We start from the raw sequence: 71,842 nt of genomic DNA on the forward strand, positions 1-71,842 counted from the left end.
CCCCTGGGCATCGGCGTCCAGAGTGCCTCTGCCCATGCGAAGAGTGCCCTTGGAATGCCGGGCGGGGCTGCCTCCTGCCCAAGCATCCCGGAGGGGAACTGAAGCTCTGCAGTGGCCCCCCAAGAGTCTCGGATCGCGGCGTTTGCCGAGGCTGGAGAAGAGGGCCTGGAGGGAAGTCCCGAGGGATCCCTTCGGGTGGATCCAAAGATCCTGGAAGTGGATCTAGGCGGCTGCTCCCTCCCCCCTCCATCCCTCTCTGCCTTTCCCAGCCTATGGATCCCTGCAGGTGTTTTTTTGGGGGGGTCTCTACCGCCATCGCCTCCTCCACACCCAGAGCCGGATGGTCGCCCAAGTGCAGCTTCGCCTCCTCTTCCTCCGCTTCCCCCCAAACCATCATCCCATTCTCAAAAGGTCGGAGCTGGGGCAAGCCTTGTATCCAAATTAAGTAAACGTATCCAACCAACTTCGATTTTACCAAATCGTAAAGTCTTTCAGGCTAAGCTTGTTCCGATTATGCTCTACGGTGCCGAAATCTGGGGTCTTACAGAGGCCCCCATATTGGAGAGAACTCAAAATAATTTGTTAAGGAGGATGCTGGGAGTAAACAATTCCACTTCCGCGGCAGCCATCAGAGCTGAATTGGGACATTTTTCACTGCACACCTACACAATGACTAGGGCGGTAGCCTACTGGCTAAAAATGACTCAGATGGAAGCTAGCAGACTTCCCAAAATCTGCCTAGAGGAACAGCCGATTTCAAATTCTCACAGGTATTCCTGGCTATCTCGGCTGTCAGAAATATTGAACCGATATGGCATATGGTTCCCGTTGTGTGACACACTGAAGCAAGTTAAACAACGGATTAAAGATATACATGGGCAAATGGACATGGTAACTCTCTCAACTAATCACTCCCTTAAACTTCTGACAGCAGTGAAAACAACTTTCACCCTGGAAAAATATTTACATCTAGAAATGCCATCAGTGGAGAGAGCGCTATTTGTCAAGTTTAGATTTGAACTTTTAGATACCAACGTTAAATTCGGCCGTTACCAGAAAATCCCGTATGACAAAAGAACATGTATATGTGGGGCAAACGTCGTGGAGGATACGGCGCATATAATATTTGAATGTAGGTTGTGTGAAGAAGTAAGAAAGCAATATCTGTCCCCAATTATAAATAAATTTCCCCATTGGAATGTCAGGCATAAACTATCATTTCTATTGAAGGCAGACTCTCCTCCCCTGGTAAGGGCTATCACTCGCTATCTTAAAAGGATTTATTTTTATTTTATTTTTTTATTTTTATTTGATTTATATGCCGCCCTTCTCCGGAGACTCAGGGTGGCTTACAATGCGTTAAGCAATAGCCTTCATTCTTTTGTATATTTTATACAAAGTCAGCTTATTGCCCCCACAAACTGGGTCCTCATTTAACCTACCTTAGAAAGGATGGAAGGCTGAGTCAACCTTGAGCCTGGTAAGATTCGAACCTGCAGAAATTGCAGGCAGCTGTGTTAATAACAGGGTGCATTAAACCACTGTACTACCAAAGATGACAGCAATACGAGCCAGTTATATCAAAAAGAATTTCATTGATTGTAAGAAAGATGAGCTGAGTTAGAGAGGAGCTATCTTATTTGGGTTATCTAGTTTTGGAAATTTAGGTATTGAAATTCGATATTGTTAAATTTTAAACGTCATATACCATCTATTTTTAGACTGTTATTTCTGTAACTGTTTGTTTTATCTTGAAAAGGCCTTCAGGCTATTCAATAAAAGATTGGGGGGAAAAAAACATAACCATATCGACTGTAATCATCCACAATGGTTAGGAAGAATTTTTCTCTGTATCTAATGGATGGTCTCAGTGGTCCTACCATGTGCACCAGTTGGAATATAGAGTCAGTAGTTTGCCCTGATTTTTTTGGTCTTGCTTTGACCTTAATTTTACAACACTTACACACAGAACACTCCAAGTAATTTTCACAACTTTTTATTTTTAAACCCTCGGCGCATTCCAACATTTTCTTGACAACTGGGAAACTGATATGCCCTAGTTTTCTATGGAGAAGGTGAGCACAATTGTCGTGTAAGGGTTTGCCTACAGATATTTTACTTTTACTTGGTAAATTACAGTTGGTTGTTCCCTCTGTTTTTCTGTTTCCTTCTGCCTCATCAACAGCGTTTATGTTAACGCTTCCCTCCTTATTTTCTTTGGGCGTAAAGTAAGGTAGCCCGTTGTGTATGATTACTTCCCCAATGTTTTCCCCCTGATGAATATATATACTCTGCGTTCCTTAAACATCACTTTGGTGTTTGTGTCTTGTGTGAGCTTTGTGGTTGCCAGCACGTTGTATGGAATCTCTGGCACATGTAATACCCCCTCTATTTCTTCTATTCCTGGGATATGTACGCTTCCTTTACCTATTACTTTAGCCCTGCTTAGGTTGGCTACTCTGATCTCAAAATCTGTCTCTGTAAGAGTGGTGAATAATCTTGGGTCATGTGTGGTATGGTTAGTGGCTCCTGAGTCTAGGAGCCACATGTTCCTGTATGTTCTTTGCAGGGTGGAAAAAAATAAGATTTTTTTAATTTAAATCAGATTTTTTTGATTTTTATCGAATTTATTTTAATAAAAAACTTTTGGGGTAAAAATCTATCGTAAGATGGCTTTCTATTTAAGATACATAAATAATTTAGTTTATTCAGCATGAAATGGAGCTTAGTTATGTAGCACGAGGCTGTACATTCTGCAACACTGGGACTATCGGTGAGTCAACAGTGGGTCAAAGGAGGAGCAGAGATGACAGTTGCTCTTTAAAAATTATGATTTAAATCGAGTTGATTTAAATCAAGCCTTTTTACTAGAGATTTAAATCATGATTTAAATCAACTCGATTTAAATCAAATCCATCCTGGTTCTTTGCCTGGTGTTTGTGTCCTCGTGTTTAAAGCCATACATTGATTCTGTGTGTCTATCTCGTGAACTGTCTCTACGTTCATTATTTCTCCTGGTGCTGGGAGAACACCCACGCTCTCTTTCTCTAAACGTTCTGTTATCTGGTGAGCGTCCCCCTTGGTGCCTCCTTCCGGGCTCAGGTCTCTCCCTGCGACCAGTGTACCCTTTGTTTCTGTGGTTCCTGGGACAATCCCTTTTTAAATGGTTCCTAGAACCACAAGAAAAGCATTCCTGGGTATTCCTTATCCTATCTTGCAATTCGACTCTTTTTACAGGCCTGGGTTCTCTTCTAGATAGACGACGGTCTCTTCTCAGGTTATCTTCCGCAATCAAGCGATTTGTGAGTGTGCTCAGGGATATCTGTTCTATGCTTAGGCTATCTAATTGTGTTACAAAGTTGTCCCAGCTAGAGTCCAATGAATTTATAATAATACTTATCATGCTCCCTTCAGTTATTACCTCCCCCCTTTGCAGTAGTTCAGCCCGGGTAGCGTTAAGTTTCAATATGTGTTCGCTCATGGGGATCCCTGGCTTGAGTCTGGCAGAGTGAAATTCTCTGGATATTCTAGTTGTGGTTGCTCTGCTTTGACTGTAGAATAAACTGTATATTTTTTGCATAACTTCGTACACAGTTAGGTTGTTACCTATGGTAGGGTACATAAGGGGTGGTATACTAGTTAACAATAGACAGAATGCCTTGCGGTGGAGACAATCAATCTCAAATGACCAAGGCTTTTTTGGAGGTTCAGAAATTAAGAAAAGTACATTTTCTCTCATAAAAATAAGTTGTAACTGCTGGCTCCATTCTAAAAGGTTTCCTCCATCTATTTGTAATTTTGGGAAATTAATAGGTAGTGTTCCAAAATTGTTAGAATAATTACTTTCTGAGGATAGCTGTCCATGGCCTAGAATGTGAGTGAATTCACAGTAGGGCAATGGGATGCTTAAGTGAATGCAAAAAACCCTGTCAGTCATTTTTTTTTCTTCTCTCTTTGCAGGTGAGGACTGAGCATGCGCGAAGCTCATTTCGCGCTGGAAGTCGTCGGGTGAGGAGCTCGCGGCCGCGGCTCCCAGGCCTAGGCGTAGGCCTGTCAATGGGATGTTGGATTCACCCCTTGCACACCTGGACTCCACGCTGGACGCGGGGAGTTGCTGCTGGGCGGCTGGATCTCCGGTGAAGATCGGCAGAAGGTGTGGCGGCATGGTGGTCGTTGAATGAGGACCATCGGAGCTCAGTGTTTCTGCAGCGGCGGCAAGTCCCGGTCCACGGATGCTGGCCCCTGGATGGGCAGAGAAGCCCGGTGGAGGTCGTAGAATGGGTGAGTTGCTGATTTGGTTTTCTTTTCTTGGGTCTCGTTCCGGCAGTAGTAGGGGTGGTGAGTTCGAGTCCTGCCACGTAGTTGATTTGTAGGCGGTCGGTGTTTTTTTCTCTTCGCGGTAGTGTATCTCTTCTCTAGGTAGTGATGGGGTTGGTGTTTCGTTGCCGGCAGTCATTCTGGTGTGTTTTTGGCTTTCGGGGTTCCTTTTGTAGTTTGTGATTGGCGTGGGAGGCTTGAACGCGGAGCCGAATGCTGCTACTAGAGTCTCGATGGCTTTTTCTATCTCGAGCTCGGTAGGCGAGCTCCTGTTGCCTTGTATTTGTTTTTCATAGTTGTTTTCAGGGTGTCCCCTGTTTGTTTTAGGGTTCTGGGTGATTCGCGCCGTTAAGTTTGAATTCCAGCTTTCTATTGGTTGTTGGCCATTCCAAGATGGCTGCCGGAGAAAAAGCGCGGGAACGGATTCGGCTAGCTCTGGGTCGTCCGATTGAGGTAGCCTATCCTTTACTGAAGTGGTGATTTCTTGAATCATCGCTGGGGCTTCGATAGTTGTTCCATGGCTTATAAGGAAGTTTTGGAGGTTAGCGATAAGACATTCTTCGCTGGCGGACGCCTCCATTAACCTCAGTATGGACAGTCTTAGTTCATCTCCTCTATCCTGCTCACTCTCAGTTGATGTGGCTCTTGTTGTGGCACCTTTGGGTATCAGTTGTGCAGCCATTTCCCTGGTGAAGGCTCTTGTGTTCACTCTGTTTATTTTTTCAGAGTAAGCATTTGGTTCAGTCATTATTCAGAGTGATGGGTAACTTGAAAGTAAATCTTTGGTCACAGTTGTTTTCCTGCTGGTGGAACAAGAAAGAAAATGAGAACATTATGACCTTTTGAGAAACACAGAAAATCACAAAATTGTTGAAGGCAAGATGCTGACATCTGTGAAGTGCTCAGAGAGTGCTGTAAACCACTATGTATCTAAGTCAAAGCTACTTTCGTCCCCAAACCCAAGCATTCTGCCGGAGGGGAAAAGATCTGGGAGGAGGGACAGCCCCAAGTGATCCCGCAGAGATCCTCCAAGGAAAAAGTGGGACTCACAGAGAGAAGCGGAGATCCAGATAGTGGGAGGGGAGAGGCTGGGCGGGAGGGCTTCTGCTCTCCTCCTTGGCTCTGCCCGTCTTGAAGCCGTACCTCTTCTTTCCCGCCACCCCTTCTTTCCCCTCCTCTCTAATCTCCCCTCCCAGCCAGGACCACGTGCTCCGAAACCTCCCCTGTTCCTTCGATGGGTGTCGGTGTGGAGGGTTCCTCTGCCCATGGGAAGAGTGTCCCTCTCTGCAGGCTGGAAGCAGGATTTCCTAATCCCCAGAGACCCCCAAGACAGGAAAGAGGAATGTTTGGGGGAGGAAGCCAGATCTCATTCTTCTTCCCATGGAGGCGACACAATACAAGAGGGAAACAAGCCAGCCAAGCCACTGCAAAATGGAAATGATTTTTTATTTTTATTGATTGATATCCGCCTTTATTATTTTTACAATAACATATCCCACACATCTTCCTTTACCTATTTGCCTCACAACAATCCTGTGGGGTGGGTTATGGTGAGAGAGTCACTGGCCCAAGGTCTCCCACCTGCTTTTCATGGCCAAGGCAGGACTGGAACCCATGGCCTCAGGCTTTCTAATGCAGGGCCTTAATCACTAGGCCATACTGGATGTCCTGAGTGTTGATTGGGAATGGTCATCTTTCAAGATGGCGAGGACTTGAGCTCCCAGAATTCATGCTGGCTGGGGAATTCTGGGAGTGGAAATCCATGCAGCTTAAAAGTTGTCAAGCTTGAGAAACACAGATATGGACTTATGTAAACATACATGTGTCCATGTAGACACACATACCTGTTTGAGGAGTGTGTTTATCAAAATCTTCCCCCATTCAAGGATAGAATAGAATAGAATAACAGAGTTGGAAGGGACCTTGGAGGTCTTCTAGTCCAACCTCCTGCTTAGGCAGGAAACCCTACACCACTTCAGACAAATGGTTATCCAATCTCTTCTTAAAAACCTCCAGTGTTGGAGCTTTCACAACTTCTGGAGGCAAATTGTTCCACTGATTAATTGTTCTGTCAGGAGATTTCTCCTTAGTTCTAAGTTGCTTCTCTCCTTGATTAGTTTCCACCCATTGCTTCTTGTCCTGCCCTCAGGTGCTGTGGAAAATAGCCAATTTTTCTGCACTGCTCATTTGTCAAATAAAGATTTAAAAAATGGATGCTTCTTCTCAAAACCAAGATCTAACCAAGATTTGTTTACTCACCTTTAAAGTTACAATGAAGAGGTCTCTGGGTCAAGGCCAGGTATGACCCTCACTCCTGACTGATTTGGTTTCTCCTTAACCGATTGGCCCTTTGTGCAGGAAGCTGCTTCTCCATCCAGGCCACAATTTCCAAATTCTCTGGAATGGAGTCCTGGCCAAAGGCTGGTGGATCCCAATCCAAGAACGTCTCTTTCTCCTCTGTGAAGTTCACAGCCACGTCCTCACTGGCCTCCTGCAAAGAGAAATGAAAAAGGCTCAGATGCCAACAGTGATATTGAACATAATCTGTAAATGACCCTTAAAAGCCCCCTTCCCTTTCTGTCTTCCCAGCCAGAACCACGTGTTCTGAAGCCTCCGTGTCCAGGGTTCTTCTGCCCATGTGAAGAGCGCTGTGCCAGTGGCGTGGCTGCTTCCTGCTCCAGCATCCCGATGGGGAACTGAAGCGCCATGGTGACCACCAAAGAGTGTCAGAGGGAACGGCTTGGATCGCGGCGTCTGCCGAGGCTGGAGAAGAGGACCGGGAAGGGATGCGGAACCTGAGGAAGAGCCAGTCCCGGGGGAAAGTCAGGGTTCGCCCCGGACGGCCAGGGCTTCCCTCCGTGGCTGAGACGAAACGGGGAAAGAGAAGCAGGGATGAGTCCTTCGTGCAGCCGCGGTTGGTGGAGCATCTGGGGGAGGATCAGGAAGAAGCTCCGAGCGGATCCCTTCTGGTGGATCCAAACCAAAGACCCTGGAAGGGCAGCTGGGCAGGTTTTCAGGAGGGAACAGTATGGAGGGGGCGCCCTACTGTATCCCTGGGTGGAGAAAGTGGGAAAGAGTCAGGGGCCACGGGAACCCCCGATATTGGGTGTGTTTATGTAAAAAGAATCTGAGTCTGGCAGAGCCGCACAACACCTTTACCCACCCTCCCCTCCAGCCCTCTTTGTCTTTCCTAGTCTACGGATCCATCCAGGGAGATCCCTGAACGAATAGTCATTAATGGTATGGTACACCCACATGGAGAGATGTACCTTAATGGTACATCCACATGGAGAGAAGTAAGCAGTGGGGTACCACAAAGCCCCTTCTTCAGCCCAGAACTCTTCAATATCTTCATTAATGACTTAGATGAGGGGATAGAAGGGGAACTCATCAAATTTGCAGATGACACTAAGCTGGGAGGAATAGCCAACACCCAGAAGACAAGCTCAAGATCCAAAAAGAGCTTGACAAGCTTGAAAAATGGGCCCTATCCAAAAATATAAACTTTAATGTGGAGAAAAGCAAAGTTTTACATTTAGGCAGGAAAATATCAAGTACAGATTAGGTGAGACCTGGCTCAAAAACAGTAACTGTGAGAGAGCCTCTGCCAAAAAAGCTAATACAATCTTGAATTCTATAAACAGAATCAAGATCACATGTATTAGTACTGCTTTATAAAACCTTAGTAAGATCGCACCTAGAGTACTGCAACCGATTTTGGTCACCATACTACAAAAAAGATGTTGAGACTTTGGAAAAAGTTCAGAGAAGAGCAACTAAGATGATCAAAGGCCTGGAGACTAAAACATACGAAGAACGGTTGCAGGATTTGGGCTTGGTTAATCTAAAGTAAAAAAGGATTAGGGCTGACATGATAGCAGTATTCCAGTATTTGAGAGACTGCTGCAAAGAAGAGGGGGTCAAATTATTCTCCAAAGCACCAGTGCGCAGGACAAGAAACAATGGTTGGAAACTAATCAAAGAAAGAAGCACCTGGAATTAAGGAGAAACTTCCTAACAATGAGGACAATTAAACAGGGAATAGCTTGCTCTTAGAAGTTGTGGGTGCTTCATCATTGGAGGTTTTTAAGAGGAGACTAGACAGTCACTTATCTAAAATAGTATAGGTTCTCCTGCTTGAGCAGGGGGCTGGACTAGAAGACCTCCAAAGTCCCTTCAAACTCTGTTACTGTTACCTCCAAGGTCCCTTTCAGCTCATGAATTTCTATTCAGCTGTTTGGGGGGGGGGGTATCTCCTCCCCAAACACCTAAGAGAACACTGTCACATAATTTCCAAGTTTCTTCTCTTCGGTCAACATGTCCTTCCACTCTTCTCTTCCTAACTCAGCCAGAATTTCACCTTCCTTCTGCAATTCCTTCTTGTTCCTCTCAGAAATGCCTCTGGGGAAAGCATGTCATCCCATTTCACATGCAAAAGCAAGTGTAAGTGCACAATATTTCAGTTTCAACTTCCCTGGGCATTTTGTCAAGGTTAATTTTACTTTACTTTAGTTTATTGATTAGCCCATAGACCATTATCAAAGTACAGAGTTCCAAACATAAATTATTATTAAAATCTGATAAAAATAATGTAAAATGAGATTGGAATAGAATACAATTTAAAATGAGATGGTTTATAATTTAACAGATCAGTAAATAAAAATGAAATATTTTGGTAACTCCCTGCCCCCAATCACATTTTGTCAACGTATTTAAATTTATAACTGAAACGGAGAGTGGGGGTCACAGTCAGAACAGTTACAGCTGATTGATTGAAGAGGAATGGCCCTGCATGAGGCAATCTAAGCCATGATTGGTTGCCTCGAGTGAAAAAAGGGAGGTTCCTTCTTTCCCGCCTTTTTGCCCCGGGTGCCTCCTGTGATTTACCTCATGATGTTCCTGCTCTGCTGATTCACCTGATATGATCCTCTTTGCTTCTCATTTAATGTAAATATATTTATTTATTTAACAAAAAAAAAAACACACACACACACAATTTCCTGTCAGTGTCTTTGATTCCATTTGGTCACCTGACACAAAGGTGCTTTTTTTCAAAGAGGCAACTGGACTTTGTGGTTTTTCTTTGAAGATGTTTCGCTTCTCATCCAAGAAGCTTCTGGAATGAAAATGTTTTCAAAGAAAAACCACAAAAGTCCAGTTGCCTCTTTGAAAAAAAACACCTTTGGGATAACCATGACCTGGATGACTTGAGTATCTCCATAGACAAATTCCCTGACACATTTCACTCCATTCAGCTTACAAAGCAAGTACAGGGAGTCCTTGATTTAGGACCACAATTAAGCCCAAAATTTCTGTCAAGACAGCGACCTTAAACTATGATTATCTTTCAGCCCAGGAAGTGAGCCAATCCTTCATTTAGCATTATTCACCACTGTATTCATTCATGAATTTGTATTCATACATGTATTGGATGAGAATACAAAATAATCATCATGAAATGTATTCTCTGGAGAATACATTTCTCTGGAGTGCAGTTTTCATACATTGTTGAATGTAATCAAATAATGAAGATTGAATCGTAATTCAAAAATATCTAAATAAGGCAAAATGGAAGAAACCAGCAGCTGAAGTCCAACAGGGACCAAAGCATAGTTGTGCCTAGGAAAACCCAGTGGAAGATGGGAGAGAGCAGATGGGGCAGAGCATGTGTGAAAAGGGCTGCTCTTTCCTGCCCTTTTTGGAGGCTGCAAAGCCACAAAGATTCCAATTAGGCGTCTCAAAATTTATTTCCAGTTAGGAAAGGCAGCAATCTGGCCATCAGCTTCTTCTGGCAGCTCCTCACAAGACCACCCTCAAAACTTCCTTTGTCCTTTGAAAAACATCCACCAAGAAGGAGCTGCCCCATCACAGCCTCTTCTGGGCAAAACAAGGAAAACACAAAGTTGAGAAATTCTACCCATTGTTTTGAAAGCAGAAGCAAAGTAAAAGATTAGCATAAAAAACAAAAGGATGTTAGTTTTGGCCTTTCAGACAGAGCTCAAAGAAAGAGGGTCTCTTTTGTGGGTTAAGAAAACAGGAACTCAATTCAACTAATTTAAACTTTCCTTCCCCCCCCAAACCTCCCCGTTGCAAAGACATCAGAGGGTCTTAATAACACAATACAAATCTCAGTAAAAGTTTTAAAGCACAATTTACACTTTTTTTTTTTCAAATGCACTTGCGAGGAAAACCCTGCGAGGCAGCCCAACCTGCACGGAGCAGGACCCAGGAGCCTCTCCCGAGGGATCCAGCGCTGATCCTCGCCGGGCAAAGGGAAGCGGAGATCCAGCCAGTGGGAGGGGAGAGGCTGGGGGCGGGGCTTCTGACGTCCTCTCGGGCTCCGCCTACTCCTTGAAGCCCCACCCCCTTCACCGCTTCTTCACCTTCCCCCCTCCCGCTTTCAGCTAGGACCACGTGCTCCGAAACCCTTTGTGTGTTTTTGTGATTGTGTGTCTGTGTCTTTGAGCGCGCTGGAACCTAAAGAGTTGTGCAAAAAGCTCCCACCCCCTTAAGAGTTGAAGGGTCCTTGGGGTTCCCTGAGGTTGGTGGTTGGTTGCTGTCCTGATGATGTTACCTAGTTTGGGCAATGAGACGTCTCATTGAGAGAATGAGGGAAACACTTCAGGGAAACACTGAAGCTCAGAGACCATCAAAGACCTCCCCCCATATCCACCCTTCTCCAGGACTGATTTTAAGGCTCCTGGCATTTCTAGACTTGGACAAGAGGGAGGGGGGAATCCTGACCCAGAGAAAGAGCAGCTCTGATGGGAACTCCACCCCCAGGCATGAGAGGGCTCTGCAGGCCACCTCTGCCCTAGATGATAGGCTCAAGATCCAGATGGATCTTGACAGACTTGAACACTGGGCCGCATCTAACAAAATGAAATTCAGTGTAGCGAAAAGTAAAGTCTTATACTTAGGCAAGAAAAACCAAAAGCACATGTATAGACTGGGTGAAACCAGGCTTAATAGCAGTAACTGTGAGTGGGATCTTGGGAGTATAGGAAGTTAGCACCCACCCCTTTCCTGGAAGAGTGAAATATTTTAGGAAATATGAAAAAGGCAGAATATTATATTTCCCTGGATGAGAAATGGATAAGCATATTTTAAAGCAGCTCCCACCTTCCTGCCCCCCACCCTTTGTTAATGGGCCAGAGGCAGAAACCCAATCCTTTGTCAAAGGACATTTGCAACACAATAGCAACAGAAACTAACACAATGGGACCCATCTAGACAGAAACTCACCACATGGCACCTGGGAAAATTACATCAACCAGCAAGGCTAGCTAAGACCCCCCCCCCTGGGGGTCTGACAACCAATCAGCATACTCTTTCTGGGCCCCAGGAAGTTCAGAGCCAGGGAGAGCATAAAAACCCAGGGACTCACTGTATCTGCCCCCTTTTCTGTTCAGGAACTCTGTTCAGGATCACTCATGTGATCCTGTCCACCATTAAACCATCTTTCCAAGCAGTCTCCATGTTTCCAGTGTCTTTTTCCCCACTTGGAGCAGAACCTAGAAGGAGATTTCTTCCAACAGGAGTCTTAGTGGACAACCAATTAAATATGAGCCAACAGTCTGCGGTGGCAGCCAAAAAAGCCAATGCAACCCTAAATTGCATTAACAAAGGGATACAATCAAGATCAATCACTCTATAAAGACTTAGCAAGACCACACCTAGACTACTACATCCAGTTTTGGTCACCACACTATAAAAAAGATGTAGAGACTCTAGAAAAAATGCAGAGAAGAGCAACCAGGATGATTAGGGGACTGGAAGCTAAAACATTGGATGAACGGTTGCAGGAACTGGGCACGGCTAGTCTAGTGAAGAGAAGAGAAGAGAAGAGAAGAGAAGGACCAGGGGAGACATGGTAGCAGTCTTCCAATATTTGAGGGGCTGCCACAGACAGGAAGGGGATCAAGCTATTTTCCAAAGCACCTGAAGGTCAGACAAGGAATAATGGATGGAAACAAATCAAGGAGAGATTCAACCTGGAAATAAGGAGAAATTTTCTGACAGGGAGAGCAATCAACCCATGGAACTGCTTTTGCCTTCAGAAGTTGTGGCAGCTTCATCACTGGAGGCTTTCAAGAAGAGATTGGACTGCCATTTGGCAGAAATGGTATAGTAAGCTTTTCTGCTTGGGCAGAGGGTTGGACTAGATGACCTACAAGGTCCCTTCCAACTCTGTTAATCTGTCGATTGATTCTCATTTGTTAGGAGTGGGACTCCAGCACAGTCAAAGAGAGAACTCTGAATTTATGACACTCAAATCCGTGGCTCAATTCAACCAACTAAACATTTTCTTTCCCTAACACCCCTTCCCCCCCCCATTAAAATGAATTCAGGCTGTGATAATATCACATCACAAATCTCGATAACTGTTTTAAAGCTTACACTTCAATCCCTTTTCCAACTGCACTTGATGTTCAGAGGCTTCCTTCTCTGTGATTCCAACGGACCACAGTGAGACCTTCTGAAGCAACTTCCCAAAGGCTCCTTCCCGGATCCATCCGGGGAGCATTGGACGGGGGAGGAGGGGGAAGATCGAACCCCGGGGAGGGACCCCCTTTTGCACCCCTGGAGAGACAGGAGGGATCCGCTCCCTGCAAGTAACGCACAAACAACATGAACTCAATTCAGTTAATTTAAATATTTCCTTTCCCCCAAACTCTCCCCTCCCCAAAAACTACCACCCGAAGAACAAGTAATCAGGAAAATATTAGAGTGCGCCGAAATGAATAAGCTAACATTAGAACTTAATGAAAAAGAGAACACGGGATATTATAATGTGTGGGTGCTGTGGTATGAGTGGATAAAGAAAAGAAACAAAAAGTGAAGTTTGAGAAGTATAAAGGTTAACTAATAATGATCATAAAGAGATAACTATTACCATGTGCATTACTGAACTAAGGTTGCAATCTATGTAAATAACAAGTAAATAACATGTATATATGATCATAAAGAACTGTGCATTACTACTTGTAATAATACCCAAATCATATACAAGCAAAGATGCAATACTATGTAAATAATATGTAAATAATATGTATTTATATTTAACACCACGAAACCAAAAAACGTAAATTGTATTTTTATATTTTCACAATAAAAACCAATAAAAAAAAATAAACATTGACATAAGAACAAAAGATTTCAATGTTCCCCTTTTAAATTCAGCTCAAAGAAAAAGGATCTCTTGTGAGTTAAGAGAACATGAACTCAATACAATCAATTTAAAGCTTTTCTTTCCCCCAAACTCTCCCCTCCCCATTGCAATGAGGTCAGTCCGTGTTAAGAGCACGTTACAAAGCTCAACAAATGCTTTAAAGCTCCGTTTATTCCGTTTTTCCAACTGCACGTGCGGGACATGGATGCTCAGAGACCTCGTGCTCCGACGGACCACAGAGAGACCTTCTGAAGCAACTTACCCAAAGCTCCTTCCCGGATCCATCCGGAGCTCCCCGGGCAGCCTTGGCCGGGCGAGGAGGGGGCAGAATTAGATCCAGCCCGGGGACGGAGCCTCCTTTGCTCCCCTGGAGGGAAGGCAGGGATCCGTTCCCTGCAGGCAGCGCCAGAACCGGATCTCCCGGAGATCTTCCTAGCCCTTCCTCCGGGCGGAGAGAAGATCTCCTAGCCGGGGCGGCCGGAGGGAAAGCAGCCCCACCTGCCCCGAGCTGGACCCAGCAGCCTCTCCCGAGGGATCCAGCGGCGATCCTCCAAGGAAAAAGTGAGACTCGTGGCGGGAAGCAGAAATCCAGCGAGGGGAGGGGGAGGCGGGGCTTCGCCTCTCCTCTCGGGCTCCGCCCCCTCCTTGCAGCCCCGCCCCTTATTGCAGCCTGAGCTCCTCCCCCTCCCAGCCGAGTATCCCCTGGGCATCGGCGTCCGGAGTGCCTCTGCCCATGCTAAGAGTGCCGTGGAATGCCCGGGCGGGGCTGCCTCCTGCCCAAGCATCCCGGAGGGGAACTGAAGCTCCGCGGTGGCCGCCCAGGAGTCTCGGATCGCGGCGTTTGCTGAGGCTGGAGAAGGAGGGAAGTCCCGAGGGATCCCTTGGGGTGGATCCAAAGGTCCTGGAAGTGGATCTGGGCGGCTGCTCCCGCCCCCCTCCATCCCTCTCTGCCTTTCCCATCTTATGGATCTCTGCAGGTGTTTTGTATGTGGGGGGGTCTTTACCGCCATCGCCTCCCGGAGCCGGATGGTCTCCCAAGTGCAGCTTCGCCTCCTCTTCCTCCGCTTCCCCCCAAACCATCATCCCCTCCTCTGGGGGGGGGTCACAAGACACGCAGCCAACTCTGGCAATCTGCCCACGTCGGGTTCACGATCCGTTTTGGATCCTCCCGATATGGGGAAATAGTCTTGTTCCAATGAAATGAAGCTGAAGCTGAAAAAGGCACCCGGAGAAACTGTCATGATAAATGCCTAACTATTACTTCTCCCTGACCACCCGGTCCTTCAAGGGTTAACTAACCACATATCCCATAATCCCTGTAACCACTCCTTACCTCTTGACCCCTCCTCCTGGGTACAAAAGGGCCAACCACATGTTCCACAGTTGATTCCAGATGTATACCTGAAAGAGAAAGGTACAAGGTCAGTGACCTCCAGTACCAACAGACCAACAATAAAACTACTGAAAAGAATTGGGCTATGTCTTTGAGTTATTGGGCTAGATCCAGTTTCTAACAAAATGGTAGCAGAGGTCGGTTGCCCATAACTCCAGACAATGACTGAACCCAACACCTATCCTGAAGAAGCAAACAGAGCACAGACCAGAGCTCTTACCAAGAAGATGGCTGAGAAGCTTGCAACCGAAGCCACAGCCATGGAGGAGACAGAAGCTGGAAGCGAACAGGACTCCAGCCTGGACTCACAATCAGATGAAGAGGGGCCATCCAAGGAAATCATCGCCCCGGAAGAAGAAACAGCACAGAAAATGAATAAATTCAAACTATCCATCCTGAAACTGATGGAGGGAAACAGCAACAAAGAAAACCTCATCGCGGACCTTCAAAGCCTCTTCGAGCAACAAGAAGCAGCGATCGAGGCCCCAAAGACCACAGAGAAAGAAAAGCCAGCAAAAAAGGGTAAGCCACCCCAACCCGATGACCCTGAGCCGGCAGAATCCATCTCCGCGCCCCCTTCCCGGCGGCCATCTTGGGACGAGCACCAGCCAATGGGAAGCCAGGATTTGAATCCCTTGGCGCGAAAATGCCCGAACCCCGAAACAGACGAGGGAGACTCAGAAAGTGACTACGAAGAGCCCAACTCTGAAAGCGACCACGAAGAGATCGCAATAACAAAAAGAAAAACGCCCACCGATCTCGAGTTGCAAAAGGCAATCGAGACCATCACCGCTGCCCTAGGCTCTGCTTTCGAGCCTCCCGCGGCACTCAATAAATCGAAGAAAAATCCCGGGGGGCACAAGAAGGCCAGGACAACCAACAGAGACCAGGCAACCGAGGCACAGCCCACAAAAAACTCCGCGCGCACCAGCAACCGGCACAAAAGACCGCCCGCCTGCAGGAAAAGTCAACCGCAGGACTCGAACTCACCACCCGCTACACCGACAACGCGAGGCCCGAGGCAGAAGAGAAGGACCGGCTACTCACCAACGCCACGACACCCATCAGGCCAGTCCACGCGACCAGGGACCAGCGACCACGAGGGAGGATCAGCCGCCGCCGCCGCCATTGCCGCCGAGCCGCCGGGAGCAGGAAGTCCTCAACCTACGACCTCCGCTGCTGCCGCGCCGCCGACCCGCGAAAGTCCTCGACTTACGACCGCGTCGCCCCCTCACCTTCTGCCCTTCTTCGCCGGGGATCCGGCCATCCAGCAGTGGTGTCCACCTCAGGGAGGGATCTTCGGACCCACCGGAGGCGGGTCCAGCCTCCCACCGACGGGCCTAGGCCTAGGCCTGGGAGCTCCAGCAACAGGAACCTCACCCGATGGACTCCAGCGCGGAATGAGCTTCGCGCATGCCCAGTACCTGCCTGTAATAAGAGAAGCAAGTTACATAGATCCAAGCAAGTACAGAATGGCCACAGACATCCCAAAGCCTTATTGTGAATTTAATCACAACTTGGACCATGGACAGCTCCCCCCAGTAAGTAACCTTACTAACATTTCTGGGGCAAATTATGCCAATTTGCCAAAACTGCAGTTAGATGGGGGTAATATTATAGAGTGGAGCCAACAATTAAGAGTTGCTCTCATGAGAGAGAATGCACTGTTCCTAGCTAACAAACCTCCCCAAAAGCCCTGGTCACTGGAAATTGACTGCATTCATCACAGGGCATTTTGCATCATGTTAACCTCCATTCCATCCGCTATGTATCCATCTATTGAGGACAATCTAACTGTTTATGATATTATGCAAAAATTATGTAACCTGTTTTATAGCCAAAGCAGAGCCACCACCACTAGACTATCCAGGGAGTTCCACTCCACCAAGCATAAGGCAGGGGTCCCCATGAGTGAGCACATCTTAAAGATGAATGCTGCAAGGACAGAACTCATGCAGAGGGGGGAAATCATCACTGAAGAGAGCATGATAAGCATAATCATAAACTCTCTTGATAGCAGCTGGGACATATTCATGACCCAACTAAATAGCCTCAACATGCAATACCTCACACTAGGCTCACTGACCAGTCAGCTTGTTGCAGAGGACACCCTGAGGAGGGAACGCCAACTAGCCAAAGGGGACCCCAGACCCACAAAGAGGGTGGATTTCCAGGATAGGGCCAGGGATACCTCAGAATGTTATGCTTGTGGATCGAGGAACCACTTAAAAAAGGATTGCCCCAGGAACCATAGGGATAGGGGGCAGCACGACAGTAGAGGGGGAAGGTCACCTGAACGCAGGTACCCAAAGGAAAGGGGGCGAGGATGGTCACCCAACCCCAAGAAACACCACGAGCGCAGAGACCACTCCAGGGAGAGTAGCTCTGGCTCCATGTACGGGATCAGGCACGATGACCCAGATGACAAACACAGGATAGAGAGAAACTCATGGCTTCTAGATTCAGGGGCCACAAGTCACACTACCTGTAACCCAGAGCTGCTAGACTCACTCACAAAAATAGACTCAGAGATAAAGGTGGCAAACCAAAGCAAGGTCAGAGTAGTGGGAAAAGGAAACGTACACATCACACAGCTAGGGGACTTAAAGGAGGTACTGTACATACCAGAGATTCCCCACAATGTGCTAGCCATCACGAGGCTAACACGAGACACAAATATAGAAATAAAGTTTAAAGATGGAAAGGCACACTTGATCAAGCAGGGGAAAGAAATAGGAAAGGTAACCATACACGAGGGACTCCCCTACTTCACACCCAATGCAAGAGAGGAAGAAGGCATTGATACCAGCACAAACCACAGGATAGATAAGTATCCAGAAACAGAGGGGGTGCAGCAGGAGGCAGGAAGTAGCCATGAGAAGACAAGCAAGTCCGTATCTATCGGCAAGCCACTGCATGATAACTGCGCCCATCTCCTCCACAGGAGACTGGGACACATAAGCTTCCCCATTGTAAAGAAAATGACGGAATGTACCGAGGGTCTCAAAGTAAAGAACTGCGAAAACTACTTGGAGTGTTCAGTTTGTAAGCGTTCTAAGATCAAGGTTAAGGCCATCCCCAGGGGATCCAAACGAACCACGGAATACCCCTTCCAATTGGTGCATATGGACTTGGTAGGGCCAATGAAACCCTCTGTAGGACATAGGAAGCGGTTCTTCCTCACGATTGTAGATGACTACACCAGGTACGGGTATGTCTACTCCCTGAGACACAAAAATGAAGTGTTCCAAAGGTTTAAAGAATTCCACAGGAGAGTAGACATGCAACACAACATGAGAATAAGGCAGATAATGACCGATAGGGGCTCAGAGTTCATGGCCAAAGAGTTCACAAGGTGGCTGAGGGAGCAGGGCATAGCGCATTACACCTCTTCACCTTTCTCCCCCTTCCAAAATGGAGTCTCAGAGAGAAAAAACGGGGTGTTGCAAACCATGATGAGATGCGCCCTGGAGGATGCTGAGATGGGGCAGCATTTCTGGTCAGAGGCATTACACTACGCCAATTACACCCTGAATAGACTGTGGTCAAGCTCTATCAATAAGACACCATACGAGATGCTATACAACAGAAAGCCCAACATTGCTCACTTACACATATTCGGCGCCCCAGCTGATGTCCACATTCCCAGGCAACTAAGAAGAAAGGGGGAAAAATTATCAAAAAGGTTAAGGTTCGTGGGTTACGAACCGGGCACAAAGGGCTACAGATTTGTCGACAACAATAACCGTTTTGTGGTTTCCAGATCAGCCAGTTTCCACGAAAACGCTAACTGGTCGAGGGTACACTCCAATGACATCCCAACCAATAGGGTCACGTTCGAGCATGACCAAGGGGAAAGGGAGGTCAGAGAGGTCACAGGGCACAAAGCCAACCATCGCAAGGCAAGCGTCAAAGGTTGGAAAGAAGGGCACCCCTCACTGAAGATAGATGACCTAACGGATAATGAGGCAGACAACATGCAGGAAACCGAACCAACCCCCAGCAGGCCAATCAGAGGAACCAGAAACAAGCTACCAAAGAAGTTAGAGGACTACGTTATGACCATCCACAACACCCATTTCACGCCCAGCTCATATGAGGACATCCTCGGGCTCCCCCAGGAAGAAAAAGAAAAATGGATGTCTGCCATGGAGAAGGAGATGGAAAGCCTAAGGAACCTCCAGGTATACTCACCTGCCCAAGTTCCAGGGGACAAAAAACCAATAGGAACCAAATGGGTGTTCAGGGTCAAGACATTAGAGGACAACAAGGTCCTATACAAGGCAAGATTAGTCGCGCAGGGTTTCGCCCAAAGATACCCCGAAGACTATACAGACACCTACTCGCCAACCGTCAGGGCGGAGAGCGTCAAAAGCGCCCTGGTGATAGCCACCATCCTAGGCTTGGAGGTCTTCCAGTTCGACGTGCAAACAGCGTACCTGCACGCCGAATTGGACAAAGAAATATACGTCAAGGCGCCGCCTGGGTACAACAAAGGCGAGGACCAAACCTGGCTGCTGAACAAAAGCTTGTACGGACTCAAGCAGTCAGGCAAAAGGTGGTATGACTGCCTGGCCAAGGCCCTCAGATCCATGGGCTTCGAGGCCACCTCAGCCGACAAATGTTTCTTTACGAGGAGAGAAAACAACACATTCGAGGGTGTGCTCGTTTACGTGGACGACATCTTGTACATCAGCAAACACAAGGACAGATGTGACAAGTTCGCCACCGACCTGGGTAGCCACTTCTCCCTAAAGTCACTCGGGAAGATTGACAGGTACCTAGGGGTCCAAGTGATAAAAACCAACAAGGGCTTCCGCCTCTCCCAGAGAGAAAAGATCATCGAGCTGCTGTCCAAATGCAACATGTCCGAAGCAAAACCCAGCGAGACCCCCATGCAGCCTGAGTTCCTGAAGACCATGTATGAGGAATCTGAACCCTTCACAGACAACAAACTGTATAGATCAACGATAGGGTCACTGCTATACATATCCAACTGGACCAGGCCCGACATCGCCTTAGCCGTCAATCTACTGTCCAGGCATGTAAGCAAGCCCACGTTAATACACTGGAACGCCATCAAAAGACTACTCAGATACTTAAAATTCAGCGCGGATGCCCTACTCTGCCTAGAACCAGAAACATCCGAGAAACCAAAGCTAACCTGCTATGCTGACGCTGACTGGGCTGGGGACATAGGATGCAGAAAAAGCACCTCTGGCTACGTGCTACTACTCAACAATTGCCCCATCCATTGGTACACTGGAAAGCAAAAACTGGTGGCCACATCAACCACGGAAGCAGAATTTGTTTGCCTATCAAAGGCCGCAAACAATTTAGTATGGTTCGATGACCTGCTCTGCGACATCTGGGCTGAACCCTCATATCCAATAGTTATCCACGAAGACAACAAAGCAGCAATAGAGATCTCTAGGGCCGATGCCATAGGTCAGCGTTCTAGACACATTGACATTAAATACAAACACGTCAGGCAGTTTTCAGAGATAGGATTCATTAGAGCAGTACACTGTGACACAGAGGAGCAAACAGCAGATATTCTCACTAAACCCCTACCACATAAACAACATGCTTACCTAATGTCAAAAATGCGTGTTTGCTTGTAATTCATGTCTGTACTTGTGTATTTCCTGTATGTGCGCATACATTACCCCTGGTATCCAGTTAGGCATTTAGAGGGGGTTTTGTCATGATAAATGCCTAACTATTACTTCTCCCTGACCACCCGGTCCTTCAAGGGTTAACTAACCACATATCCCATAATCCCTGTAACCACTCCTTACCTCTTGACCCCTCCTCCTGGGTACAAAAGGGCCAACCACATGTTCCACAGTTGATTCCAGATGTATACCTGAAAGAGAAAGGTACAAGGTCAGTGACCTCCAGTACCAACAGACCAACAATAAAACTACTGAAAAGAATTGGGCTATGTCTTTGAGTTATTGGGCTAGATCCAGTTTCTAACAGAAACCTGGTTAAAGGAACCTTCCGTGTTGGTTCATCTTTTCCTGGCTCTGTCCGGTCCCTTCAGGATCTTCCCTCCCTCTCCCCTTCCCCAAGGATCCTCAGGAGGGATACAAAGACTGACCAGGTGGCTCTGCAATGGCAAAGGGTTTAGAGATCTCCCCCCCCACACACACACACACCTTGGTGCTCTCACATTGAAGGAATCATCATTTCCAAGTTTTTGTCTTGGGTCCCCATGTCCTTCCTCTCTTCGCCTCCTAACTCAGCCCAGAGTTTCACTTTCCTTCTGGAATTCCTTCTGGTTACTGTCTCATAAAAGCCTCGGCCCAAAGCATTTCCTCCCATTTTGCTTACGGAACAATAACTGCAAAACTACAGGTGACCCACTGATGAAATGTAAAATTTGTTACTACTGGTTCTGTGGGCGTGGCGTGGCCTTTTTTTGTTTTTGTTTTTACTTTTAAAGCCATTTTTTCTACAACCTCTTTGGCCAAAGAAGTTGTAAAAAAATGCTTTTAAAAGCCTCTGACGATCAGGCAACTTCTTAAGCAGAAGAGGTTGTAGAAAAATGCTTTTAAAAGGCTCTGACGATCCCAGCTGAGCCACGGGATCATCAGAGGCTTTTGTTTTTTACTTTTAAAAGCATTTTTTTCCACCGAAGAGGTTGTAGATAAAAATGCTTTTAAATATAATTTTAAAAAGCCTCTGATGATTGCGTGGCTCAGCTGGGCATGGGGGGGGGGGCAGGGATTTTTGCTATTAGTTCTCCGAACTACCCGCAGCCATTGCTACCGGATTGGGTGAACCGATCCGAACCGGGAGCATTTCACCCCTGAGGTAATCCTCAACTTACATTCCATTTAGTGACCCTTCAAAGTTACAATGGCAATGAAGAAAGTGATTTATGACCGTTTTTCACACTTAGGACACAGTTTGCATCATTCCACCACCCCCCGTAATCATGTGATCAAATTTCACATGCTTGGCAACTGGTTCATACTTATGACTGTCACTGTGCCCCTTTTGCGACCTCCTGACAAGCAATGTCAATGTGGAAGCCAGAATCACTTCACAACTGGGGGCGGGGGGCTGGAATCTGATTAGCTGCACTTAATAACAGTTGAATAGAGAGCACATCACAAAAAGTCTCACTTTAGAATTAGAGGTTTATTAGAATTTAAAGCATAATAAACGTAAAGCCCTTACATTAATCACATTGAAATAACCCCTGATCCTCACACTCCCAACACCAAACAATTGTATGCTTTCGCTTCTGTCACTGTGTGAAATTGCTGATAAATGGTAAGGTGTAACTTCTGAAAAAAAAAAAACGTTTCCCGCTTTGTTCACAACTGAAGAGATTTATATCTGCTATGGACTTTCTGGTGCATTTTTAGTTTTGATTTACTAGGAAAAGGTTTCTCGCACTCTGCACACTTGTATCTTTTGTGTTGACTTCTGGTGTGAGTGCAAAGAGTTGAAGGATGGGCAAAACATTTCTCACACTCCAGATATTAATATGGTTTTTTTCCACTGTGGATTCGTTGATCACCAAGAGAGTATCTTTTCGTGAAAAACATTGACCACATTCTGAGCACGTGTGAGGTTTCTCTCCTGTATGGATTCGGCTGTGACGTCTAAGGTTTGATGACATAGCAAATGCTCTCCCACAGTCCAAACATTTGTAGTTTTTTTCCCCTGTGTGAATTTTCACATGACTTCTAAGGGCTGATATGGAAATATAAAAGCTTCCACATTCATTACATTGATATGGCTTCTCCCCTGTGTGGATTTTCTTATGAATCTGAATATCTCTTCGTGCAAGAAAACCTTTCCCACACTCCCCACATTCATAGGGTTTCTCCTCTTTTGCCTCTTTTGGTGACTCCGAAGTTCAAAAGAATACACAAATCGTTTCTCACATTCTGGGCATTCATAGGATTCTCAACCAGCATATTCAACACCAACACTTTATCACTAAATAAACCACCAGATGCATCTTCATTCTACTCTCACCCCATTTTCTCCTCTCTAAATCTTCAGTTCTCCTCATTGATCAACAAAAGTCAACTGTTTCCCCGAAAATAAGACCCTGTCTTATATTTTTTGAACCCCAAAATAAGTGCTTGACCTTATTTTCAGGGAGGTCTTATTATTTTGGGATGTGTGGAGCAAGATGGGGCACCTCTTGCCGTCTTAACTGATTTCCAGCTCTGCGTTCAAATATTTTCGGGGAGGGTTTATTTTAGTGTATGCGCTCAAAAGCCTGATTGGGCTTATTATGAGGGGATGTCTTATTTTCGGGGAAACAGGGTAGTAAAAAATAACAAAAATACCTGGGTGCCTTGACTTAAAATGTATGACCCGAAATCCATTGGCGGTTATGGACATATAACACTTAAAGCCTGCAAAACATTATTTCTGCTCCCGATATCTCCTCTAGTGTAATCACTCTGGTGAGTTACTAATGCGGCTTTGGGAGCAAAAGATCCTCACACTCTTTGTGCACTTTTGCCTCGTTGTGTACTCTCTGATGTGATTTGAAGTGGTTTGGCTAGGAAAAGTGTTTTCCCCACACCAAACAATTGTAGCATTTCCTTTCTGTGACTATCTGAAGTTCCTAGTGAAAAGTATGGGGTGATTTTTTTGGGGGAAAAAAAGATTCCAACGTTGGTTACAATTGAAGGACTTTCTGGGGCATTTTTAGCTGTGATTTACAATGAAAGGTTTTCTCACACTGATCTATTGGATTTAATAAGGAAATGCTCCTTTTTTTCCCATGGATGTGTGAGTTTGGATGAAAGAGTTGTGCAAAAAGGCCCCGTAAGAGTTGAGGGGTCCTTGAGGCTCCCAGAGCTTAGTGGTTGGTTACTGCCCTGATGATGTTACGCAGTTCGGGTAATGAGATATCTCCAGGGAGACACCAAAGCTCAGAGACCATGAAGGACCCCTCATTTCCACCCTGAACTATTTCCTGGATTGATTTTAAGATTTATGGAATTTCTGGAGCTGAAGAAGGGGGGGGGATCCCAACCCATAGGAAGAGCAGCTCTGAGGGGAACTCCACCTCCCCTGAAGTTAGGGGCACCTCATCCCTTGTGCTAAAGTGGGATCCACTTCTGAGGAACCAGGTGTCCAGACCAAGAGGCTCTCAGTTGACCTTCCGTGTATCCCAGGACTGGACCTTCTTCCCAAAGAGCCTTAAATCCATAAAGAGAAAGAGGCTCCATTAGTCTTGAGGAGCATCCGGGTACCAGGCGCCTCTGGGAAACCAGGTGTCCGGATCAAGGGGCTCACAAGGGGTCCCGCCCTGTGCTTGGAGGGGACAGGGAGATGCCAGAAGCCCCCTGAAGTAGCCAATAGGAGTCAGGCAGATCTAAGATTCTGAGCACATCAACAGCAGAGTGCATGGACGGTAGAGCATGGCACCATCTGACGGCCATCTTGACTCCGTCCATGCTCTAAAAACACTTTTCCTCATTATTTTGAACAATACTTTTATTAAGGATTATATTTGCAGATCAAAAAAGAAACTCAATACAACTACGTACAGTATGTATGTATGTGTGTGTGTGTGTGTGTGTGTGTGTGTGTTTGAACATATGAAAAAGACAATGTAAAAAAAAGCCAAAAAAAGATCCATCCAAAAAAGATAGTAAGAAAAAGAAATTTTCCCTCTTCATCCTCAGCCAGAATATTCAACATCAACACTAAATAACCAACAAGATGCATCTTCATTCCACCCTTCACCTCATTTTCTGCTCTCTAAATCTTCATTTCTCCTTATTGATCAACAAAGGTCTAGTAAGAATTAACAAAAATACCCGGGTGCCTTGACTGGAACAATTTATGACCAGAAATCCATTCCCAGTTGTGGTCATAAGTCAAAGACTTCCTGTACTCTCCAAAATATTATATATATTCCCCCCCAGTCATATAACTTTTTTGTGTAATCACTCTGGTAAGTGACTAATGCAGCTTTGTGAACAAAACATCCTCAAACTCCCAACACTTACGTCCTTTTGCCTCATTGTGTACTCTCTGATGGGATTTGAAGTTTCTTCAGTAGAAAAAAAAACATTTTCCCCACATCAACATTTTTTAGGATTTCCCTTCTGTCCAGGGGTGGGTTCTAAATTTTTTTACTACCGGCTCTGTGGGCGTGGCTTATTTTGTGGGTGTGGCTTGGAGGTCATGTGACTAGGTGGGTGTGGCTAGCTGGTCAGAGTCATTTCTGGAAGGGCCTCACACTTACGACCAGTCCTCGCACTTACGGCCCGACTCATTTGTTTGCTTTTAACACTGATCAGCTATAGGATGGCCCTTTGAAGCCCCGCGGCAAGAGTTTAAACAGTTTTTTTCCCTCTAGTCATCAGCTGGGACTCAGGAGGCAGCAATAGACTGGGGGTGGGATCAAATAAAAGGTAAGAATAACGTGGGGGTGGGGTGGGAGGGTGGTTGGGGGAGAACTGGTTCGGTGATGTCATATCGTCACCGCTACCGGCTCGGCCGAACCGGACTAAACCAGGAGGAACCCACCACTGCTTCTGTCACCGTGTGATGTTTCTGGTGAATTATAAAATGTGATGTTTTAAAAAAAAAACATGTTTTCCACATTGTTCACAACTAAACAGGTTTATCTCTTTCTGGTGCATTTTTAACTTTGTTTTGCAATGAAATGGTTTCTCTCACTCATACAGCCACCAGCCCATTGTGGAGGAAGAGGAGGTGAGGAGCATTCTGAGAGCTGTGGACCCTAGGAAGGCTGCCGGTCTGACGGTATCTCTGACCGAGTGCTCAGAGACTGTTCTGATCAGTTGGCTGAAGTCTTTACCAGGATCTTCAATCGGTCTTTATCCTAGTCCACTATTCCATCTTGTTTGAAGGCTTCCACCATTGTTCCGCTGCCCAAGACGTTCCCTATCAATAACTTCAACCATTACAGAGCAGTGGCACTCACTCCTATCATCATGAAGTGTTTTGAGAAATTGATCTGCCGGCACATCATTTCTGGTCTTCCGCATACATTTGATAAAACACCAGTTTGCATACAGAAGAACTAGATCTACAGAGGATGCTATAGCCATCACTCGTCACGCTGCTCTGACTCATTTGGAACAGTGGTGGTGGTGGGGCTATGGGAGGAAGCTTTTTGTAGATTTTAGCTCTGCATTTAACACAATACTTCCACATAGACTAGTGCAGGGGTCAGCAACCCGCGGCTCTGGAGCCGCATGTGGCTCTTTCATCCCTCTGGTGCGGCTCCGTTGCTGGTCGGCTCCACAATTGATAGGGCTTTAGGTTAGGACAGGTAGAGGAAAAAGGACGCCGCGCTAGGAGACTCTTATGATGGGGGAACTGGACTTCCGGTCGGCTCCAGAATTGAACGAGGGCTTCTAGTTGGCTCTTTGAGTGTTTAAAGTTGCCGACCCCTGGACTAGTGCCTATTTATTTATTTATTTATTTATTTATTTATTTATTTATTTATTTAATTTCTATACCGCCCTTCTCCCGAAGGACTCAGGGCGGTGTACAGCCTGATTAAAAACACAAAGACAGACAAAATTTAAAAATAATTAAAATTATTAAATAATAGGCCCAATTTATAAAACCTCAAATATAAAATCCCATTTTTAAAAACCCAATTAAAATCTTTACCTTGATAGCCCAGCCTGGCGGAACAACAAGGTTTTGAGGGCACAGCGAAATACACGGAGATCAGAGATTTTACGAATTTCTGAGGGCAGCTCATTCCAAAGGGCAGGGGGCCTAAACTTATGGATCTTGGGCTTTCTTATTCAATCTGCCTTTGGATTATGGATTTCCTGTCTGGCCGCTCTCAGAGGGTCAGATTAGGTAATCATATCTCTTCAGCCTTTATTCTTAACACTGGTACAACACAGGGCTGCGTGTTGAGTCCCTTACCCTATACTCTTTATGTGCATGACTGCATTCCCACTCACGCTAGTAATACTATTACTAAATTTACAGATGTTACGACAGTGGTGGGACTCTTCTCCGGGAGGGATGAATCTGCCTATCGAGATGAGATGGACCGGTTGCTTTCGTGGTGTGGAGACAATAACGTGGACCTTAGCACCAATAAGACCCTGGAGCTTATATGTTGTAAATCAGAGGTCCAGGCTTTTGCTCTGTTCCAAGATGTCTTCCTTGGTTTCCCCGAGAGCTTTATTTTTATACAGTTTTACACAAGTAGATAAAAGGGAGGACAGCAACAGGGTTTGGATCAGTGGTGGGTTCCTCCCGGTTTGGTCCGGTTCGGCCGAGCCGGTAGTGGTGACAATATGATGTCACCGAACTGGTTCTCCCCCCCGCCCTCCCACCCCCCCCACATTATTCTTACCTTTTATTGTCACACCCCCAATCTATTGCTGCCTCCTGAGTCCCAGCTGATGGCTAGAGGAAAAAAAACTGTTTAAATTCTTGCCGCGGGGCTTCAAAGGGCCGCCCTATAGCCAGTGGTGGGATTCTGCCGGTTCTAGGGGGTTCAGCCCAACCGTTTGTTAAATTGCTGGCTTGCCCCACCCCTCCGCACCACTATTTATTGCCAATAAATAGTGGTGGGCAAGGGACGGGCGAGCCAGCAATTTAACAAATGGTTCGGTGTTTTTTTGTAATTTTATTGGCCCGCGGAGCTTCAGCATAGGCTAATTAGCCCTTGATTAGACCAGCTCCCGACTCTCAGCTGATTTGCTCTCAGCTGTTTTGCGGAGGGCTCTGCTGCTTGCTTGCAAAGAGTGCTGGAGCAATTTTTTTTCCCCTAGCTATGCTGAAAAACGAAACTGAAAGTAAAGCAGGCTGTTGGCTTTGCTGTTGCTGCAACGTTGGAAAATTAGGCAGGCAGATTTCTTTTCTTTTTCCTCACCAAAAAAGGTAGGTGCAAACAATGGGAAATTTAGGGAAAAAGAGGAGAGTTCAAGATTTTAAAACACAAAAGAAAAAAAGCTCTATTTAACTAGGGAATTGTAATAATTGAGATACTATTAATTGTATATTGTGTTGAAAGCAGAAATGGTTAAATTGTGGTTTGGAGGAATATATGGGGGAAATTATTTGGTTTATTATTATTGGTAAATATAATTAATTGATTTGTAAGAAATTGGATTGCATGGAAATAATTGGAATATTCATGTTCATATTGATTAATATACAAAAAAGGTAGTTATATAATTGATTTATATTAAAATGTTGAATTTATATTAAACAACTGTAATATTACATAATTAACCAATGTGAGGATGGATATAAAAATAGATGACAATGGGAAGGGGTATAATATAGAATAGAAGGGAAAAATTGAATTTGATTAAGATTAGAGATGAGGATGAAGGGTAATATTGGTTTTTTACAAAAATTGATGAGGAATAAATATGGCAAAAAGGGAATATAGAAATTTAATTGAAATGACTAAACACTGTTTAAATTTGTGAACCGGCCAAATAAAAATACATTGTATGTTTGTATGTGTGTTTCTAATTATTGTTATTTATTCATATTTGTTCTCTTTTATTCTTTAAAGTTTAACAATTCATTCTTTATCTTAATATCTTTATATTTGTTTGGGGTTGGCTTTCTTCCCTTTCATCTTTTTTATTGTACAGCAATCTTTCTCCTCAAACCTACCACCTCTCTCTTTTCTTTCCTTCTTACTTTCTCTTCCTCCCCCTCTTCTTTTCCTCCCTACTTCCTCTTCCTTTCTCCTTCTCCTCCTCTCTTCCTCCCTCTCTTACCCTCACTCCTACTCTAATTTCCCTTCCCTTCCTTCATCCCTCTCTATTGCTGTATCCTTTTATGCATATGAACTACTCAGAGGGCTGAAAAAGTTATTTCTGACTGGTCCTCGCACTTTTGACCAGTCCTCGAACTTACGACTGTCCTCACATTTTACGTTTTTGCCCTATCTTGTCACCATGGTGAAGAGAAGCAGTTGTGAAATGAGTGACACGGTTGTTAAGAATGCTACAATGGGCATAAATGATGACCAGTCATAAGTGCGAAGACCAGCCAAAAGTGCGAGGACCTGTCAGAAATCACTTTTTTCAGCCCTCTGGGTAGTCCTTTTGTGCACATGGACTACTCAGAGGGCTGAAAAAGTTATTTTTGACTGGTCCTCGCACTTTTGACCAGATCTCAAATTTACGACTATCCTCACATTTTACGTTTTTTGCCCTATCTTATCACCATGGTGAAGAGAAGCAGTTGTGAAATGAGTGACATGGTTGTTAAGAATGCTGCACGGGCATAAATGTGAGGATGGTCATAAGTGTGAAGACCAGTCAAAAGTGCGAGGACCTGTCAGAAATGACTTTTTTCAGCCCTCTGAGTAGTCCCTATACACATAGCCATGGCCACCCGGTCACATGACCAGCTAGCCACATCCACCCAGTCACATGACCTCCAAGCCATGCCCACAAAATAAGCCACGCCCACAGAACCGGTAGTAAAAAAATTTAGAACCCACCCCTGGTTCGGATTGGATAATTTATTCACCCCTGTCTCAAGATGCCATCCTCTGAAGGTACAATGAGATAATCCAGATCCGAACCAACAATGAGGCAAGCAGTCAAGATTCACAGAGTATGAGCTAAGGCAATATGCTCCTCTCAGCAGCCACCACGAACCTTGACCTATTTACCTACACTTATAGTGGACTATAGAAGGAATAGATCAGACATTCAGCCCTTGCTTATAAATGGAGGCCGAGTGGAGCAAGTGGCCAGTTTTAGGTTTCTGGGTGTTATCTTAAAAGAGGGCCTGACTTGGGGCGCTCACATTGCAGCATTGGTCAAAAGGGCCCAGCAGAGATTATACTACCTGAGACTTCTCAGGAAACAACAACTGAATGAAAAACTGCTGGTGACCTCCTACCACTGCACCATAGAGAGTATTTTAACTTACTGCACCTGTGTATGGTTTGCCAATTGCACAGTGGCAGATAGGACAGAGCTCCAGAGGGTCAACGTCGTTGCCCAGAGGATCATTGGTTGCCCCCTACCCTCTTTGGAAGAGCTTTATAGCTCCCGTTGCCTTAAGAAAGGTCAAAACATTCTTAGAGATCCACCTCATTCTGGGCACCCTTTTTTTTGAACTATTACCATCTGGCAGACGGTACAGGATAATAAAAACAAGGACAAATAGGCTGAAAAACAGTTTCTATCCCAGAGCAATAACTAGATTGAATTCTACTGTATAGTGCAATATTAATGCACTATACACTATGCAATATTAATACACTATAACCACCCACAGCCTCGCGACACCCCTCCTGTGCGAGCTGCACTGGCTCCCAGTGGTCTTCTGGGTGCGATTCAAGGTGTTGGTTACCACCTTTAAAGTGCTCCATGGCATAGGACCCGGGTACCTTCGAGACCGACTTCTGCCACCAACAGCCTCCCACCGGCCAGTTCGCTCTCACAGAGAGGGTCTCCTCAGGGTGCCGTCAGCCAAGTTATGTCGGCTGGCGACACCCAGGGGGAGGGCCTTCTCTGTGGGAGCCCCTGCCCTGTGGAATGAACTGCCCCCGGAAACGCGTAAGATCTCCGACCTCCGTGTATTTCGCTGTGCCCTCAAGACCCTGCTATTCCGCCAAGCTGGGCTATCAATGTAATGATTTTTAAATTGGGGGGTTTCAATCTGAGCCGAAATTATGTAATAATTTTAATTATTTTTAACTGATGTTTGTCTTTGTGTTTTTAATAGGCTGTACACCGCCCTGAGTCCTCCAGGAGAAGGGTGGTATAGAAATAAAATTATTTATTTATTTATTTATTTATTTATTTATTTAATGCAATATCAGGGGTTTTCAATTCAATTGTATAGAATGTGAAGGATGTGTGTTTGTGTTTTATTTTTATAATTATAATGTACACCAAACATGGCATCTAATTTTGTTGTACGAGGTGCAATGACAATAAACTAACCTAAACTCTGCACACTTGTAAGGCTACTCTCCTGTGTGACGTCTGGTGTGCTTGTGAAGTGATGAAGATTTGGCAAAACATTTCCCACATTCCAGACATTTATATGGTTTCTCTCCAGTGTGGATTCGCTGATGAATCAAAAGACAATCTTTCCGTGAAAAACATTTATTACACACTAACATTTATGGGCCTTCTCTCCTGTATGGATTCGGCTGTGACTTCTAAGGGAACCTGAATGGGAAAATGCTCTCCCACAGTCTAAACATTTGTAGTTTTTTTCCCCCGTGTGAATTTTCACATGACTTCTAAGGGCTGATGAGGTACGATAAAATTTTCCACAGTCGTTGCATTGATGTGGCTTCTCCCCCGTGTGGATTCTATGATGTCTCCAAAGGTCTCCCCTTTGTCTAAAATATTTTCCACATTCTATGCATCTATAGGGCTTCTCTCCTGTGTGGAGCTTCTGATGGCGTCCAAGGTTTTGTTTTTGGGCAAAGCACTTCCCACACTCCCCACATTTGAATGGCTTCTCCCCTGTGTGGATTCTCTCGTGACTCTGAAACTCTCTTGATGAAATAAAGCTTTTCCCACACTCCCTACATTGATAGGGTTTCTCCTCTTTGTGCCTCTTCTGGTGACTCCGAAGTTCAAAAGAATACACAAATTGTTTCTCACATTCTGGGCATTCATAGGGTCTCTCTCCAGTGTGACGTCTCTGATGTTGCACCAGGGTTGATTTTGAGGTAAAACATTTCCCACACTCGAGGCACTTTTCGTTTTTCTCCCCTGTGTGTGTTTTCCAATGATTCCGAAGGTCTGAACCCTTGAAGAAACATTTTCCACACTCAAAGCATTTGTGAGGTTTTATTCCTAAGTGAATCTTCTTATGGGACTGAAGATCTGACTTCTGAGAAAAGCTCTTCCCACATTCCCAACACTTGTAAGGTTTCTCCCCTGTGTGGATTCTCTCATGAATTCTGAGATAGAATTTTCTACAGAAAAAATTCCCACATTCCAGACATTGATAAGGTTTCTCTCCAGTGTGGATTTTCTGATGTCTCAGAAGCCAAGACTTTTGACCAAAGCATAAGCCACATTCCTCACATTTATAGGGTTTTAGTCTGGAGGAGCTTCTGAGACCTTTGGAGTCTTTTCCAGAGGATTTCTCACCCTCTGAACCTTCATTGGATCCACTTCCCACATGGACCTTCCTGTGGGTCAAAAGGACGGACCTGCGAGTAAAAGATTTCCCACACTCTGAGCATTCATGGGGTCTTCTATACTTTTTCGGAGTGCTGCTTGTTTCTGATGAGGGATCCAAGAGTTTCCCACCCTCCATGCTTTCTGCTGGCTGCTGAGTATGCCAAATTTTCACTATCTACTGACATTTGTCTTGCGGGTAAATCTTTGGTCACAGTTGTTTTCCTGCTGGAAAAAAAGAATACAAGAATTATATTTTCTTTTGAGAAACATACAGAATCACAAAATCCTTGATTTGGAAGGGACCTGGAAGGTCTTCCAGACTCACCTCCTCCTCCAAAATGGGACATGGGTCCCCAGTACACCCGAGACAAAATCTCCAGTTATTTTTGTCACCCCACATCTCTAGGAGGCAAACTCTTCTGCTGTTCATTGACACTTATCTTTTCCTCCTTGGTTCTTGTCTTATTACAAGGTGAAAAAGAAACTCTGAATGTAGAGGTAGTCCCCCACTTATGACTACAATTGGGACTGGAATCTCGGTCACTCAGTGAAGCAGTGGGTAGATGAGGGATCAGGTCTCGACAAGCATCATCCCAAACTCCTCTTTGCGGATATTAAGTGATCTGATGGGTTCTTAAGTGGAGGAAAGCCAAGCCAAGGGATGTAGGGGTGTCTCTGGGGTGGGGATGGTCCTGGAGACATGGAACAGTCCCCCCATGTTTTGAGGGTGCTGAAATAGGATGCAAAACTGCAGCCACTCCTGGAAGCCTGAGTCGCCCCAGTCCAGCCATGCAAAGAGCCCTGACTGACAGCAATGCTGGGGCTAGGCCTAAAGTGGAGGCCCTCACCACTTTCAACCAACTGCCACCGACCCCAGGACTGGACTTCAGCCCAGTGTCCCTACTGCCAGTGTGAAATGCGGCCTTACTGCCGACACCTTGGAGAATGGCAGTCTTGTTCAAAAAACATCTCAAAAGGCTTCAGGACCTCCTTTTATTCCAGAGATGGTGGGGGAGGGGCTTCCCATGCAAGGCCAACTCCTTTGTTAGTGAGATTTGGGGAGGGGCTTGCCAGGGGTTCAGCTCCAGCTTTTGTCCTTTTGTTCCCTTAAGGCAAGAGTCTGCAACCTTAAATACCCAAAGAGTCATTTGGACCCGTTTTCCACAGAAAAGAAAACACCGGGAGCCACAAAACCTGGGTGGGCGTGGCCAACTCGACATCACTCACTTCCACCAGTCACATGACTCCTCCTAGCCACGCCTACCCAGCCGGTCATTAGGGCAGAGAACCAGTTGTTAAAAAACACTGGGAACTACAAAATCCTTTTGACATCTCTCTCTCCCCCTCCCTCTCTCTGTATCTCTCTATGTCTCTCTCTCCCCCACTCTCTCTATATCTCCCTGTCTCTGCCCTGGGCCACTTCTCCATCCCCCACCGTTGCCCTTAACTTTTCAGGCCAGGCGAGGAGTGACTGGGAGGGGAGGGCGAGGAGTGGGGCCAGCCAGTGGTGGGATCACCTGACAGGGAGCCACAGCAGTGGGCCCAAAGAGCCGAATGTGGCTCCGGAGCTGCAGGTTGCTGACCCCTGCCTTAAGGACTTGGATCCTTTCCCTGAGGGAGATTTTCCTGGCTTTGTCCACCCTGCTTACATGCCTTGACCACTTTTAAGGATGGTGGCTTTGGCCTAATCTCACACATTCCTCCCCTTGACATTGGTTTATTTAGAATACCTTCCGTGGGAAGCCCCCTGTTCTAGAGAATGAAATATTTAGGGGAATGTTAAAAGAGATAGAATATTATATTTCCCCAAAGGAGAAATGGAGAGGCAACCTCAGACTTCCTGCATAGTAAAACAGCCTCGATTTTGTGCCCATTAAGAAATCCCAGCTAATCTATTCATAAAACATATTCAGCTCCTGGGTGATGGGATTAAAAAGGACAGGACTCGACCTGTAGGACATAATAGGATTAACGCCCCCTTCATGGATTACTGCCTTGTCATGGCGAAGGGGCTTGCGTAGCTCAAATGAAGCAATGAGCTATGCCATGCAGGGCCACCCAAGACAGACTGGTCATAGCAGGGAGCTCTGACAAAATGTGATCCACTGGAGAAGGAAATGGCAAGCCACTCCAGTGTCTTTGTCATGAAAACCCCATGGTCAGTACCAAAAGGAAAAAAGAGATGATGCTGGAAGATGAACCCCTCAGGTTGGAAGGTGTCTGATATGCTACTGGGGAAGAGCAGAGGCCTAGTACTAGTAGCGTCAGAAAGAGTGAAGCGACTGGGCCAAAGCCAAAAGGATGCTCAGCTGTGGATGCATCTGGTGGTGAAAGGAAAGTCCGATGCTGTAAAGATCTAGTCTCCATAGGAACCTGGGAGGTAAGATCCATGAATCAAGGCAAGCTGGACGTGGTCAAACAAAAGATGACAATAATAAATATCGACATCTTAGGAATCAGCGAACAGGAATGGGTGAATTTAATTCAGATGACCATCAGGTACACTACTGCGGGCAAGAATCCCTCAGAAGAAATGGAGTAGCCTTCATAGGCAATAAAAGAGTAGGAAAAGCAATACTGGGATACAATCCCCAAAATGACAGAATGATCTCAGTTCGGATCCAAGGCAAACCATTCAATATCACAGTAGTCCAAATCTATGCCCCAACCACTGTTGCTGAAGAGGATGAAATTGACCGGTTCCATGAAGGCCTACAGCACCTTATAGAATTAACACCAAAAAATGATGTCCTTATCATCATGGGGGATTGGAATGCTACAGTAGGAAGCCAAAAGATAACCAGAATAACAGGCAAGTTTGGCCTTGGAGTACAAAATGAAGCAGGGCACAGGCTGATAGAATTTCGACAAGGGAATACGATGGTCATAGCAAACACTCTTTTTCCAACAACCCAAGAGATGACTCTACACATGGACATCACCAGACGGTCAACACAGACATCATATTGACTATGTGCTCTGCAGCCAAATATGGAGAAGCTCTATCGCAGTGATGGCTAACCTTTTTGCCATCATGTGCCAAAAGTGGGGGGAGCCCTGGGGGTTTGTACGTGTGTGTGCTCACACCCATAATTCTATGCGCCCCGCCCCAGCACATGTATGTGTGACACACACACCCGCGCTTCCCTTGCTTTTGGCATGTGATGGCACGGCGGGCCCAGTAGACCCCTTTTTTTTGCCCTCCCCAGGCTCCAGAGCCTTTCTAGGAGCCTTGGGAGGGCGGAAATGACCTTCTCCACCTCCCTGGAGGCTCTCCAGAGGCCGGAAATGGTCTGTTTGGCGACTTCCAGTGGGCCCAGAAGGCCCGAAAATCAGCTGGCCGGGGCGCACATGTGTGCCAGAGCTGAGTTTGCGTGCCCACTGATATGGCGCCGCGTGTCACCTGTGGCACGCCTGCCATAGGTTCGCCATCATGGCTCTATACAGTCAGTAAAAACAAGAACAGGAGCTGACTGTGGCTCAGATCATGAGCTTTTCGTTGCAAAATTTAGGCTTAAATTGAAGAAAGTAGGGAAAAGCACTAGGCCACTCAGGTATGAGCTAAATCATATCCCTGATGAATATACAGCAGAAGTGACAAATAGGTTTAAGGAATTAGATCTGATAGAGTGCCTGAAAAACTATGGACGGAGGTTCGCAACATTGTACAAGAGGTAGCAATTAAAACCATCCCAAAGAAAAAGAAATGCAAGAAAGCAAAATGGCTGTCTGAGGAAGCTTTGCAAATAGTTGAGGAAAGAAGGGACGCGAAAGGCAAGGGAGAAAGAGAAAGATACACCCAACTGAATACAGAATTCCAGAGAATAGTTAGAAGAGATAAGAATACCTTCTTAAATGAACAGTGCAAAGAAATAGAAGAAAACAACAGAATAGGAAGGACTAGAGATCTCTTCAAGAAAATTGGAGATATGAGGGGAACGTTTCATGTAAAGATGGGCATGATAAAGGACCAAAATGGCAGGGACCTAACAGAGGCAGAAGAGATTAAGAAGAGGTGACAAAATTACACATAAGAACTATACAAGAACGAGCTTAACATCCCTGACAACCACGATGGGGAGGTCACTGACCTCGAGCCAGACATCCTAGAATGTGAAGTCAAATGGGCCTTAGGAAATCTGAGCAAAACCAAAGCTAGTGGAAGCAAGTGCTATACTCAATTTGCCAGCAAATTGGGAAAACTCAGCAGTGGCTGCAGGATTGGAAAAGGTCAGTTTACATTCCAATTCCAAAGAAAGGCAATGCCAAAGAATGTTCAAACTATTGCACCATTGCACTCATTTCACATGCTGGTAAAGTTATGCTTAAAATCCTACAAGCTAGGCTCCAGCAGTATGTGGCTCGAGAACGACCAGAAGTACAGGCAGGATTTCGAAGAGGCAGAGGAACTAGAGATCAAACATATGCTGGATCATAGAGAAAGCTAGGAAGTTCCAGAAAAACATCTACTTCTCCTTCATTGACTATGCTAAAGCCTTTTATTGTGTGGATCACAACAAATTGTGGCAAGTTCTTAAAGAGATGGGTGTACCAGACCATCTTATTATTATTATTATTTTAATTTGATTTATATGCCGCCCTTCTCCAGAGACTCAGGGCTGCTTACAAGGTGTTAAGCAATAGCCTTCATACTTTTGTATATAAGTCAGCTTATTGCCCCCACAAACTGGGTCCTCAATTTACCTACCTTTGAAAGGATGGAAGGCTGAGTCAACCTTAGCCTGGTGAGATTCGAACTTACAGTAATTGCAGACAGCTGGTGTTAATCACAATGCTATTAGTCTGCTGAGCCACCAGGCCCTTATTTGTCTCTTGAGAAACCTATATGCAAGTCAAGAAGCAACAGTGAGAAGCGGACAAGGAACCACTGTTTGGTTCAAAATTGGGAAAGGAGTCCGGTACTGTCAACCTGACTATTTAACTTATATGCAGAGCAAATCATGAGAAAGGCGGGGCTAGAGGAATCAAAAGTCGGAATTAAGATTGCTGGGAGAAATATCAACAACCTCAGATATGCAGACGATACCACTCTAATGGCAGAAAGCGAAGAGGAATTAAAGAGCCTCTCGATGTGGGTGAAGGAGGTGAGTGCAAAAGTTGGCTTGAAAATCAACATTACGAAAACTAAGATCATGGCATCCGGCCCTCTCAATTCCTGGCAAATAGATGGGGAAGAAATGGAGGTAGTGACAGATTTTACTTTCCTGGGCTCCAAGATCACCGCAGATGGGGACTGCTATGGCATACTAAAAAGCAGAGACATCACCCTGTCAACAAAAGTGTGTATACTCAAGGCTATGGTTTTCCCAGTTGCAATGTACGGCTGTGTTAGGGTGTGTGTAAAAAGTATTTGTTGCTTGTGCAACGAGCAGAGCAGAAACACACAGGGAAGGAGATAAACGTCCGGCTCGTGTGAGAAAAATACTTTTATAGATAACAAGCAGTCTCGGTGTAAATAAAACAGTCCAAGGTCATAAACAGTAATATCAGTCCAGTAAGTATCTTCCCTTACCAAAGCAAACAGACTTTAGTAACTCTTGGTATACAGTACCATATAACAGACGCAGTAAGCAACAGGATACAATCAGGTATCAATCCGGAAGAAGCAGGAAGAACAAACGCTTCTCTGTGCTGCTTATTTATGCACTGTAGCCTAATTACAGGGTTCAGCAAACCCTGATTACATGGTTCAGTTGTTTCTTAAAGAAACAGATATATTGCCTGACCAACAAGTTAGGAGTAAGCTGCAAGCTGAACCTAACAGGCTGTGAAAGTTGGACCATAAGAAAGGCTAAGCGCCAAAGAATGGAGGCCTTTGAACCCTGGTGCTGGAGAAGACTCCTGCAAGTCCCTTGGACTGCAAGGCGATCAAAGCAGTCAGTCCTAGAGGAGATCAACCTTGACTGCTCTTCAGAAGGCCAGATCCTGAAGAGGAAACGCAAATACTTTGGCCACCTAATGAGAAGGAAGGATTCACTGGAGAAGAGCCTAATGCTGGGAAAGATTGAGGGCAAAAGAAGAATGGGATGGATGGAGTCACTGAAGCAATCGGCGTGAGTTTAAATGGACTCCAGAGGATGGTAGAGGACAGGAAGGCCTGGAGGAACGTTGTCCATGGGGTCGCGATGGGTCGGACACGACTTTGCAACTAACAAGGAAAACATCCACCAAGAAGAAGCTGCCCCATCACAGCCTCTTCTGGGCAAAACAAGGAGAATATAAAGCTTAGACATTCTACCCATCTTTTTAAAGCAGAAGCAAAGGAAAGATTAGCCTAAAAACAGAGGATTTTTTTATTTTTCGCCTTTTAGACGAGGCTCCAAGAAAGTGGGTCTCTTCGGGTGTATGAAGAAAACAGGAGCTCCACTCAAATCATTGAAACCTTTTCTGTCTCCTAAACGCTCCCCTCCCCATTGCAACAAAGTCAGCCTGTGTTAAGACCAGGGTGGAAAAAGATCAATGATTTTTTTTAAAAAAAATCAAAAAAATAAGATTTTTTTAATTTAAATTGGATTTTTTTGATTTAAATCATTTTTTTTTATAATTTTTATCGAATTTATTTTAATAAAAAACTTTTGGGGTAAAAATCTTATCGTAAGATAGTTTTCTATTTAAGATACATAAATAATTTAGTTTATTCAGCATGAAATGGAGCTTAGTTATGCAGCAGGAGGCTGTATATTCTGCAACACTGGGACTATCGGTGAGTCAACAGTGGGTCAAAGGAGGAGCAGAGATGACAGTGGCTCTTTAAAAATTATGATTTAAATCGAGTTGATTTAAATCAAGCCTTTTTCCTAGTGATTTAAATCATGATTTAAATCAACTCGATTTAAATCAAATCCACCCTGGTTAAGACCACATGACAAATCTCACTAAAGGGATCAAAGCTCCGTTTATTCCATTTTTCCCACTGCACTTCAGGGGACCGGATGTCGAGAGGCTTCCTGGTTCCGACGGACCACAGAGAGACCTTCTGAAATAGAACCTCCCCAAATGCTCCTTCCCGGATCCACCCTCGGGGAGCCTTGGGCCTGGCAAGGAGGGGGCCAGATCCAGCCCGGGGACGGAACCCCCTTTGCCCACCTGGAGGGAAGGGAGGGATCCGCTCCTTGCAGGCAACGCCAGAGCCGGATCTCCCCAAGGAAGACCTTGAAAGCCGAAGAGAGGGATCCGCAGCTCCCTTCCTTCCTGGCGGGGAGGAGAATCTGGCAAAAGGGGCGGCCTGGAGGCCGGAGGGAAAGCAGCCCCACCTGCCGGGAAGCGAGATCCAGGAGCCTCTCCCGAGGAATCCAGCGCCGATCCTCGCTGGGGAAACGGGAATCGCGGAGGAAATCCGAGATCCAGCCAGTGGGGGGGGGAGAGGCGGGGGCGGGGCTTCTGCTCTTCTCTCGGGGTCTGGCTCCGCCCTGCAGCCCCCGCCCCTTGGCCAACTCCTCACCCCCCCAGCCAGAATCACGTGCTCCGAAACTTCTGTTCCAGCGATGTCGAGGGTTCCTCTGCCCATGGGAAGAGTGTCTCTCTCTCTCTCTCTCTCTCTCTGCACGTTGGAAGCAGGGCTGCCCCTCCTGCTCCCAGCGTGTATGATGTACTTCTATGAGGTCAGACACAGAGAAACCCTTTTTAGGGTTTTTCTCTTGTAGGAAGTCTGCTCAAAGTGCCAGTAAACCAGCAGCGATCTTCAGTTCCTTTTTTTGGACTTTTTGGGGTGTTCCTTCCTAACTGGAAAATAAATATTTATTTTTTTACCCCCAGGAACTTTTCATTCAGATATCATCAGATCTTACATTGATCTCTAATAGTCACTGGTGCAGGGTTTACATCAGAGGTCTTCAAACTTGACAGCTTTAAGACTTTGTGGACTTCAACTCCCAGAATTCTCCAGCCAGCTATGCTGGCTGGAGAATTCTGGGAGTTGAAGTCCACAAAGTCTTAAAGCTGCCAAGTTTGAAGACCTCTGGTTTACATGATGACCCTCCATCGTGAGAGTTTAAATTGAGTGGGGGTCTCTGAGCATAGGTGGGTCTTCTCACATTCCTTTGTTTCCTAATCACCAGAACCCCCCCCCCCAGACAGGAGAGAGTTTGGGGGAGCAGCTCAGATCTCCTGCTTGTTCCCATAGAGGTGTTAGAAGAAATATCCTTCTGGCTTCGGCTCCAAGTGGGGAAAAAGACACTGGAAACATGGAGACTGCTTGGAAAGATGGTTTAATGGTGGACAGGATCACATGGCTTGAGTTCCTGAACAGAAAAGGGGCCGAGATGCAGCGAGTCCCCCGGTTTTATGCCCTCTCTGGCTTTGAACTTCCTGGGGCCCAGAAAGAGTATCCTGATTGGTTGTCAGGCTCCCAGGGGGTGGGGGTCTTAGCTAGCCTTGCTGGGTGATGTAATCTTCCCAGGTGCCCTGTGGTGAGTTTCTGTTGCTAGATGGGTCCTATTGTGTTGCAGATGATGGTCCATTGACAAAGATTGAGTTTCTGCCTCTGGCCCATTGACAAAGGGTGGTGGGGGCAAGAAGGTGGGAGCTGCTTCGTCTTTAAAATATGCTTCTCCATTTCTCATCCAGGGAAACATAATATTCTGCCTTTTTAATATTTCCTAAAATATTTCATTCTTCTAGGAAAGGGGTGGGTGCTAACTTCCTACATTGCACAGCACATTTTCAACATGCACAGCACAATTGCCACATACTCAGGGGCACAAGTCCATCACACAGGCACCCCTGACTTTTCATAATCAATGCTGCCCTGTGTGCTGGGTCTGTGACACCAATACCTTCACAGATACAGCCATTCCTTGATTATAATATATGATACAGCAGGTTTTATTATGCCTTACGTATTGCAGGTAATTTCATATTAATGCTGGACCTAACCCAGGTTTCCTGAGATACTTAGGGCTCAGGGAACTGGATCAGGGCGTAGCCTCAATAGCATGAAGGTATTGTGGGAAACGAAAATATAGCCTATTGATCAGGGGTGAAATGCTCCCGGTTCGGACTGGATCGCCCGATCCGGGAGCGATGAAGGTGGGTGGTTCGGAGAACTGGTAGCAAAAATCCCTACCCACCCCCCCATGCCCAGCTGAGCCGCACAATCATCAGAGGCTTTTTTTTTTTACTTTTAAAAACATTTTTTCTACAACCTCTTCAGCCAAAAAAATGCTTTTAAAAATAAAAATAAAAAAGCCTCTTATGATCGCACGGCTCAGCTGGGATCGTCAAAGGCTTTTAAAAGAAAAAAAAACCCCTTTTTTTTGTTTTAAATGCCTCTGACGATCCCAGCTGAGTTGCCTGATCAGCAGAGGCTTCTTAAAAAAGCCTCTGCCGATCAGGCAACTCAGCTGGGATCGTCAGAGCTTTGAAAGCATTTTTTTACCACCTCTTCGCCCGAAGAGGTTGTACAAAAAATGGTTTTAAAAGTTAAAAAAAAAAAAAATTGGCCACGCCCATCCAGTCACATTACACCCCCCCCCAAAGCCACATCCACAGAACCGGTAGTAACAAATTTTAGATTTCACCACTGCTATTGATCTATTGGATTTAATAAGGAAATGCTCCTTTTTTACCCATGGATGTGTGAGTTTGGATGAAAGAGTTGTGCAAAAAGGCCCCGTAAGAGTTGAGGGGTCCTTGAGGCTCCCAGAGCTTGGTGGTTGGTTGCTGCCCTGATGATGTTACCCAGTTCGGGTAATGAGATGCCTCCAGGGAGACACCAAAGCTCAGAGACCATGAAGGACCCCTCATTTCCACCCTGAGCTATTTCCTGGATTGATTTTAAGATTTATGGAATTTCTGGAGCTGAAGAAGAGGGGGGGGGATCCCAACCCATAGGAAGAGCAGCTCCGAGGGGAACTCCACCTCCCCTGAAGTTAGGGGCACCTCATCCCTTGTGCTAAAGTGGGATCCACTTCTGAGGAACCAGTTGTCCAGACCAAGAGGCTCTCAGTTGACCTTCTGTGTATCCCAGGACTGGACCTTCTTCCCAAGGAGCCTTAAATCCATAAAGAGAAAGAGGCTCCATTAGTCTTGAGGAGCATCCGGGTACCAGGCGCCTCTGGGGAACCAGGTGTCCGGATCAAGGGGCTCACAGGGGGTCCCGCCCTGTGCTTGCAGGAGGCAGGGAGATGCCAGAACCCTCCTGAAATAGCCAATAGGAGTGGGGCAGATCCCAGCTTCTGAGCACATCAGCAACTACGTCATAAAGGACATTCCTAGGGGAAGAAGAGGGAAAACTTCCAACCTAAACCAGCTGGTAAACATTATGCTGCTTTGGTCTGGGGAGGACATGCCAGTTTATGGAGGACAAAGGAGAAAATTAACCAGGGTGGATAAAAATCAATGATTCTTTTAAAAAAAATAAAAAAAATCAGATTTTTTAAATTTAAATCGGATTTTTTTGATTTTTATCGAATTTATTTTAATAAAAAACTTTTGGGGTAAAAATCTATCGTAAGATAGTTTTCTATTTAAGATACAGAAATAATTTAGTTTATTCAGCATGAAATGGAGCTTAGTTATGTAGCATGAGGCTGTATATTCTGCAACACTGGGACTATCGGTGAGTCAACAGTGGGTCAAAGGAGTAGCAGAGATGACAGCTGCTCTTTAAAAATTATGATTTAAATCGAGTTGATTTAAATCAAGCCTTTTTCCTAGTGATTTAAATCATGATTTAAATTGTGATTTAAATCAACTCAATTTAAATCAAATCCACCCTGGAATTAACCAAGCAAGGAGTTAAGGCAGGTCTCCATTAGTGCGATTCATGAATCCCACCCAAAAACTGCATTCAGTTCACATGATTTGACGTGTTATTTGTATGGAAAATAGGTTAATTGGGTTGGGGGAAAAGGCAAGAAAAATATTTGTAATATAACATGATATATGAACAATAATGAAACCTCACAGTAAAAGACTATACTTGAAAGTACTTAAAATTTAAGTTCAATGGTAATTTAAGATTACTTGACTACGAAAAACATTTTCCCCACACCAAACAATTGTAGGATTTCTCTTCTGTCACTGTGTGAAATTCAAGATGAATGGCAAGGTGTGACTTTTGGAAAAAAAACTGTTTCCCTGCATTGTTGACAACTGAAAAGATTTATCTCTGCTACGGACTTTCTGGTGCATTTTTAGCTGGGATTTTACAATGAAAAGTGTTCACTCTGCACACTTGTGAGGCCATGATGTTGGATGTGAGTGTGAAGTGCTGAAGGACGGATGAAACATTTTCCACTCTCTAGGCATTTGTTTTTTCTCCAGTGTGGATTTGCTGATGCTTCAAAAGAGACCTTTTTTGACAAAAGCTTTTATCGCACTCTGAGCATTTATGGGGCTTCTCTCCTGTATGGATTCGGCTGTGGTTTCTGAGGAGAAATGACCGAGCAAATGCTCTCCCACACTCTAAACATTTGTAATTTTTTTCACCTGTGTGAATTTTTATATGATCTCTAAGGGCTGATGTGCTACTATAAAATCTCCTGCATTTGTTGCATTGATATGGCTTCTCCCCTGTGTGGATTTTCTGATGGGCCCAAAGGTTTCCCTTATAAGCAAAAGATTTTCCACATTCTATGCATCTGTATGGCTTCTCTCCTGTGTGGATCTTCTGATGGACTCCAAGGTTTTGTTTTTGGGAGAAGCACTTCCCGCACTCCCCACATTTGAATGGCTTCTCCCCTGTGTGGATTCTCTTGTGACTCTGAACCTCGCTTTGTGTAAGAAAACCTTTCCCACACTCCCCACATTGATAGGGTTTCTCCTCTTGGTGCCTCTTCTGGTGTCTCCGAAGTTCAGAAGAATCCACAAATCGTTTCTCACATTCTGGACATTCATAGGGTCTCTCTCCAGTGTGAAGTCTCTGATGTCGCACCAGATTTGATTTCAAGATAAAACATTTCCCACATTTGAGGCACTTTTCATTTTTCTCGCCTCTGTGTGTTTTCTCATGATTATGAAGATAGACACTCAGGGTGAAACATTTTCCACACTCAAAGCATTTGTAAGATTTGATTCCTGCATGAATCTTCTCATGGACCCAAAGACTTGACTTCTGAGAAAAGCTCTTCCCACATTCCCAACACTTGTAAGGTTTCTCCTCTGTGTGAATCCTTTTGTGGTCTCTGAGAGTGGCTTCTTTACGGAAAATTTTCCCACATTCCAGACATTGATAAGGTTTCTCTCCAGTGTGGATTTTCTGATGTCTCCAAAGTCCTCCTGTATAAGCAAAAGATTTCCCACATTCTATGCATCTGTATGGCTTCACTCCTGTATGGACCCTCTGATGGATTCCAAGGTTTTTTTTTCGGGAAAAGCATTTCCCGCACTCCACACATTTGAATGGCTTCTCCCCTGTGTGGATTCTTTCATGAATCTGGACCTCACTTTGTGCAAGAAAGCCTTTCCCACACTCCCCACATTTATAGGGTTTCTCCACTGTGTGCCTCTTCTGGTGTCTCCGAAGTTCAGAAGAAGCCACAAATGTTTTCCCACATTCTGGGCATTTATAGGGTCTCTCTCCAGTGTGAAGTCTCTGATGTCGCACCAGATTTGATTTACAAGTGAAACATTTCCCACATTTGAGGCACTTCTCGTTTTTCTCCCCTCTGTGTGTTTTCTCATGATTGTGAAGATAGACACTCAGGGTGAAACATTTTCCACACGCAAAGCATTTGTGAGATTTTATTCCTGCATGAATCTTCTCATGGACCCGTAGACTTGCCTTCTGAGAAAAGCTCTTCCCACATTCCCAACACTTGTAAGGTTTCTCCCCTGTGGGAATCCTCTTGTGGTCTCTGAGCCTGGCTTTTTTAGGGAAGAATTTCCCACATTCCAGATATTGATAAGGTTTCTCTCTAGTGTGGATTTTCTGATGTCTAAGAAGTCCTGACTTTTGAGCAAAGCGTAAATCACATTCCTCACATTTATAGGGGTTTAATCTGGGGGGCCTTCTGAGATCTTTGGCGTCTTTTCCAGAAGATTTCTCACCTTCAAAGTCTTGATTGGATCCACTTCCCACATGGACCTTCCTGTGGGTCAAAAGGAGGGACTGGAGAGCAAAGGATTTCCCACACACTGAGCATTCGTGGGATTGTTTCTGGTTTTTCGGAGTGCTGCTTGTGTCTGACGGGGGATTCAAAAGTTTCCCACACTCCATGTGTTCTGGCAGCTGCTGCCATGTGCCAATTTCCTACTATCTGTTGATAGTTGACTTGCAGGTAAATCTTTGATGACAGTTGCTTCCTGCTGTAGGAAGGAAAGAGAAACAGAGAATTTCCTTTTCAGAAATGTAGAGACTCATGGAATAGAAATCATAGACTTACAATGTCAACATTATACAAAGAAAACCTCTATAAAATGTTTTATAGATGGCATTATTCACCTGCAAGGTTAGCAAACATGTATAAAAACAGGTCTGTTAAATATTGGAAGTGCAATCAGATACCAGGCTCCTATTACCATATGTGGTGGACATGTCCCAAAGCAAAAAAAATACTGGAAGAAAATACGCACATGGCTGGAAAATATCACAAGACAATACATGAGACATTTTTGTTGGGCATACATCCAGGAAACTATAATAAGGGTAACACATATTTCATTTTACATATCCTAACAGCAGCTAGGATTGTGTATGCCCAATGTTGGAAAAACCCAGAAACCCCTGCAGATGATATTATCATCAAAAAAATTCTGGAGTGTGCAGAGATGGACAGGATAACCCCCAAAAATTAAAAGGAAAAGAAGGATTCAGACCCACAAACCGGGTCCTCATTTTACCCACCTTAAAAAGGATGGAAGGCTGAGTCGACCTTGAGCCTGGTGAGAATTGAACTCGCAGTAATGATCAATAATGATCATTTTCCAAAACAAGTGAGATTCTAATCCCAATTGTAATCGTGAATCGAGGACTACCGACAGGCAACGCAAAAGGTTAAGGCGTCGCAGAAGCAAAAGAGGAGGAAGAGTGTTGAGCTTAGCGTAAGCAACTCGTTTCTTTTCCCCTTTTCTTGCTTTTTCTGATTTTTCGACTTAATAAACTCCATCCCATCATGGCTAATTCATCCTGGCTTCCTCGTGACACTTTTCCTCTCCCTGCATGGATCCGTTTCACGGCTCAGTCTCTTCCTCTTGGGAAGGCCACGCAGCTCTCCTTCGTGCTGTTTCTTTGTTGTTTAAATTTATTTGCCACCCATCTCACCGAGGGCCTACTCCAGGGGACTTATGACTGCTGCTACCGACGGCCTCCCATCGACCTGTGCGCTCCCACAGAGAGGGCCTCCTCGGGGTGCCATCAGCCAAACAATGTAGGCTGGTGACCCCCAGGGGGAGGGCCTTCTCTGTGGGGGCACCTACCCTCTGGAATCAGCTGCCCCCAGAGATAAAGAGAATCCAAGACCTCGGTGCCCTTAAAACCTTCTTTTTCCAGCAAGCCGGGCTGGCCTAACACTTTTTAAAATGTTTTTAATTGTTTGTTATTGTTTTTAATCATGGGGCCAAATTTATATATATCTTTTTAATTGCATTTTAATGTTTGTAGTTTATGCTTTTACTTGGCTGTTCCCCGCCCTGAGTCCTCAGGGAGAAGGGCGGTATACAAATTTAAAAATAAATAAATAAAAATAAATAAATAAATGAAAGTAAAAATGGAGAAATGACTATAGGTGTAAACATAACAGTATCAAAAGAGCCTTTTTTTTTTTTTTAAATTTGATTTATATGCCGCCCTTCTCCGAAGACTCAGGGCGGCTTACAATGTGCTCAGCAACCAGCCTTGGTGGCGCAGCAGACTAAAGTGCTGTTAACTAGCACCAGCTGCCTGCAATTACTGCAAATTCGAATCTCACCAGGCTCAAGGTTGACTCAGCCTTCCATCCTTCCGAGGTAGGTAAAATGAGGACCCGGATTGTGGGGGCAATAAGCTGACTTTGTATAAAAAAGAACACCGCTTGGGGGGGGGGCAAAAGCCCTACTAAGCAGGTATATACAAAAGTATGAAGGCTATTGCTTAACGCATTTTAAGCCGCCCTGAGTCTCCGGAGGAGGGCGGCATATAAATTGAACTAATAAATAAATAAAATAATGAAATGATAAATAATGGGATAAAAAAAATGATGGTATAATAGTGTCAAATTAAAAATGAACAGCGGGTGGGTGAAGCAGGGAGTGCAGGGGGTGTTTGCTCTCAGTCTAGTAGCCCCCTCCAATGTGATGCTCCATCATTTCTTTTGTGGTTAACACAATACCGTCCATGTTGGCCCCACCTCCTCCCTACCTGCCCCATCATAATCTATAAATGACCTGGAAGAAGGAGGGGAAAAAAATAAGATTATCTGTTGAGGACACAAATCAGTGGAGATAGAATCATGATTCAAGAAGATCTTGATGGACCAAAATGGAAGAAACCAGCAGGATGAAGTCCAACAGGGACCTATGCATAGTTGTGAGTAGGAAAACTCAAAGGAAGACAAGTGAGATCAGAAAAGGGATCCTCTTTCCTGCTCTTTTTGGAGGCTGCAGGGCCACCAAGATTCCAGGCTTCCTGGGATCCAATGCTACTTGGGCAGCCATTTTAAAATCACGCAAGGCAACTTTTTGGCCATCAAAACAGCTTGTTCTACCAGCTGCTCACAAGACCAGCCTCAAATTTTCCTTAAGAGTTCCTGCTTTTTAAAACATCTACCAAGAAGGGGCTGCCACAATGATAGAGGTAAGTGAAAGGTCTTCCAAATTAAAAATTATAAGAGGAAGTAGCTTCAAGAGGAAATAGCTAGCTTGAAGGTAAAACAAAGCAAACTGAAAAACAGGAAAGAGAATAAAAGGAATAAGAGGAAAGACTATTGTTGTTCTATTGTTGTTGTTCTATTGTTGTTCGAACTATTGTTCGAAGAATGCATAAAATAACCAGGAACTGATAGAAAGTCCCTTGTGCCTTTTTGCACTTCCACCAAATCGGGCTATTTTTAGGTTGTATTTTTGCCAATCTGGTTGGAGACATATGCCACCGATAAAACATTTTCAGTTGGTTTTCCTTGTACGCCGTTGCTTTCGTTAAATTTAGGTTTATCATTTATGGTGGACGTGCCTGGCAGCAAAGAAATTTTGGTCTAACATCAAAAAATGGTTGGAACAAATAACAAAAACACAGATTGAAAAAGAACCAGAAACATTTCTATTAGGAATCTTTAACAAATCATACCCTAAGGATATCAAATATCTCACAATTCACATATTAACTGCTGCAAGAATAACCTACGCAAAAAATTGGAAGCAAGAAAAAATACCAAGTGAAACAGAAGTAATAGGGAAAATTTTAGAATGCGCTGAAATGGAGAATTACCAAAGAATTACAAGAAAGAGAAGAATCAGACTATTATAAAATATGGAATAATTGGTATAATTGGTTAAAAATCAGAAATATACAAAAAATATAGGGGAAATATTACCGATTTAAATATATATATATATAATAAAAAATGTTATTAGATTAAGGAGAGGTGAAGGAATATACCATAAGTAGAATTGTAGAACGTCACTCTGAAAAAATGCTTAAGAAGAAATTACACTCTTTTTGTGTATATGTTGTATAAATGTTTGTTGTGTATATGTTACGTATGTCTTTTTTTAATATTTATATTCAATAAAAACTACTTTAAAAAAAAAATAACCAGGAACTGGAAAACAAGTTAAAAGAGAATGCTCCATAAACTATTGAATATTGACCCACTTTGCATAGATTGTCTGCTCATTTAAATGCACATGTAATATATATGATTTAGCATGTTTGGGGAGGGAAGCAGGAAATATGTAGAAGGCAAGTCAGAGAGAATGTAACCTCATAGTATCTCAGCCAATGGGGAACGAGGAGGGATGGGCGGCCAGTGTAGGGAATTTATAAAGATCTTGATTTGAGATGGTGAACTTTGGAGAGAATCAAACTTTGAAAGCTTTTCCTTGTTTACTGTAATAAACCAAGCAGAAGGCCTTCATTGCCTCTTGGCTGGTTATTGATCAGGCAAGTTTGCCACTTGTTGCAGAGTAAAGTAGCCAGGAGGACATCACAGACCCAAAGCTACTTTGGACAGGCATTTTAAAATCATGCAAGGCAACCTTCTGGCCATCAGCCTTGGTAGTACAGTGGTCTAAGGCACCCTGTTATTAAGCTGGTTATTAAGACCAGCTGCCTGCAATTACTGCAGGTTCGAATCTCGCCAAGGCTCAAGGTTGACTCAGCCTTCCATCCTTTCTAAGGTAGGTAAATTGAGGACCCAGTTATGGGGGCAATAAGCTGACTTTGTATAAATATACAAAAGGATGAAGGCTATTGCTGAGCACATTGTAAGCCGCCCTGAGTCTCTGGAGAAGGGCGGCATATAAATCAAATTAAAAAAAAAAAATCAGCTTCTTCTAGGAGCTGCTCACAAGACCAGCCTCAAAATTTCCTTAGAGTTTGTGGTTTCTAAAACATCCACCAAGGAGCATCTGCCACATCGCAGCCTCTTCTTGGGCAAAACAAGGAAAATACAAAGCTTATAAATTCTACCCAGATTTTGAAAGAAAAAGCAAAGTAAAGATTAGCATAAAAATAAAGATTATTTTAGACCCTTTTAGACGGAGCTCAAAGCAAGAGGAACTCTTGGAGGTGGGGGGGGGGGGTGAAGAAAACATGAGCCCCGTTCAAACCATTTAAACCTTTTCTATCTCCCAAACGCTCCCCTCCCCATTGCAATGAAACCAGTCCGTGTTAAATCCACATGGCATCTCTCAAAAAAACCACTTAAAAGCTCCCGTTTACTCCATTTTTCCAACTGCGCTGGATGTTGAGAGGCTTCTTGGTCAAACGGACCACAGAGAGACCTTCTGAAAACAACCTCCCCAAAAACTCCTTCCCGGATTCATCCGGATCCCCCACCCCCTGCACCCGGGGAGCCTTGGCCGGGCGAGGAGGCGGAAGATCCAGCTCCTTTTGCTCCCCTGGAGGGAATGGACTGGAGGGATCCGTTACCTCCAGAGGGATCCGTTACCGCCAGAGCCGGATCTCCCCGAGGAAAACCCTGCAAACCGAAGAGTGGGATCCGCAGCTGCCTTCCTCCTGGCGGGGAGGAAGATCTGCTGGCAGGAGGGACGGCCTGGAAGCCGGCGGAAGAGCAGCCCCACCTGCCCCGAGCGGGATCCAGGAGACTGTCACGAGCAGGGGCGGATTTTCCTATAGGCTAACTAGGCTTCAGCCTAGGGCCTCAAGATCAAGAGGGGCCTACATTCAAATTGTTAGCAAAATTAAAATTACACTTTCACTATAGGTGAAAGGGCCTCATAAGTGGAATAGCCTAGGGCCTCTTTTCATCTAAATCCGGCCCTGGTCACGAGGGATCCAGCGCCTGTCCTGCCTGCGTGAAGAAGAACTCGCGGAGGGAAGCGGAGATCCAGCCAGGGGGAGGGGAGAGGCGGGGGGCGGAGCTTCTGGCTTCATCTGGGGCTCTGCCTACTCGAGGCCCCGCCCCTTGACCATCTCTTCTCCTTCCCTACGTGCTCTGAAACTCTTTGTGTGTTTTTGTGATTGTGTGTGTGTGTGTGTGTGTGTCTGTATCTGTGAGCACGCTAGAAACTGAAGCTCTGAAGATGCCCTGAAAGAGTTTGGCAAAAAGGCCCCATAAGAGTTGAAGGGTCCTTGGGGGCTCCCTGAGATTGGTGGTTGGTTGCTGTCCTGATGATGTTACCTAGTTTGGGCAATGGGACGTCTCAGGGGAAACACCGAAGCTCAGAGATCACCAAGGACCCCCCCCCCCATTTCCACCCTGAGCTATTCTCCCCAATTGATTTTAAGGCTTTTGGTGTTTCTGGAGCTGGAGAAGGGGGAGATCCTGACCCAGAGGAAGAGCAGCATATACACCAGCTCCCCTCGAGTTAGGCGCACCTCATCCCTTGTGCTACAGTGGGATCCACTTCTGGGGAACCAGATGTCGAGATCCAGATGCTTCCATTTAGCTCAGGACTGGACCTTCTTCCCAAAGAGCCTTAAATCCATAAAGAGAAAGAGCCTCCATCAGACTTGAGGAGCATCTGGGCACCAGGCGCCTCTGGAGAACCGGGTGTCCGGATAAAGGGGCTCACAGGGGGTCCCGCCCTGTGCTTGGAGGGGACAGGAAGATGCCAGAAGCCCCCCCTGAAGTAGCCAATAGGAGTGGGGCAGATCCCAGCTTCTGAGCACATCAGCAACTAGGTCACAAAGGACCCATTTCTATGGGATCAAGAGAGAAAAGGCCACTTCCCAAGTAAAACAGCTAGGAAAACATTCTGCCGCATTCAGCTGGGGAGGAGATGCCATTTCATGGAGGATGGAGGAAGAGGAGAGAATGAACCAGGGTTAAAGGCAGCCCCAGGAAGGCTCCACACCCCTTTGCACCCTGATTCAGCACCAAATGACTGCAAGGAATATCAATCCTTCCATCCTCCACCGCTCAGTCAGAACTGAAGAAGCTCCTGGGATGAGAAGGGAAACGTTTTCAAGGGGAAAAAAACCAAGAAGACTCTCCATCGAGATCCCTGGCTCCGTTTTGCCCTTTTGAAACCACAGCACTCAGCCTGGACGCCTAGGGGCCTTAAAAGACCTTAAAGGGGCATGTAGACCACCCCTGCAAGCACACAGGGAAAGGAAGATTTGGGTTGAGAATCATGGAGGACTCAAAAGGAAGCCCACACTGCCCTCTGGTCCTGTCATGAAGCTGCAACCCCCCCCACCAGACTGAAAATATTCCCCTCTCACCCTGCTTCTATTGGGGGGTGGGGTCTGAGTTGCTCTTCCCAACTGTCCCTTCAGTGAAAGGTGCTGGAGCCCTTCCTTTTTTTTTTTTTTTTGGGCGGCTACAGGGGGGCCAATTTGGAAGGGAGACAGGAAAGAGGCCTCAAAAACCATTCAAAGAAAGCTAGTGGGGCTGAAGACTGGGGGGGAGAAGAAAACTTCAGAGTATCCAGGGCAGTGGGGGTCGAAGGGCTGGGAGAGCCCAGGAGTATGGGTATAGGTATCCTTATTGCAGGGGTGGGTTCTACTTACCTTTACTACCGGTTCGCAACGGGATCAGGACAGGTTTCCCACCCCTCCTCTGAGAAGCGTGGCTCACTCCACTAGTAGCTGCTGGGATCCATGGGCCCTGCACTCCCCGACAGCCTTCCTCCTCCTCCTCCTCCTCCGCCCCCAGAAGTCCATTTCCTGATCCAGGGGATGTCCGAGAGCCCCTCCCTCAACCCACTTTGGCTGCACAGTATGGCACAATCTGACTGCCATCTTGTCTGTTTTGAGCCACCCAGTCCATCTCCTGAAAAAGGCCCTCTTGATTATTTTGAGCAATATACTTTTATTCAGGATTATATGCACAGAAAGAAAATTAATACAAATATCTCTGTGGGAATATATGAAAAAGACAATGAAAAAAAGGGGGGGAATCCCTTTTTCCCTCTTCATCCTCAACCAGCAGATTCAACATCAAAACTTTATCACTAAATAAACCACCAGATTCATTCCACCTTCGCCCCATTTTCCCATCTCTAAATTCTCACTTCTCATTGATCAACACAGTCTACTAAAAATTAAGAGAAATACCTGGCTCCTTAATTTAGGAACTTATCTCTAGAAATCCATTCCAAGTTGTGGTCATAGGTCAAGGACTTCCTCTACTCTGCAAAACATTATATCTACTCCTCACATACTTATAACTCTTTTGTGTAATTACTCTGGTAAGTTACTAATGCGGCTTTGCAAGCAAAATATTCTCACTCCCCCAACATTTACACCCTTTTGCCTCATTGTGTTCTCTCTGATGGGATTTGATGTTGTTTTCCTTCAGTAGGAGAAACATTTTCCCCACACCAAATAATTGTAGGATTTCCCTTCTGTCACTGTGTGAAATTCCTGGTAAACATTGTGTTGAAAAGAAGTGTTCCCAATGTTATTCACAGCTGAAGAGATTTATCTCTGCTATGGAGTTTTTGGTGCCTTTTTAGCTTTGATTTACTAGGAAAATGTTTCTCGCACTCTGTGCATTTGTAAGGCTACTTTCCTGTGTGATTTCGGGTGTGCATGCGAAGTGTTGTAGGATGGGCAAAACATTTTCCACACTCCAGACATTTATAAGGTTTTTCTCCAGTGTGGATTCGTTGATGCCTCACGAGAGAATCTCTCCGTGAAAAACATTTATCGCACTCTGAGCATTTGTGGGGCTTCTCTCCTGTATGGATTCGGCTGTGACTTAAAAGGGAAGAAGAATGAGCAAATGATCTCCCACAGTCTAAACATTTGTAGTTTTTTTCTCCTGTGTGAATTTTCACATGACTTCTAAGGGCTGATGTGGTACGATAAAATCTTCCACAGTCATTGCATTGCTGTGGCTTTTCCCCTGTGTGGGTTTTATGATGCATCAAAAGGCCTCGTTTGTCTATAAAGCATTTTCCACATTCTATGCATCTGTATGGCTTCTCTCCTGTGTGGAACCTTTGATGGCGTCCAAGGTGTTGTTTCTGGGAAAAGCATTTCCCACACTCCCCACATTTGTAGGGTTTCTCCCCTGTGTGGATTCTCTGATGAATCTGAACATGGGTTGGCGTAATAAAACTTTTCCCACACTCCCTACATTTATGGGGTAGGTCCCCTTTGTGCCACTTCTGGTGTCTCTGAAGTTCATAAGAATACATGAATTGTTTCTCACATTCTGGGCATTCATAGGGTCTCTCTCCAGTATGGAGTTTCTGATGTCGCATCAGAATGCATTTCCTGGAAAAACATTTCCCACATTCGAGGCACTTTTCATTTTTCTCCCCTTTGTGGATTTTCTCATGTTTCCGAAGACTTGAACTCTGGGTGAAACATTTTCCACATTCAAAGCATTTGTAAGATTTTATTCCAGCATGGATCTTCTCATGGATCCAAAGACTTGAATTCTGAGAAAAGCTCTTCCCACATTCCCAACACTTGTAAGGTTTCTCCCCTGTGTGGATTCTCTCGTGGTTTCTGAGAGTGCATTTTTTACGGAAAAAAATCCCACATTCCAGACATTGATAAGGTTTCTCTCCAGTGTGAATTTTCTGATGTGTAACAAGGCTTGACTTTTGACCAAAGCATAAGTCACATTCCTCACATTTATAGGGATTTAGTCTAGGGGAGCTTCTGAGATCTTTGGTTTCTTTTTCAGAAGATTTCTTACCCTCAAAATCTTGATTGGATCCACTTCCCACATGGAGCTTCCTGTGGGTCAAAAGGAGGGACTTGCGAGCAAAGGATTTCCCACACTCTGAGCATTCATGGGTTCTTTTGGGGGTTCTTGGAGGGCTGCTTGTGTCTGATGGGGGATCCAAGAATTTCCCACGCTTCATGCTTTCCCTTGGCTGCTGCCTTGGGCTGAATTTCTACTATCTCTTGTTAGTTGTCTTGAAGGTAAATCTTTGGTCACAGTTGTTTTCCGGCTAGTGGAACAAAAAAGAAGAATGAGAACATTATTTCCTTTCGAGAAACACAGAAAATCACAAAATTGTTGAAGGCAAGATGCTGACATTTGTTAACAACCACAACAGTGAGGGCAGAATTGCAGTTCTTCAGCAAAGCAGTCATGTGATGTCTCACGTGATGTCCTCTTTGCTCAACAAGTGAGACTGCAGTCCAGATTTAGTCATAAGTCGAGGACTGCCTATAGGGAACACAAAAGTCAAGGCAAAAGTTTTCACTGCATTGCCGTTTTGTCAAATAAAGATAAAACAGAAATGAAGGCGAATATACGTATCCCAGAATGAAGTTGCAGGATCCATTCTGGGTCGGTTAACAGGATCAGAGATTTTGTCTTCTGAGCTTTAGGCCTCGTGCTGAAGCCCTTCCTAAGGTAACTTATCTCCAGCAAAGTGTGTGCTGTTCTGTGTGTGGTCCACATACACAACCACACAGAGAACAGGACACCCTCTGCTGGAGAGAAGTTCCTTGAAGATGGGCTCCAGCATGAGATCTAAAGCTCGGAAGACAAAACCTCTGATCCTCGTAACCGACCCAAATTGCATCCATTAATAACTAACGCTTATGTTCCAAAGCAATATTTAACCATGATTTTGATGGGCCAAAATGGAAGAAACAAGCAGGATGAAGGGATCAAAGCATAGTTGTTTTAGGAAAACGCAAAGGAAGGTGAGAGAGATCAGATGGTGAAAAGGGCTGATCTCCTCCCATTTCCCCACCCCACAACCAAAGAGGTTCAGGCAAGGTGCCCAAGCAGAGTTTGGTGTGAAGTGGGATGCCGGCTGACCTTGAAGCAGTGTCACTTTCGTCCCCCACCCCACGGATTCTACCTCCCCTTGGTTAATGGCAGGCCCTCAGGAAAGAGTAGGGAAGCAGAGGAAAGCATCAGGTGGCAACCAGCCTCCAAACTTCCTTAAAATTTTTGCTTTGTAAAACATCCACCATGAAGGATCACATCACAGCCCCTTCAGGGCAAAACAGGGAAAATACTGATTTTTCCTGATTCTACCAAGCCTTTAGGATCAGTAGATTAAACTTTGGCATAACAAAGAATTTCACTGTTCCCCTTTTAAATTGAGCTCAAGGAAAAAGGATCTCTTGTGGGTTATTTATTTATTTATTTATTTATTTAATCAAATTTAAATGCTGCCCTTCTCCCGAAAGACTCGGGGCAGCTCATAAAAATAAAAAGCATCGCACAATAAAATAATAAATTAATTTTAGTTAATTAAAATACTCCAATTAAAACCTTTAGAAAAACTAAAAACTACAAAACTCCCAGCAGATCAGGCAATTTGTTTAAAGAGCCACGTCTTCAGGTCCCTACGAAAGGAGCGGAGATCGGGGGCCGTGCGGAGCCCGGTGGGTAAACCATTTCAGAGGGTCGGCGCGCCCACAGAGAACGCCCTCATCCTGGGTGCCATCAGCCGACATTGCCTGGCCGACGGCACCCCGAGGAGGGCAGCCCTATGCGAGCGCACTGGTCGGTGGGAGATCAGTAGCAGGTGCTCCTGCAAGTAGCCCGTTAAGAAACGTGAACGTGAAGGGTTAAGAAAACATGAACTCAATTCAATTAATTTAAAGCTTTTTTTTTCTCCCAAACTCTCCCCTCCCCATTGCAATGAGGTCGGTCTGTGTTTAGAGCATATTACAAACCTCAACAAATGCTTTAAAGCTCCTTTTACTCCATTTTCCCATCTGCACGTGCGGGATATGGATGCTCAGAGACTTTGATCTCTTACGGACCAAAGAGAGACCTTCTGAAGCAACTTACCCAAAGCTCCTTCGTGGAACCACCCGGAGGCCCCCCCCCCAGAACTTTGGACGGGCAAGGAGGGGGCAGATCCAGCCCAGGGATGGAGCCCCCCTGGAGGGAAGGGAGGGAGCCGCTCCCTGCATGCAATGCCAGAGCCAGATTTCCCCAAGGAAAGCTTGCGAGCCAAAGAGTGGGATCCGCAGTTCCCTTCCTCCTGGCGGGGAGAAGATCTACTGGGAGGAGGGGCAGCCTGGAGGCCGGAGAGAGAGCAGCCTCACCTTCCCCGAGAGGGATCCAAAAGCCTCTCCCGAGGGATCCAGTGCCAATCCTCCAAGGAAGAAGCGGGATTCACGGAGGGAAATGGAAATCCTGATAGGAGGGGCGGGGCTCATATATACCATTGGACTCCGCCTCTCCATACAGCCCCGCCCCTTTCCCGCCTCCTCCTCTTTGTCATCCACCCCTCCCCTCTATTCTCCCCTACCAGGGTGGACCACGTGCTCCGAAACCACCTCTGTTCCTCTGATGGGCTTTGGTGTAGAGCAGTGATGGCTAACCTTTTTGCCATCGCGTGCCAGGATGGGGGGGGGAGGGTCGCGCGCACACATGCCCATGCGCATGTGTGCGCAACCCCCTCCCCCTCCCCCCTGCTCCTGGCACATGATGGCCTGGTAGGCCCATTTTTCTTTCTTACCTGGTTCCAGATCCTCTCTGTGTATCTGGGAACGACGAAAACAGCCTTTCCCACTCCCTTGGAGGCCCTACGGAGGCTGAAAGGGCCCATTTCCCAACTCTCGGTGGGACAGGAAGTGACATTTTTTGCTGTCCCCAGCCTCCAGAACCTCTCTAAGAGTCTGTAAGAGCCTCTCTAGGAGTCTGTAGGAGCCTCTCTAGGAGTCTCTGGAGGCTGGGGACAGGAAAAAACATCACTTCCTGTCCCACCGGGAGTTGGGAAATGGGCCCTTTGAGCCTCCGTAGGGCCTCCAAGGGAGTGGGAAAGGCTGTTTTCGCCATTCCCAGATACACAGAGAGGATCTGGAGCCAGGTAAGAAAAAAAAAAACGGGCCTTCCCCCCCCCCCAGGCCCTCCAGAGGCAGGAAACAGCCTGTTTCCCTACTTCTGGTGGGCCCAGAAGGCCCGAAAATCAGCTGGCCGGCGTGCGCATGCACCCCAGAGCTGAGCTGGCGTGCCCACTAATATGGCTCTGCGTGCCACCTGTGGCACGCGTGCCATAGGTTCGCCATCACAGGTGTAGAGGGTTCCTCTGCCCATGGGAAGAGTGTCCCTCTCTGCATGCTTGAAGCAGGATTTCTTAATCCCCAGAGACGCCAAGACAGGAAAGAGTAATGTTTGGAGGAGGAACCCAGATCTCATTCTTTTTCCCATAGAGGCAATACAACTACGTCACAAAGGACATTTCTATGGGATCAAGAGAGAAAAGGCCACTTCCCAAGTAAAACAGTTAGGAAAACATTCTGCTGCGTTCAGCTGGGGAGGAGATGCCATTTCATGGAGGACGGAGGAGAAGGAGAGAATGAACCTGGGTTAAAGGCAGCCCCAGGAAGGCTCCGCACCCCTTTGCACCCTGATTCAGCACCAAATGACTGCAAGGAATATCAATCCTTCCATCCTCCACCGCTCAGTCAGAACCGAAGAAGCTCCTGGGATGAGAAGGGAAACGTTTTCAAGGGGAAAAAAACGTCCAGTTTCCTTTTGGAAAAACATCTTGGGGACAACCATGACCTGGAGGATGGAGGCTCTTCATAGAGACCCCTGTCTCCACTTTGCCCTTTTGAAATCTCGGCAGACACAGCCTGGACTCAAGGGGGCCTTAAAAGACCTTAAAGGGGCATGTAGTCCATCCCTCCAAACACAAAGAGAAAGGGAGATTTCAGTTGAGAATCATGGAAGGACACAAAAGGAAGCCCACACTGCCCTCCGGCCCTGGCATGAAACAGCCCCCTGAAGCTGCAACCTCCACCCTCAAGACTGAAAATCTTCCCCTTTTTCACCCTCTCTGCTTCTACTGGAGGGGGGGGAGGGTCTGAGTTGCTCTTCCAAACTCTCCCTTTTACGACACCACGTTCCTTATGTGGGACTTTGCTTAAGGACACGTGAAATAGTTTTATCAACCACAATCAGGAGTACAGCATTGCACTCATTGAGCCAAACTCTCACGTGACATCTTACTTAAGGACCACTTTGCTCAATGACCAAGACTCCAATTGTGGTTATAAGTCCAGGACAAACTACAAGAATTACCAAAAACGAAGTGACCTTCTATCGCTGCACCAGAGAGAGAATTTTAACATACTGCACCTGTGTATGGTTTGCCAATTGCACAGTAGCAGGTAGGACAGCGCTCCAGAGGGTTAACGTCATTGCCCAGAGGATCATTTGTGGCCCTCTCTCCTCTTTGGAAGAGCTTTATAGTTCCCGCTGCCTTAAGAAAGCTCAAAACATTCTTAGAGATCCATCTCATCCTGGGCATCCTTTTTTTTTGAACTATTACCATCTGGCAGACGGTACAGGATAATAAAAACAAGGACAAATAGGCTGAAAAACAGCTTCTATTTATTTTTTTATTTTTATTTATTTTATATCAAATTTATATACCGCCCTTCTCCCTGAGGACTCAGGGTGGTGTACAGCCAAAGTAAAAACATAAACTACAAACATTAAAATACAATTAAAAAGATATATATATATATTTGGCCCCATAACTAAAAGCAATGACAAAACAATTAAAAACATTTTAAAAAAAGTGTTAGGCCAGCCCGGCTTGCTGAAAAAAGAAAGTTTTAAGGGCACGGTGGAAGGCACTGAGGTTCTATCCCAGAGCAGTAACTAGATTGAATTCTACTGTATAGTGCAATATTAATGCAATATCAGGGGTTTTCAATTCAATTACATAGAATGCAAAAGATGTATCTTTTTGTTTTATTTTTTTATAGTTACAATGTAGACTGAAGATGGCATTTAAATTCGTTGTGTGAGGTGCAATGACAATAAAATAAAATAAACTAAACTTTAAATTCGTTGAATGCGGTTGGTCAGCCAGTTGTGAATCCATCAGGTGGTGATGCTATCTCAGCTTTTTTTTTTTAAAATCTTGTCAAGATCTAGGTTGCGGCCTACTTTGTCACATGCCTCACTGAGGTCCATGTATGCTCATTATGCCTTCACCCAGTACCTTGGGAGCAAATCTTTTTTCTGCATTGTTCAATTGTCAAAGATTTAAAAAATGGATGCTTGTTCTCCAAAGCAAGATTTAACCAAGATTTGTTTACTCACGTTTAACGTTACAATGAAGAGGTCTCTCGGTCAAGGCCAGGTATGATCCTCACTGCTGACTGGTTTGGTTTCTCCTTAATTGATTGGTCCTTTGTGCAGGAAGCTGTTTTTTCATCCAGGCGACAATTTCCAAATTCTCTGGAACAAGAATCCTGGCCAAAGGCTGGTGGATCCCAATCCAAGAACGTCTCTTTCTCCTCTGTGAAGTTCACAGCCACATCCTCACTGGTCTCCTGCAAAGAGAAATGAAAAAGGCTCAGATGCCAACAGTGATATTGAACATAATCTGTAAATGATCAGGAAGAGGGAGGAGAAAATAGGATTATTTGATGAGAATACAAAATAATGATTGAATCTTAATAAGGCAAAATGGAAGAAACCAGCAGCTGAAGTCCAACAGGGACCAAAGCATAGTTGTGCCTAGGAAAACCCAGTGGAAGATGGGAGAGATCAGATGGGGCAGAACATGTGTGAAAAGGGCTGCCCTTTTTGGAGGCTGCAAAGCCACAAAGATTCCTGTTAGGTGTCTCAAAATTTATTTCCAGTTAGGAAAGGCAGCAATCTGGCCATCAGCTTCTTCTGGCAGCTCCTCACAAGACCACCCTCAAAACTTCCTTTGTCCTTTGAAAAACATCCACCAAGAAGGAGCTGCCCCATCACAGCCTCTTCTGGGCAAAACAAGGAAAATACAAAGTTGAGAAATTCTACCCATTGTTTTGAAAGCAGAAGCAAAGTAAAAGATTAGCATAAAAACAAAAGGATTTTACTCTTGGCCTTTCAGACAGAGCTCAAAGAAAGAGGATCTCTTTTGTGGGTTAAGAAACCAGGAACTCATTTCAACTAATTTAAACTTCTTTCCTCCCACCCACCCCCAGAAACCTCCCCGTTGCAAAGACGTCAGAGGGTCTTAATCACACAATACAAATCTCAGTAAAAGTTTTAAAGCACAATTTACACTTTTTTTTTTTCAAATGCACTTGCGGGATGCGCATGCTCAGAAAACTCGTGATCTGCCGGACCACAGAGAGACTTTCTAAAGGAACTTTACCAAAAGGTTCCTTCCCGGATCCACCCGGAGCCCCTCGGGGAGCCTTGGCTGGGCGAGGAGGGGGCAGATCCAGCCCGGGGACGGAGCCCCCTTTGCCCCCCTGGAGGGAAGGGAGGGATCCGCTCCCTGCAGACAACGCCAGAGCCGGATCTCCCCGAGGAAAACCCGGCGAGATCTCCCCGAGGAAAACCCGGCGAGGCGAAGAGAGGGATCCGCAGCTCCCTTCCTCCTGGCGGGGAGGAGATCTGGAGGCCGGAAGGAGAGCAGCCCCACCTGACCCGAGCAGCACCCAGGAGCCTCTCCCGAGGGATCCACCGCCGATCCTCGCCGGGCAAAGGGAAGCGGAGATCCAGCCAGTGGGAGGGGAGAGGCGGGGGGGGGCGGAGCTTCTGGCTTCATCTGGGGCTCCGCCTCCTGCTTGAAGCCCCGCCCCTCCATCGCCTCTTCCTCTTCCCCACCCCCTTTAAACTAGGACCACGTGCTGCGAAACCCTTTTGTGTGTTTTTGTGATTGTGTGTTTGTTTGTGTGTATCAAACGCCCAGCAGTTGCTGTGGCATAGAGGTGGAGCTCTTGCCTCACAATCAGGAGGTTGTGAGTTTGATCCTAGGCAGATGTTGGGTCTCCTGGGGGTTGGACTAGATGACCTGCAAGATCCCTTCCAACTCTTGTTAATCTGTTATATCTTTATCTGTCTGCGCGCTCTAGAAGCTTAAGCTCTGCAGATGCCCTGAAAGAGTTGCCCCAAAAGGCACCGTAAGAGTTGAAGGTTGGTGGTTGGTTTGGTGCCCTGATGATGTTACCTATTTGGGTAATGAGACGTCTCCAGGGAAACACCAAGGATCCCCCCATTTCCACCCTGAGCTATTCTCCCTGATTGGTTTTAAGGCTCCTGGCGTTTCTGGGCTGGAGAAGAGGGGGGCGAGGGGCATCCTGAGCCTGAGGAAGAGCAGCACTGAAAGGAACTCAGATTCTCCTTGAGTTAGTAGGGGCAGCTCTTCCCTTGTGCTACAGTGGGATCCACTTCTGGGGAACCAGGTGTCCAGATCAAGGTGCTCACAGAGGACGGGGAGATGCCAGAAGCCCCCTTGAAGTAGCCAATAGGAATGGTGCAGATCTCAGCTTCTGAGCACATCAGCAACTATGTCACAAAGGACATTTTTGTGGGATCAAGAGAGAAAAGACATTATCCTGCTTAGGGCTGGGGAGGAGATGCCATTTCATGGAGGACGGAGAAGAAGGAGAGAATGAACCACGGTTAAAGGCAACTGATGAGTTAAAGTGGGTCTCATTTAGTGAAGCCAATGAATCCCATTGCATTAAATTTAAACTATTTGAAGCGATGTCTCTCTGGAAAATTCAGAAAGTGCTTCCAGATTGACAGAAATAAGCAAGAAGAATATTTAATGTAACACGGTATATGAATAACGATGAAATATCACAGTAAGAGAATAACAAGAATATCCATAAAGGAATTTAAATACAGTCTAAATTAAGAGGTTTACAGGGTTGGAAGGGAGCTTTTAGGTCATCGAGTCCAACCCCCTGCGCAAGCAGGAGATCCAACATCTGCCTAGGATCAAACTCACAACCTCCTGATTGTGAGACAAGAGCTCCACCTCTATGCTGTGTGTTTGATACACGCAAACAAACACACAATCAGGAGGTGCTACACCATTTCTGACAGGTCAAATTAAAAAGAATGACAAACTTTATTTAATAACAACAGGCCAGGTAACTTTTTTCTCGTTTTACCACAATTATGACCTGCTTTTGCATTTTTTTAAAAAAAGATTTCAGGATAAAACCTTTTTCAATGCTACAAAGATTTTTAGGGGCCCTCTCTGAGGGGACTCACAAATGCAGGACAACAATTGTCTCATTTCAAGCAACAGATTTTCCACACACCAAGCTCTGATGTGGTTTGTCACCCGGAAAGAGTCTCCAGCCATCCAAGCACCTGGAGGATTTCTGGAGGACATTTTTACCTGCAGGTAGACAGTCCAGAAAAATATTTCACACACCCCAAACGCACAATTTCTTTTTCTTGTGCATCCTTTGGGGTCTCCAGAGGTCTCAGTGAAGTCAGTATTTTGCAATGTTCCAAGTATTTATACAATGACCACCCCTTTTTGCAAATGCTCCAGGGTTTCTCAATATTTCATTACAGGTATTCCTCAACTTACGGCAAGCATTGATGGCCCATAAAACAATTCTGGCCATTGTAAAATGTTGTCCTCCCGTCCACTCTCCACATTATGTGACCAGATTATGAGCACTTGGCAGCCGGCTGGCTTTTGCGACCAGATTTTCTTTATACTTAGGACTTCTTATTGCTTACTGACCACAAAAAAATGTCACAAAATGTGATTCGGTCATGTGGGTGCTAGAACGTACAACTGTATAAACCTGTTACCAGGAATCCATTTCTAACTGTGATTGTAAGTCGAGGACTAGCTGTGCTCTTCAAAGAATGATCTCCACTCTCCAACACTTCTAACTTTTTTTTTTCTTTTTCACTCTGCTAAGTTACTAGTGCTGCTGGTTGCAGAATCAAACCTTACACTCCCAACATTTATCAAGGGTGAAATGCTCCCGGTTCGGACCAGATCGCCCAATCCGGTAGCGATAGAGGTGGGAGGTTCGGAGAACCGGTAGCAAAAATTCCTGCACCCTCCCCCCCATGCCCAGCTGAGCCGCACAATCATCAGAGGCTTTTTCTTTTAATTTTTAAAATCATTTTTTCTACAACCTCTTCGGCCGAAACAATGCTTTTAAAAGTAAAAAAAAAAAGCCTCTGATGATCGTGCAGCTCAGCTGCGATCCTCAAAGGGTTCGTCAGCTGATGATCCCAGCTGAGTTGCCTGATCGGCAGAGGCTTTTTTTCTTTTAAATGCCTCTGAAAATCCAAGTTGAGTTGCCTGATCGGCAGAGGCTTTTAAAAGAAAAAAAGCCTCTGCTGATCAGGCAACTCAGCTGGGATCGTCAGAGCCTTTTGAAAGCATTTTTTTACAACCTCTTTGCCGAAGAGGTTGTAGAAAAAATGATTTTAAAAGAAAAAAATTGGCCACGTCCACCCAGTCACCTTACCCCCCCCCACACACACACACACCAAGCCACAGCCACAGAACCGGTAGTAACAAATTTTAGATTTCACCAGACATTTATGCACTATTACATGATTCTGGATTCTCAGTTTATATTAGACTAAGAAAAACATTTTCCCCACACCAAACAATTGTAGGATTTCCCTTCTGTCACGGTGTGAAGTTCCTGGTGAACATGAAGATGCGACTTTTGAAAAAAATGTTTCCCGCATTGTTCACGACTGAAAAGATTTATCTCTGCTATGGACTTTCTGGTGCTTTTTAAGCTTTGATTATAACGAAAAGGTTTCTCCCACTCGGCACACTTGCAAAGGCAGTTTCCTGTGAAATTTCAGGTGTGCCTGCAAAGTGCTGAAGGGTGGGTGGAAGATTCCTCACAATCTGAACATTTATATGGTTTTTCTCCACTGTGGATTTGCTGATGTATCGCAAGAGTACTTTTTTCAGAAAAACGTTTATGGCACTGAGGCAAAGAACGAGTTCAGCAGCTCTGCTTTCTCTCTGCTGCCTGTTACTTTTTTGCCGTCTTCTCCCTTTAGTCGACCGACTGTTACCTTCATTTTGGGCATTCCCAATTCCGAAGTTCAAGGAGAACGCTCCTTCCCTCGAATTCAGACCCACCGATGAGGCCTGAGGCTGGGAGCATCCCTGTCTTTCCCCCCCTCTCTCTCTTTTTTTATTGAAAAGTTTTACAAAGAAATCCCCCCTTATTCCCCCCCCTTTTCCCAACCTCCCCCCCCCACTTCCCAGAGCAAAATACAGGGTATTTCAATTAACAATCATAAGCTAAGTTAGCCTAACTATTCTTAAACTACCTATTCCCCCCTCCTGAAACCTTAACTCCACTATAGATAACATGATACTTCTAAAGTAAAGTTTAACATTCATTCATAAGCTATTTGATATTTTCTTGTCTGAATCGAAACTCATAAATGTTCCTCTCCACAGAAATCTGTAGTAAAAGGAGAAAGATTTATACGATCTGAAGAGAAACCAGAGTATTCTTTCTCCTCTCTCTTTGAGGGCGCTTGTGGGGCAGCATCCATAGAGTCCGCTGGGATCCCCCTAATGCTACTGGTGGAGGCCCTGGGACAGATCTCTGGAAGCAAAGGGGGGCAGAAGACCTCCTTTAAGGAGGGGGCTCCTCTGGGGCAGGAGTGGAGCTGGGAGGGGCCCTCAGTGCCCCTGGGGGAAGGAGGAGGGAGAAAGGTCTGGTATGTCACTACTGGAAAATGGTGTGGAGGGCAAGAGAGGCAGGAGCCTGCAGGAGCTTCAATCTCCACGTGGTCTCCGCCCCTTCTCTCGCCCTATTAACCCCCTCACCGGAAGAAGAGGGAGGCCCCCTCCACTTCCTTAGTGGCTGATGTGGGGCCGAGGTCACGGAAAGGCAGCTGATGTGGGATAAGATGCAGCCCCACCCCCGGTGGCTGGATGGGAGTGGGAACTTGAGGACCCCGAATTAGAACCCGAGTCCCAAAGTTTTTTGCACGGAAAGAGGAAGGAGATGGAAAGTGAAAGAGGGAAACTGAGGCATTTTCTGACCTGAATCCACAAATGCCACCAAAAGTATAAGAAAAAGATGTTTTTTTGGCAAAAAGTGTTTTTCCAACTTCATTTTCGTTTGAATCTCCATTTTTTAAGGTGTGGGAAGAGCTGAGCTTCGATTCCCTTCTTGGGGGAGACTCTGAATTTGGGGAAGAGACCTAGAACCTCCCCCCACACCCCATAATCCCCCATTGCTGAATCAGAACCTGGATAGGAAGTGGGAAGTGAAGGAGAAGGATATTGGGGGGGGGGGTTTGCACTCCTAAATGGACCAGCCAATTTTGGGGGCTTCCTTCCTGTAGACTGAGTCGGAAGGAGCCCCAGAACTCTGCTTTCACTTCCAAGAGGTGCATTTTTTCCCCCAAAAGAAAGAAAAATATTTTTTTTTCTGTTAAAACATTTCACTTCTCATCTAAGGAGCTTCTTCAGTTCTGACTGACTGGGAGGGGGAGAAAGGAAGGATTTGTATTGTGTCACAAAGGACAAACCCATCAGGAGATGATGTCCATCTGCATCTAAAATGACATGGGTGGCTCGTTCGAGGACATCAAGTCCACATCCTGGACAGAGAGGAGCCCTGGATGGAAAGAGGGGCCAAAGCGGCCATCTTTGCCAAAATCAGCAGCCCTCCCACAACAGAGGTGGGTAGAAAGAACCCCACTCCTCCTGTCTACAACAGGGTCCTTTCAGCAGCCCCAGGAAGACTCCCCACCACTTTGCATCCTGATTCCGCACCAAATGACTGCAAGGAATATCAATCCTTCCATTCTCCACTGCTCAGTCAGAACTGAAGAAGCTCCTGGGACAAGAAGGGAAACGTTTTCAAGGGGGAAAAAACAAGAAAGTTCAGTTTCCTTTTGGAAAAACATCTTAGGGACAACCATGACCTGGAGGATGGAGACTCTCCATAGAGACCCCTGGCTCCACTTTGTTGTTTTGAAATCTCCCCCCTTCTCTCATATTATCTGCCGCTTTGGGGGGCAGAGAGACCCCACTGGGATCCAAGGTTCCCTCCAGAGCGTTAGGCAGACTGCTGGACCAGTTGTGTATCTCCCTGTCTTTTTCCACCCTGGGAAGATGGAGGAGGCCCATCAGGAAGGCCCTCCACTTCCACTCATTTTCCTCCCCACTCCAGGCCCCCCACCAAGGGTGGATCCTGCTGAGACCAACAATTCCCCATCTCTCCTCTAGGGGGCCTCTTCCGGTAGCCTCATGGGACAGGTTTCCCGCCCCTCCTCTGAGAAGCTTGGCTCCCTCCTCTAGTAGCTGCTGGGAACCATGGGCCCTGCACTCCCTGACAGCCTTCCTCCTCCTCCTCCCCGCAGCCCATTTCCTGATCCAGGGGAGGTCCGAGAGCCCCTCCCTCAACCCACTTTGGCTGCACACTCTGGCACAATCTGACTGCCATCTTGTCTGTTTTGAGCCACCCAGTCCATCTCCTGAGAAAGGCCCTCTTGATTATTTTGAGCAATATACTTTTATTCAGGATTATATGCACAGAAAGAAAGTTAATACAAATATTTCTGTGTGAATATATGAAAAAGACAATGAAAAAAGGGGAAAAAATCCTTCCAAAAATATAATAGGAAAAAGAAACTTTCCCTTTTCATCCTCAGCCAGCAGATTCAACAACAAAACTTTATCACTAAATAAACCACCAGATTCATTCCACCCTTTATCCCTATTTTCTCCTCTCTAAATTTTCACTTCTCATTGATCAACATAATCTAATAAAAATTAAGAAAAATACCTGGTTCCTTGACTTACAACTGAAGGAACTTATGACCAGAATTCCATTCCAGGTTGTTGTCATAAGTCAAGGAGTTATACTCTGCAAAATATTTTATCTACTCCCCATATACTTAAAATTTTTTCGTGTAATTACTCTGGTAAGCTACTAATGCGACTTTCTGAGCAAAATATTCTCACACTCCCAACATTTACACCCTTTTGCCTCATTGTGTACTCTCTGATGGGATTTGACATTGCTTTGCTTCAGGAGGAGAAACATTTTTCCTATACCAAATAATTATAGGATTTCCCTGAAGTTCCTGGTAAACATTGTGTTGAAAAAATGTGTTCCCGATATTGTTCACAGCTGAAGAGATTTATCTTTGCTATGGACTTTTTGGTACCTTTTTAGCTTTGATTTACTAGGAAAAGGTTTCTCGCGCTCTGTGCATTTGTAAGGCTATTTTCCTGTGTGAGTTCGGGTGTGCGTGCAAAGTCCTGAAGGTTGGGCAAAACATTTCCCACACTCCAGACATTTATAAGGTTTTTCTCCAGTGTGGATTCGCTGATGTATCACAAGAGAATCTCTCCGTGAAAAACATTTATCGCACTCTGAGCATTTGTGGGGCTTCTCTCCTGTATGGATTCGGCTGTGACTTAAAAGGGAAGAAGAATGAGCAAATGCTCTCCCACAGTCTAAACATTTGTAGTTTTTTTCCCCTGTGTGAATTTTCACATGACTTCTAAGGGCTGATGAGGTACTATAAAATCTTCCACAGTCGTTGCATTGATATGGCTTCTCCCCTGTGTGGGTTTTATGATGACTCCGAAGGCCTCGCTTGTCTATAAAGCATTTTCCACACTCTACGCATTTGTATGGCTTCTCTCCTGTGTGGAACCTTTGATGGCGTCCAAGGTGTTGTTTTTGGGAAAAGCATTTCCCACACTCCCCACATTTGTAGGGTTTCTCCCCTGTGTGGATTCTCTGATGAATTTGAACATGGGTTGGCGTAATAAAACTTTTCCCACACTCCCCACATTTATAGGGTAGGTCCCCTTTGTGCCACTTCTGGTGTCTCTGAAGTTCAGAAGAATACATAAATTGTTTCTCACATTCTGGGCATTCATAGGGTCTCTCTCCAGTGTGAAGTTTTTGATGTCGCGCCACGCTTGATTTTGAGGTAAAACATTTCCCACATTCGAGACACTTTTTGTTTTTCTCCCCTCTGTGTGTTTTCTCATGATTCCGAAGACCTGAACTCATGGTGAAAGATTTTTCACATTCAAAGCATTTGTAAGATTTTATTCCTGCATGAGTCTTCTCATGGGACCAAAGCTGTGCATTCTGAGGAAATCTCTTCCCGCATTCCCAACACTTGTAAGGTTTCTCCCCTGTGTGAATTCTCTCGTGGTTTCTGAGAGTGCTTTTTTCACGGAAAAATTTCCCACATTCCAGACATTGATAAGGTTTCTCTCCAGTGTGGATTTTCCGATGTGTAAGAATGTATGACTTTTGACTAAAGCATAAGTCACATTCCTCACATTTATAGGGTTTTAGTCGAGGGGAGCTTCTGAGATCTTTGGAGTTTTTCCCAGAGAAAGATTTCTCACCCTCCAAACCTTCACTGGATCCACTTCCCACATGGAGCTTCCTGTGGGTCAAAAGGAGGGACTTGCGAGCAAAGGATTTCCCACACTCTGAGCATTCATGGGTTCTTTTGGGGGTTCTTGGAGGGCTGCTTGTGTCTGATGGGGGATCCAAGAGATTCCCACGCTTCATGCTTTCCCTTGGTTGCTGCCTTGGGCTGAATTTCTACTATCTCTTGTTAGTTGTCTTGAAGGTAAATCTTTGGTCACAGTTATTTTCCGGCTGGTGGAACAAAAAAGACGAATGACAACATTATTTCCTTTCGAGAAACACAGAAAATCACAAAATTGTTGAAGGCAGGATGCTGACATTTGTGAACTGCTCAGAGTGTGCTCTGAACCACTATGTATCTAAGTCGAAGTGCTATTGCTAATAACCACCACAACAGCGAGGGCAGAATTGCAGTTCTTCAGCAAAGCGGTCATGTGATGTTTCACGTGATGTCCGCTTTGCTCAACAAGTGAGATTGCAGTCCAGATTTAGTCATAAGTCGAGGACTGCCTATAGGGAACACAAAAGTCAAGGAAAAAACTTTCACTGCATTGCCGTTTTGTCAAATCAAGATAAAACAGAAATGAAGGTAAATATACGTATCCCAGAATGAAGTTGCAGGATCCATTCCAGGTCGGTTAACAGGATCAGAGATTTTTTCTTTGAGCTTTAGGCCTCGTGCTGAAGCCCTTCCTCAGGTAACTTATCTCCAGCAAAGTGTGTGCTGTTTTGTGTGTGGTCCACATACACAACCACACAGAGAACAGGATAATAATAATAATAATAATTTTATTTCTATACCGCCCTTCTCCCGATACCCTCTACTGGAGAGAAGTTCCTGAAAAAGGGCTCCAAGATGAGATCTAAAGCTCAGAAGACAAAACCTCTGATCCTCGTAACCGACCCAAATTGCATCCATTAATAACTAACGTTTATGTTCCAAACTTAATATTTAACCACAATTTTGATGGGCCAAAAGGGAAGAAACCAGCAGGATGAAGTCCAGAAGGGATCAAGGCATAGTTGTGAATAGGAAAACAGAAAGGAAGGTGAGAGAAATCAGATGGAGAAAAGGGCTGATCTCCTCCCATTTCCCCACCCCACAACCAAAGAGGTTCAGGCAAGGTGTCCAAGCAGAGTTTGGTATGAAGTGGGATGCCAGCTGACCTTGAAGCAGCTTCGCTTTCGTCCCCCACCCCCCACCCCACGGATTCTGCCTCCCCTTGGTTAATGGCAGTCCCTCAGGAAAGAGTAGGGAAGCAGAGGAAAGCATCAGGTGGCAACCAGCCTCCAAACTTCCTTAAAACTTTTGCTTTGTAAAACATCCACCATGAAGGGCCACATCACAGCCCCTTCAGGGCAAAACAAGGAAAATACTAGTTTTTCCTGATTCTACCAAGCCTTTAGGATCAGAAGCAGATCAAACATTGGCATAAGAACAAAGGATTTTATTGTTCCCCTTTTAAATTCAGCTCGAAGAAAAAGGATCTCTTGTGGGTTAAGGCAACATGAACTCAATTCAATTAATTTAAAGCTTTTCTTTCCCCCAAACTCTCCCCTGCAATGAGGTCGGCCTGCATTAAGAGCACATTACAAATCTCATAAAACGCTTTAAAGCTCCGTTTACTCCATTTTTTCCAACTGCACGTCCGGGATATGGATGCTCAGAGACCTCGTGGTCTGACGGACCACAGAGAGACCTTCTGAAGCAACTTACCCAGAGCTCCTTCCCGGATCCACTTGGAGCCCCCTGCGGAGCCTTGGCTGGACGAGGAAGGGGCAGAATCGCAGATCCACCCCAGGGACGGAGCTCCCTTTGCCCGCCTGGAGGGAAGGCAGGCAACGGCAGAGCGGGATCTCCCCGAGGAAAGCCCAGAAGAGTGGGATCCGCAGGATCCTCCCTCCTGGCGGGGAGAGGATCTGCTGGCTGGACGGGGAGCATGGAGGCCGGAGGGAGAGCAGCCTCACCTTCCCCGAGAGGGATCCAGAAGTCTTTCCCAAGAGATCCAGCGCAGATCCTCCAAGGAAGAAGCGAGATTCAGGGATGAAAACGGAAATCCAGATGGGGCATGGGAGGGGCTTATATATATATAGAAGCCCCTCTATACAGTCCCGCCTCCTTTTCTTTGCCCTCCCCCTAATCTCCCCTCCCAGCCAGGACCACGTGCTCTGAAACCTCCCCTGTTCCTCTGATGGGCGTCGGTGTTGAGGGTTCCTCTGCCCATGGGAAGAGTGTCCCTCTCTGCAGGCTGGAAGCCGGATTTCCTAATCCCCAGAGACCCCCAAGACAGGAACGAGGAATGTTTGGGGGAGGAACCCAGATCTTCTTCCCATGGAGGTGACACAATACAAGAGGGAAACAAGCCAGCCAAGCCACTGCAAAATGGAAATGATTTTTTATTTTTATTGATTGATATCCGCCTTTATTATTTTTACAATAACATATCCCACACATCTTCCTTTACCTATTTGCCTCACAACAATCCTGCGGGGTGGGCTATGGTGAGAGAGTCACTGAGTCTCCGGAGAAGGGCGGCATATAAATCGAACCAATAAATAAATGAGATGGGGGGACTTCAACTCCCAGAATTCATGCTGGCTGGGGGATTCTGGGAGTGGAAATCCACACAGCTTAAATGTTGTCAAGGTTGAGAAACATGGATATGGACGGATGTAAACATGCATCAGTGTCCGTGTAGAGACACATATGTGTTTTGAGGATGTGTTTATCAAACTCTTCCCCAGGGTAAATGTAAGAATTCAAATCCACAATCAAGACTAGAATTTATTCGAGGTGATTGTCCTCAACTTACAGCATAGATGTTTGCTAGCGGGGGAAATAAGCTAACTTGTTTTTGTTTTGTTTTTTAAGTTTTTTATTATATTTTTATTGTTAAGGAATAACAAAAAGGAAAAAAAATCAATACAAAAAATCAATAATAAGGAAAGAAAAAAAAAAATTTTCCCCCAACGTACAAACGGAAAGGAAGTTTTAGGAACTTGAAGTCTTCAATTCTTCCAGAAATCTCTTTGATAAGGTACTGGTGCCGATTCATCCAATCTCCCAAGTGCAAAGTCCACAAATGGTTGCCAAGTGTTCCAAAAAACATTTTCTTTATATATACCACTTCTAATTTTAATATCACAAGTCAATTTATCATTTAATGCAAATTTCCATGTTTCATTGTACCATTCTTCTA

General features: G+C 45.4%; 2 protein-coding genes and 2 pseudogenes across 2 annotated transcripts; all 4 read right to left on the reverse strand.

Annotated features, from left to right (window-relative positions):
* Positions 1-22,213: 22,213 nt before the first annotated feature.
* Positions 22,214-50,126, reverse strand: LOC139310007 (zinc finger protein 208-like; annotated as a pseudogene).
* Positions 50,127-52,390: 2,264 nt separating this feature from the next.
* LOC139311881 (zinc finger protein 502-like) lies at positions 52,391-60,952 on the reverse strand. Its single transcript, XM_070936405.1, has 3 exons — positions 60,896-60,952; positions 59,575-59,807; positions 52,391-54,487 (listed from the first exon to the last, which is right to left on the reverse strand). The coding sequence occupies exon 3, from the start codon at positions 54,395-54,397 to the stop codon at positions 53,081-53,083; it is 1,317 nt and encodes a 438-aa protein (XP_070792506.1). The 5' UTR covers positions 54,398-54,487; positions 59,575-59,807; positions 60,896-60,952; the 3' UTR covers positions 52,391-53,080.
* Positions 60,953-64,604: 3,652 nt separating this feature from the next.
* Positions 64,605-64,729, reverse strand: LOC139313510 (U5 spliceosomal RNA; annotated as a pseudogene).
* A 2,734-nt stretch (positions 64,730-67,463) lies between these two features.
* LOC139311879 (zinc finger protein 665-like) lies at positions 67,464-68,783 on the reverse strand. The gene has a single exon (XM_070936404.1). The coding sequence runs from the start codon at positions 68,781-68,783 to the stop codon at positions 67,464-67,466; it is 1,320 nt and encodes a 439-aa protein (XP_070792505.1).
* Positions 68,784-71,842: the final 3,059 nt, after the last annotated feature.

This window comes from Pituophis catenifer, unplaced genomic scaffold (assembly GCF_029215685.1).
Source record: "Pituophis catenifer annectens isolate HBS135680 unplaced genomic scaffold, rPitCat1.0.hap2 SCAF_2, whole genome shotgun sequence".
Taxonomy (NCBI): Eukaryota; Metazoa; Chordata; class Lepidosauria; order Squamata; family Colubridae; genus Pituophis; species Pituophis catenifer.

Bases quoted from the DNA above. Each gene is read 5' to 3' on its own strand.
- LOC139311881 (XM_070936405.1), bottom strand. From the start codon at position 54,397: ATGAAGCGTGGGAAATTCTTGGATCCCCCATCAGACACAAGCAGCCCT.
- LOC139311879 (XM_070936404.1), bottom strand. From the start codon at position 68,783: ATGAAGCGTGGGAATCTCTTGGATCCCCCATCAGACACAAGCAGCCCT.